Genomic DNA, 70289 nt, shown 5'->3' with positions numbered 1-70289 from the left:
TGAATTGCGTAGAACCTTTTGTTTAATATAGCAAAAAGTTACATTAGCTACAAAACAAGCCAATCTGCCACCAGATGTTTACATATGTTGGGGGGTACTAATGGGCATTTATCGTATCGTTCGTAATTTATCGTGATAATTTTTCTATCAGAGATGGAGAATTTTGATTCATCTCTGTCAAATAAATTCATTTTAATGAATTTATTTAAAACTGTCTGACTCTTTGGATTTTTAGTTTTACTATATTCTGTTTATTCAATGAGAATATCAATAAATACAAAAAAGAGGATGAAGTTATTGTTGCTGTTCAGTGAGATAAATCACACTTCTTTATGTGATTGGTGTCCTAAAGAAGCGTGTTGCAAATGTCTTCAGTGTGGTGCCATACAGTCACCTGAAAAAGTAATAATAAATAGTTCTTATCGTCACTTTTATTGTCATCACAGTGGTAGCACAAAGTATTGTCCTGAAGCTGTAAGTCCACATTGCCCAGCTCTGCTTTATTTCTTCTGATTCTTCTTCAAATGTATTTTTAAAATTGAGAATTGCCATAATCTTGAAAGAAAATGTGTAATTTTCTGTTTGTTTTTTGTTTTTTTTTTGCTTCTGTTGTGTTGCAGCGCTGAACACATGAAATCACTGTCCTGCAGATGAGCCGTCGCAGGGGGCTTGCCCGTCGCTGTCGCAGACCCAGATAGTTCCCGGCGGTGGCGGCGGCGGCGGTGGCACCACCCCGACGTCTTCCGGCATGCCCAACAACAGCCGGGCGGGGAACCTGAAGGACCCCGACATCGCAGAACTCTTCTTCAGAGAGGACCCGGAAAAGCTCTTCACAGATCTGCACGAAATCGGACATGGCAGCTTTGGAGCTGTGTATTTTGTGAGTTTTTTTTTTTTGTTTGTTTGTTTTTTTTAATTGGATGCATAGCGAAGCACCAGTAAGTCACCTGGTGATCACATCCACTTATTTTCCCTTAATCAGCCTCCGTTCTTATTCAATAAATGCGTCACAACTGCAAACTTCCTAATTTATTTTTATATAATCACATTAAAAAGCAGGGTTTTATCTGATGCATTTTTTTTTTAGTTTTAGTGTAGGCCAGTTTGATAACAAATTATGCCGGACTATAAATTGTTCCAGAGATTTTTGCGATAAACAATAATATTGTTGTTTTGACACCATTTTCAATAATATTATGATAATGGCATAGTAAACACAAGTTTGCCCTGTCAAAGACCAATAAACTTTATACAGAACACTCCATGTTTTAAATATCCAGACTATTACACAACAACTAAAAACCATAAATTCAAAAGAAACAAAAGCCACATACTACCAAAATCATAAATAAAACGGATTTCATCTCTGTAAACAAAATTGTCTTTCATCTGAATGGAAATAATTTAGCTCATTTTAATGTATCATGCTATTAATTGCTCATTAATTAATAGCATTAATTAATGGCTTATTTTAGTATGAATCAAATTATGGTTAGGGAAATATGCTGTGATACATAAATGGAGATTACTTTCTAATCCTGCTACAGTCTGTAAGATTAATGTAAAAAAATCCTGCAGCACATATTTAATTTCTGAATTAAAACGAAATTTGTACAAATGACATTATCGGCGTTCATTGTCCTTAGGACACAATCATAATCAGCTGGCTAGATGTAAAAGAAAAGCAGAAATTGGAATTGGATTATTAATGCTTAAGTTATCTGTACTTATAGAAATGTTTATAGTCTTATATAAGTCAGTCTGACTTTTGAACTTTTGTTAAATAATCGTTACAAAAAATTACATCTTCGTTAAACTACCTAAAAAAGGTTTTATTCCGTACAGTTCTAGATCAGTGTCTGTTTATAAGTGTGTTTTAGTCTGAGGCTTTTAAAGATTATATGATTGATTGTGTTGATTATGCTTTCAATACCAGATGAGTCTGTAATGAAGGCTTTCAGTTGGCTCTAAATGTTTCTCAGTACTCCCAACACAATATTTTTGCTGTTGATTAAGCAGTCTAAATGGTTGAAACCTAATTTTGTTTGATTATTTATTGTTCGGTTATTCTCCAAATCTTGCATGTTATGATTATTATTACATCAGTACCTCAAAGCAAAATAATTTTTTGTTGTTGTTGTTTTTTTACCATCAAAATAAAACAAATATTGCTGCTTATAATAGCTCAGTAGCAACAAACTGCTGGTCCGATGGTTTAAGGAAAGCATTTTGCAATTTGTGGATGTGTTCATGCATAAAAGTAAAACTAACAAATAACACACAAAGAAAACAACCTTCAAGTATTTGTTAAATTACAATGTTTACAATCAGTTCTTCTCATCTCCCAGGCACGGGATGTGCGGTCGAATGATGTGGTGGCCATCAAGAAGATGTCCTATATTGGAAAACAGTCTAATGAGGTATAATGGCGTTTTCTGGATGCAAACATACGATCAAAAACCAGGAATGCTTGCGGTTTGGGTCGTAATGTAAACACTTTTAATCAATTTTGCCTTGAATGCCATTGGGTTGAAAAAAAAGAATTGCCCATAAACACAATCTATGTTTCTCCAAACAGCTACAGTATGTATAGACTTAGACTTAGACTTAGACTTGTACTTTATTGATCCTTTGGGAAGACTCCCTCAGGAAATTGAAGATAGTGAAGTATAGTGTCTTGGCATGAAGCTGTTGGATTTCTTTTTTCTTCTTCTTCTTTTAATGACTATGGCAGTTCACACTTTCAAATAGGAAATAAGACCTGCCATCTTCTAAGATTTCTTTATCAAACCATTAAAGAAAAACATCAGGCATGCTACCAGCAGATTGTGTTGCTGTCAGAATAATGGAAAACACTGCATGGTGTGTTTGGGTGTCTTATATGCTACACAACGCAAATGTAAAGGTTTGTTAGGCTTCAGATTTTGCACCGTTTTGCTGTCATTTTAATCATACTGGATCAAAATTGCATGCAAAACAATACATGGGAATTAGTCAGTTTTCTCAGCTGACAGCATTATATTGTATTATTGCTTCCAAGCTATTTCGGGGGTAACTTGACGCAAAAACTAATTTGATGTTTGCCCTCTGGTTTTCTTTTTATGAACTCTCTGTACTGATTTCACAGAAATGGCAAGATATAATCAAGGAGGTGAAATTCCTGCAGCGAATACAGCACCCAAACAGCATAGAGTACAAAGGATGTTACCTGCGAGAGCACACTGCTTGGGTAAGGGCTTCTTTTTTTTTTTTTTTAAATCAGGGAAATTGGAGAGTGACGAGGCCTGCTTGATCGTGGAAACAAAAAATTGTGATTGCAGTTGTTTTTTAACACAACTAATATTTAAGATGAATACACCTTCAACAATCAACTTGAAGGACAGGTAGTTGCTGTGAACATGAAATAAAAAAACCCCATTTTTTTCAATTTGTTAAAAATAAGTGGGAAGTATTGATCCAGATGTAGCCTTTCCTTAAGAAGTAAACGCAAAGAAAAGCAGCAACATGGTTTACATCAACAAACTTTGGAAAATGAATGGTGCACTGAAAATATATAAGATGTAGTAATGTATTTAAAAAATTAGCAAAATTTTAAATAATATACAAAATCCAAAAATTAATTATGGTTAGGATAGATTTTCTTATTTTGTCCTTTAACCTTTAATTTGTAATTTTGCTTGTTTTTTTAATACATCTTATCCGTCAATAATTATTAAGAGCAATGTATTTCAGCTCAACCATTTTAATGTGCCGTATTTTCCAGACTATACAGCGCACCTTACTATAAGCCACACCAACAAATAAAAAAAACAAAAAACATACATATATAAGCCGCACCGGGCTATAAACCGCTGGTATCTCCGCCGCTCTCGGTTTTTCACAAGGACACAGCAGAGGCAGAGCCCTCAACTTAAAAGCTGCATCATATGAACTTCTTCGTGTGGTTTCCCTGATGAGGGGGTATGAGTTTGAAAACCGTTGTGCCTGCTGCTAGCATGTGCTTGTTCTAAATGAAAATCATGCTTTCTTCTTTGATTTCCAATTTTGACTTTTAACCGCCCCGTGGCGGTTGAAGAAAAATCCACAGAAAAGCCACACCGGGCTATAAGTCGCGGGAAAAAAGTAGCGGCTTTTAATCCAAAAAATATGGTAGTCACTAAAAGATTCACTGAATTTATTTCCAATTTGGCCACATGTATTAAATAAATTCCAGCCATTCACTTTAACAATAGATAATTGGTCACTTTGTGTTTAAATTTCATGTAGTTGCATGAAATGGGCTGCTTTTTTTTGCCACTTTGCCATTCTGTACTTTTTGTAGTTTTGGTTGTTTTCATATTAGAAAGAAAGGTACGTAATGGGTCCCTGTAGCTGGATGTTTTGTGTAGACCTTAACTTTCTGAGGGACGTTTCGCTGGCTCTGTCATTAAAAGGATTAAGGGTGCACATCTTAAGAAAGTGATATGCCAAAAATAGTACAAACCCCCCCCCACCATTTTTTTTCACAGTTATGTTTTTTTAAAATTATTCTTATTTGGAGCCAAAATCAAACTGAAATGAAAAATATCCTGTTGGATAGACCTATAAGTAGCAAATGTTGAACATAAACTCAGAGACAAAAGCAAGAAACAAATACTCAATCTCTTTATTTCTCAACAGCTGGTAATGGAGTACTGTCTAGGCTCGGCTTCAGATTTGTTAGAAGGTGAGTTAAGTCAATCACAACGTGGGAATGTTGTTCCCGCTTTGCAAGTTTATTTTTTTTTTTTCCCCGTATTGCGTCACCAATGATAATTAATACCTTCCAGTTCACAAGAAACCCCTGCAAGAAGTCGAAATTGCTGCAATTACCCATGGTGCTCTTCACGGATTGGCTTACCTTCACTCCCACAACATGATCCACCGGTGCGTATTTGAGTATTTTTCAACCAAACCTTTGTTTGCTCCATGTTCTACCTTTCCAGTGAAACGTCACTCGTTTCCTTCTGTATGTTTTTACAGTGACATCAAAGCAGGAAACATCTTGTTGACAGAACCGGGTCAGGTGAAACTAGCAGACTTTGGCTCGGCCTCCATTGCCTGTCCGGCCAATTCTTTTGTCGGGACTCCATATTGGTAAGTGAACAGCCATGTATAGATGCATCTGGATAAATTAGAATACAAACAAGAAGGTCATTTATTTCTGTAGTTCAACAGAAACATATAGCGGTTTGCAAAAGTATTCATACACCGTGACCTTTCCCATATTTTGTCACATTAAAACCTCAAATGTAAATGATATTTCATTGCAGTTTTATGTGAAAGACAGAGTGGTATTCAGTTGTGAAGTAGAAAGAAAATTATACAGGATTAAGAACAATTTTCTTTTTACAAATAAATACCTGAAAAGTGTGTATGTATGTAGCTATATTAGCCTCTGGCCTGGACTCTTTAAGTACGGACTCCAACCTGGTAAATTTCTCCAATGCCTTTGCTTGTATTTTCTGTTTGTGTCAGTTTGTTTTCGTATTAGTGTTGGTTTTTACTCGTCCCATCTTATGTTTATCTTGGTGCATATGTTTTCTTCTCAGGATGGCCCCAGAGGTCATATTAGCCATGGATGAGGGTCAGTATGATGGAAAGGTGGACATCTGGTCTTTAGGAATAACCTGCATTGAATTAGGTACGTCCGTATTATCAAGATTGCTCCCCTTCCCTCAGTATTTTAACGTTTCTCCCAGTCAACATTACTTGAAGCCACTTAGGCTGGCTCCTTGAAACAACAGAAACCTCCGCAAGCCTTTGCTGGCACTGATGTGACTTTGTTCATACATAACTTGCCTAGGCTTTCAATGCATAGGCATGTAATTTATCTGCATTCCTTTTTTACCTCGTAAATGAAGGATTCTCGAGGTGTGGGACGCACCAAGCATTCATCTCTGTCTGCTTTGTGTGAGCTTTTGTGTTTCCTAATTGAGGGCAAACATGCTCCAAATACTTCATCGGCACAGTTATGTGTGTTTAGACTGTACACGGCCAGACAAAGGAACCTTTAGAGAACAAAATCAGCAAGTCAACCCTTCTCGAAGGCTAAGATTAACTTAAAAAATCAAAAATTATAAAAAGAATTATATTGGGACTTATTTTTACCTATTCAAATATAGGTAAAAATATGTGTAATATTTGAGCTAAACACGTAAAGTTGGCAAAATTTTGGATTTTTTATAAACTGATAGACTTCTTGGTTTCTAGCTGAGAGGAAGCCTCCACTGTTCAACATGAATGCGATGAGTGCCTTATATCATATAGCACAGAACGACAGCCCCGTTCTGCAGTCTACTGAATGGTGAGTGAAAAGCGATGTGACTCAGAATGCTTCTGAAAATCTTCTAGCGACTAAATTTGACATACTGTTTTTCAGGACGGATTATTTTCGGAAATTTGTCGATTCGTGTCTTCAGAAACTTCCTCAGGAAAGGCCAAACTCTGAGGAGCTCCTAAAGGTAGGAAATTTAAAATTTGGACAACAGATTCTTCTTAACTTTGTAGTCTTTTCTTTTTAAACAAGGTGCCTGCACATCCTTAAAAAGTCTTAATGTAACTAAAATTAGGGACTTAAAGTCTTAAAATCATTGAGGAAATATAAGTTGGTCTTAAATACATTTATTACGAGTCTTAAATTTTGCTGTGGCAGGACTATGTAATCTCATATATCCTATGTAGTTTTTTTCCTCAGAATTTTACTGTTGTGCAAAAAATTTACAGCTATCACTAACTAGCTAGTTTTACCCTTGCTAGCTGCTACCTTACTAGCTACTAAACATGGGTAGGAGTAAACTTATTACGAGTTGGCTGGATGTTGTTCACCATGTATGTGTTGCCAACACATACAATTTATTTCTTTGAGGTTTTCCTTTGTACATTTCTGTCGTGATATAGGTCTTAAATTCCATTGATTAAAGGTCTTAAAGTCTTAAATTTCAGTGGGCAACAGTACCTTGTTTAAACCATAAAAGTTCCAACATTAACTCTTAGTTTCTTTTCAGCATGCGTTTATCCAGCGTGAACGGCCAGAATCGGTCCTAATAGATCTAATAAATCGGACCAAGGATGCTGTGAGGGAACTAGACAATCTGCAGTACCGCAAGGTGAAGAAGATCTTATTTCAGGAAGCTCACAACGGCTCCGTGAATGAGGCACAAGACGACGACGAGGTCTGTCCCTAGCTGGCATGTTTATGTTTTAGCAGCATCCTCTATTGTTGTAGCCTTTTTATTGTTTCCTGTGCCATGTGTGTGTAGGAGCCGGACCCCAGCGTGAGTGGGACGGGCACCGTGAACAGCGTCGGGAGCAACCAGTCCATACCCAGCATGTCCATCAGTGCCAGCTCCCAGAGCAGCTCCGTCAACAGCATACCTGATGCAGGCGAGGACAAGAGCGAGCCGGACATGGACGGCGACGGCACAGTGATGTCCAACAGCTCGGTCATTAATCTCAAACCCGTAAGAGAATCAAGTCCCAGAATCCTGAGTGTTCTCATCACAACTGAGCTGTTGTGTCTCTGTTTTCTGGTTGCTGTGCAGTTTCTTCACTCTGGTTTTGTTGCTTTTCCTTCTGATCAGGAACAAGAGGCGCGCAAAGAAGAGTCAGAGCCTCATGGCAGAGGCACAACGGAGCCACAAGCTGCCCCCACTCAGACCCAGAGGACGAGACGAAACCGTGAAGACTTTGCAACTATACGTACAGCGTCAGCGGTAGAAACGCTTCCTTTCCTTACTGGGAGTTTGGGAATGAAACTATTTGAATTCATAAAGATGATGCAGGTGGAATTAGAGGCATTTCTACATAGAAACCCGATCCATATAAACGTATGGACACAAACTGCTCATCATACTTTTGGTTCCCACAGATCATTTGACAGCATTGGGTTATGCTGCTACCATGTGTGTTGTTCAGTGGATTCTATTAAGTATTGACACCTGCCTATTAAACTGCAACAATTTTGTCATAAGAAATACTTGATCTAATTTTTTTTAATTTTTGTGGCTCAACGTATAGTTATTCAGAAAGACTTCTGATTTTCCTGGAATATGTTTTCTTAACAAGCATGTGAATATGTTCAAGTTCACATCTTTTCCTTTTATCCAGTTATTAAAAGAAACTCCACCAAAGGGTTTTTTTTGTTTGTTTGTTTGTTTTTTTAGAATTATTCTTAATGTAAAGAAAATGTATCTCTTTGAGCTCACTGCTGAGTTTCTGAAAGGGTGACAGCATGTCTATGTGGCATGGCAGATTTATTTTTTCTAGGACAGCCCATTATTGACAATATTTATGCCATTGTAATCCTTACAACCTGTTTCTATCAAGTTGATTTAAAAAATAATAATAATAATCTGTGTCTTGTGTTTGTCAGCTCACACGCCAGATGAAGGAGCACGAGCAGGAATCAGAGCTAAGAGAGCAGATCCTGGGCTACAAGCGAATGAGACGGCAGCACCAGAAGCAGCTACTGGCTCTGGAGAACAAGCTGAAGACCGAGAAGGATGAGCACCGGCTCCGTCTGGACAAGGAGCTGGAGACCCAGAGGAACAACTTCGCCCAAGAGCTGGAGAAGGTCGTCAAGAAACACCAAGCATCCATGGAGAAAGATGTGAGTTTCCAAAACACAAGCATGTACCAGTTGTGTTTAACAATGTAGAACTTCTAAGTGTATTCCTCTTAAATGTCCCGAGATATTGCATTAGGGAAGCAATGGTTTCAAGGGTTGGTTAGGAAATCTTTGAAGTTCCTTTTACCAATAGTAGAAAATGTCATCTTAGCATGAGCTTGTTGGAAAAGTACATAAATCCTCTAAACCACAGAAGGTTAACAAGTGAGTCAGACGTACGCTGATTTAAATGATTTCAGCGATAGAATATTTTCCCGTTTGACAAAAACACACCAAAGTCAGTAAGAGTCTGCTGTGAAAATGCTAAAGTCAGCTAAAACTGTTCAGGTAAATGAACTATAAACAATTATTTTTGCTTTTTTTATGCTTAGCAACAGCATAAAAAAGTTTACATGTAACAAACAGACTTTTGACTGTCACTTCCAATCCTCAGGTTCAATTTAAACCACTTAAATTTGAATTTTCTTGACAACCAGCCACCGCCTACAACTAAATGTTTGTGTCTTTCCAGTGCAACATTTGCACATCAGTAGATAAGTGATATTTTTAGCTGTACAGTTTGGATCCGCGCCTTTTTTTTTTACATTGTGAACCCAGGGCTTTAGTATGTATCCGCATGAATAGAGGTTACGCTTCATTAAGAGTTTTTTTTGTTGTTAATTCACCTCCTATCTCGGAGTCGCTGATGAAAACAAAAGTTCAAATCAATATCTGGATTCTCGCTTTCTGTGGATAAAAATGTAGTCCAGCCGATGGTCCTATGGCGGCTGCTGTTTTGCATTGATCACACTGATAATGGTGGGTGTTTTTTGTTTTGGTTTTTGTTTGTTTTTTTCCCACTAGGCAAAAACATTTAGCAACGATGAAAAGAAGTTCCAACATCACATCCAGGGTCAGCAGAAGAAAGAGCTGAACAGTTTCCTGGAATCCCAAAAACGAGAGTACAAGCTTCGCAAGGAGCAGCTGAAAGAGGTTTCAAACTTCATCGCACTTATTTTCATACATATTTGTCTTTCGATGTAAAACATAATCACACTTACAAATTCAGCTTTAGTAGTAAGGTTAAATGTGTTTATTTTTCTCCAGGAGCTGAATGAAAACCAGTCAACGCCCAAGAAAGAAAAGCAGGAGTGGCTGTCCAAGCAGAAGGAGAACTTCCAGAACCTCCAAGCAGCGGAAGAGGCCAACCTCCAGCGCAGACAGAGGCAGTACCTGGACCTGGAGTGTCGCCGGTTCAAAAGAAGGATCCTGATGGCTCGCCACAAAATTGAACAGCAGCATCTGCGAGAGGTCAACACTGCTCACTGTGACATTTATTGACTGGGAATGAAAACCAGTTCTTGTGGAGAATCGTTAATCTGCCTGCCTAACGATTCCGCTTGTCGGTTCCAATAACGCGAGATGTACACGCCTCATATTTTGATTTAAAATGCATCCAAGATGGCGTCCCGACAGAAGCGATCCAAAGTATGAAAAGTGTGGAGTAAAATAACAATAAATATGATTTGGGAAGGTGTTTTCCACAGCTGGAGATACCTGACAAATCCTTCCTGAAAAGGCAGAAAGTATTTATGCCTTTCTGAAGGCACATACAAAAACAAATGTGCAAAAAGTTGCATTTCATGTTAAAATGTCCATTTGACAAATGAATTCTTGTTATTTTTTGAGCCAGTTTTTATCTAGTTTGAATCTAATGCAACATGGTGCATACTAGGGCTGTTGTAAACAAATATTTTAGAAATCGAGTAATCTATCGATTATTCTTACGTTTAATCGAGTAATTAGGTAAAGAAAAGATAAAGTAAAACACTGGTCAATCTAACATCACAGCAGTCTTACTATCGCATATCAACATCAGTCCATTTTTTCATAGTTGAGCTACCATAACAATAACTTTTCTTTAGTTTCAGAAAATTAACTCGTAACTCGTAACAATAACTGCTCACTGAAGAAAAATTATACAAAAATCTAAAATTATATTCAATGTAATAATAGAGGCAGGCTCACAAATACGCTTATAAAACATGTCTATACTCCAGCTTTTCATTTATGTATTCATCTCCACTCAGTTTAATAGATGAACTCTCACCTTGCCCAGACATTTATAGCTTTTGTGTTTTAGCGACGGAATTTGACACCTTTATTCGTCACACACAGAAACATCTACGTGCCGCCACCCATTTGTTGAGACCTTAATGATATGAAATAAATTTTCCAGTTCGTCCGTATAGCTACACTTACGTTAATTATCTAACACGCAGCCGCCCGCAGTGTTCACTCTATCCGCTCACCTGTATAAACACACCTGCAGCGCTCGTCCCCGCCGTTCGCTCTGAACCACAACCAGGCAGCAGCTCCAGGAGGAGAAAAGACTGCCGTACTCCAAGCATCGCGCCAGTCATTTTAAGGATGCTTATTGGTCCCCCAAAAAACGACAAAGACCCAGACGTTATCATCAATCAATAAAATCCTCCCAGGCCGAACTTGAAAACTGGACTTTATGCTGCTAACACTTAGCTTCCGTCAACAACTCAGGCGGAAGTGAGTGAGCTCTGTGCAACGCAAGTAATAACCCGGCTGAAACATGGTGCTCTAAATAATAAAACATAATTTAACGAAGCTTCGAGGCAGATAAATTTTCCTCGAGGAATTTTAATAATCAAGGTACTCAAATCACTCGAGGAATCGTTTCAGCCCTAGTGCATACTTTGAGTTTATTTCCTAATTCAATGACAATCAATAAGGAGTCTGTATCACTAAATTCTCATCAATTCCTGACAAAAGTATTTTTTGTTTGTTTTTCTTTTTAATTTCCACCTTAGGAAGGACCTTTTGTGATTTCCTCTGTGTACTTGTGTTGGTAGGAATTAAACAAGCGTCAGACCCAGAAGGACTTGGAGCACGCCATGCTTCTTCGTCACCACGAGTCCATGCAAGAGCTCCAGTTCCGCCAGCTCAACAACATCCAGAAGACACGGGTCGAGCTGATCCGGCTACAGCACCAGACGGAGCTGACCAATCAGCAGGAGTACAACAAGAGGAGAGAGCGGGAGCTTAGACGAAAACACGGCATGGAGGTTCGTCAGCAGCCCAAGAGCCTCAAGGTTAGTCTCTGACCTGTCGTGAAACTTGTTTCACTTTTTTGTGTTTAACATCAACTGAAACAATTTTTCTGTTTCTGATTATTTTTTTTCCCCTGTGGTTCCTGTTAGTCATTATGCTATTGATAACTCGCATCCTACTGGTAGTCTCTACATACTAGTTGTTCTACATGCTTGTGGTAGCCCTCATGCTAATGTCAGCCTACAACTAAAATAAGCCATTTAGCTATTTTATATATATATATATATTAGCCACATTTAGCATACTGAATGGAGTAAGTCAGTGCTACAGTAATGTTTATTTACTGAGTTGATTAAGGCATAATGCTAGTAATCCCACACATGCAACTGACAGCATTTAAGGTAACCATTGCCTTTTAGCTAATTTTTGCTTACACAATATTGCTTGCATACTGAATTTAGTAAGTCCATGTTTGGTCAACATGTTTGTGATACCCCACATGCTAGTGACCAGTGTTGTATAGTAACGAAGTAAAAATACTTCACTACTTTACTTAAGTATATTTTGGAGTACTTCATACTTTCCTCGAGTATGAAAATTTTTGATGACTTTCACTTTTACTTCACTACATTTCCGAACTTAATTGCGTACTTTTACTCCGATACATTTTCAATGTGTGGTTTAGTTACTCGTTACAAAAAAGCGAGAGAGAGAAACAAAGTGTTTTGACCCCACCTACTGATTAGCAAGTAGGCTACCGAACAAAGTCCGTAGCCTGCTTGCCTGGGCTTGTTCATCACCTCCAATAGGATACACCTGTTTCGCTTCTCCCATTGTTGGGGAAATCAGAAATCAGAACACAGAAGAGTGCTGCCCGCACTGACGCGGCTCAGGGATTACGTGACACGCAGCGCCGTGCCCTATAATGCACTGTAAGCTATGTAATGTGTTTGAGGCAGTTGACCAAAATCCCGGACAATTTTTAAATTCCCCCCGGACATCTTTTTAGGTCTGAAAAGTAGGACATGTCCGGGAAAAAGAGGACGTCTGGTCACCCTAGTTCAATGGGGGACAGAAGCCATAGCGATAGCAATTTAGACTAAATTTAACGAATATAGGAAAGGCATGCAAGTTCAAAACCACAAACCATTAACATGTGCTACTCTTTAAAACTGGAACAATTTATTAGCAGGTTTCATTTTGCCTGCACTTGGTTGGGTACATTATTTTAAGTTTATTTGACAAGTTTACCAAAATATAAGAAATGTCATTCACACTTGCCTTGTTTTACTTTTTACTTGTACTTTTCATTACATTACTTGAGTACATCCATTTTTACAGTAATTTCCATACTTAAGTACAAGACGTTTCAGATACTTTAAGACTTTTACTCAAGTAACATTTCAGTCAGTGACTTCGACTTTTACCAAAGTCGTATTTTGGAGAGGTACTTGTACTTTTACTTGACTCTGAGATTTCAGTACTTTATACAACACTGCTAGTGACTACATTTTAGCTAACCATAGTATTGATGCTAATTTTCAGCATAACCCCTTATTTGTTTCCAACCAGTACGCACACTTAAATTTCTTCAGGCATTTTCTAGTTACCACTTCTTCTTTCTCAGTTGTAGCCTGTTACAAGGAGTCTGAAAAGTCTTAAATTCACAAATCTAAAATGAAGGCCACGAAATGCCTGAAATTCATTAGAAATTATGTAAGTCGGCTTTAAATGTCATAATCACAGGTCTCAACTTTTGTGGTGGCAGCACTGTTTAATTCTGGGTATTTTATTTTTCATTGTGGAGCTTTTCTGTCAAGCAAAGATTTAGTCGCCCGAAGACATCGTATGTTCTGTGACTCCAGGCGGTTGAGGAAACTAGCAAGTTTTTTTTTACATTTATCATCTATTGTTCGTTGTTGCCACTGGCTGACTTCTGTAGCCAGCCCAGTAGTACTATGCTGCGTGCGTTCTGTGAAAAAAAAAAGGCTTGGCCCTGCTCTATAAAATATGCAGTTTTCTTCTGTTCATTTCTGTCATGAAGCAGGTCTTAAATTTTATTGATACTGTTCTTAAAACATGTCTTAAACTCTTACGTTTGAGTTGGTGAAACCTGCAAAAACCTTATATTAAAGATATTTGTCTCCTAATGCGACGAAGGTCTACACACATTATTAATCTAATCCCTGTTTTTCTGTTTTCAAGTACAAAGAGCTCCAGATCAAAAGGCAGTTTCAAGACACGTGTAAGATCCAGACCCGGCAGTATAAAGCATTGAGGAACCACCTGTTGGAGACCACACCAAAGTCCGAGCACAAAGCTGTCCTCAAACGCCTAAAGCTGGAGCAGCATCGCAAACTTGCCATTTTAGCAGAGCAGTACGACCATTCCATCAGTGAAATGTTCTCAACACAGGCGGTGAGTCTTTCAGTGCCAGAAATGTACAAGCAAGACTGTTGATCCTCAACGCAACATTGCATTTTTATCGTCTTAACGTGTCAGGATTGAGTAACATTGCGTTGTTCATTCCTTGTCTTTAGTTACGCCTGGATGTGACTCAGGAATCTCAATGCCAAGCATTACAGATCCAGCTGCAGCAGGAGCTGGAGCTTCTCAATGCCTACCAGAGTAAAATCAAGATGCAGACGGACGCGCAGCATGCCCGCGAGAAGAATGACCTGGAACAAAGGGTGTCACTCCGAAGAGCACTACTGGAGCAAAAGGTTCAACATTTGTTCACATTCAAGAGTATATTTCCTCTGTTTTTTACAACTTGTCATTCTAAGTTTGTTGCTCGAAATTATGTTTCAAAAAAAAAAAAAAAAAAAGCACCAGCTTGAAGTGGAGAAAAGTCAACACAAAGCAGCTGAAAACGAGCCAAACAAGATGACTGTTAATGTTAATTCGATATTTGGAAGTGTACTGAATGGCTTTGTCCATTTCTACAATTCTAAAACAGCAGAGAAAAACATCATTGCTCACAACTTCTCCTCCTGTCTGCTGATTGGCCCAGTTAAAATTCAACCAGATATTAAACTCAATGGGAGAAATCCCAGAAAAAAGTAAGGGCTCAGAAGTCATCCATTAAAAAAATGAGTTGGTCATAAATATTTTAATTGCATGTCTTAAATTTTGGGATGGCAGGACTGTTTAATCTCGTACATGTAGTTGTGGGGTTTCTTTGTTTTTTGTTTGTGGGACTTGTCTTGACTCTGTCAAGCAAATGTTGCAGCTACAGCTAACTCACTACTAATATACCATAGCTATCCAGCTAGCTTTAAATTTATTGCCTGTTGGGTGGACGACATTTGTCTTTGCCATTGGCTCATTTTAATTCCAACCCATACGATGCTGCATTCACGCTGCACTAAAAAACTCCATACTACTACTGTGCAAAACATGCGATTTTCTTCTGTAAATTTATGTCTTGAACACAGGTCTTAAATTTTCTTAACGGTCTTAAAAAGTGTTTAATTTGTGTTGGTGCAGAAACTCTGTACATCTACTAAATTCCCATTTGTTTTTACCCTCGTACCTGTGAATAATGCTCCATCGTCTTTGGCTTTCCCATAGATTGAGGAGGAAATGCAATCGTTGCAAAACGAGCGCACAGAGCGCATCCAGAACCTGCTGGAGCGCCAGGCCCGGGAAGTCGAGGCCTTCGACTCGGAGAGCATGCGCCTGGGCTTCAACAACATGATGCTGGCGGACCTCTCCCCCGAAGCGCTCAGCAACAGTTTCCCCGGTGCTCCAGGCGGCTTCAGCCAGCACCAGCAGCTGCGGCCCTCCTCGAGCTCTCAAGGGCCGCGCTGGGGCAGCCGCGGTTCCAGCCTGAGCTCCAATCACAGAGGCAGCCACCACCACTACCAATCCAGCTTAGGAGGGTCGCCTATGCAGCAAGGGTGGGGGGGGCACGGCTCGCCGGGCGGAGGAGGAGGAGGAGGTGCGGGTCAGATGCAGTGGGGCCACCCACAAGGCGGGGCCCTGCAGGCAATGGGAGGGCGCGTCGAGCCCGGGATGAGCAGGAGCTCCAGTGTTACCTCACAAATATCCAACGGGTCGCAGTTCTCCTACTCTTAGATTTGCCTTTCGGTCTGCCTTGGAGTCACTTTATATAGAAACCTGTCTGCCTGTGACACTACCCCCCTCCCAAAATGTTTCCCCTTGTACAGATGTGGATGTGTGGTGGAATAAATGTTGCTCAGGTCAAAAAGAGGGGGCGGGGGGGGGGGGGCCTCCCTCTCCCTCAGCCCATCCTCAACGGCAGTTTTATGAGCACACACAGATTCTGAAATGCATGTTACACAAGAGTATCACCAAGTAAGTTTGACTTGTTTTTCTTTTTTTGTTCTCCTCTGTGGAGGATATTTTTTTGTGAGTTTGTGCTATTCACAGCCATTGCTCTTGTTTTGCACATAAAACACCACTCTGAAGCCTTTTGTAGGTTCAAACAATCGCATTAAATAGATTTTTTTTATTATTATTATAATTTTTATTTCAAATTTTTTTTAATCTTCCCGTTTATGTTTAGCAATGCACTGGCCAAATTTTTTTTCTTTTTTTTTCCTGTGGTACGGTGGAGAACCCAATCAAACGACTGGGGATGCTTTGCTGTTGTCTACCAGCCTGCTGTAGTGGCCCTTCATGGTTTTTTTTGTTGTTTTTAATTAGAAATTTCGCTCCGCCTTAATTCTCGAGGATCAACCAAAAGAAAAAAATCTTCTCAAATACAGAACCAAACAAATCTCAATCGCTTTAGACGGTTGCTTCTACTAACTCTGTGCCTTTTTAGCTTTCATTAGCTCAGTTTGTTTCAGTTAACTCGGGTTAAATATTTTTTACATTTCTTCATTTATCTCTGATCTCTAACGTAGATTGTATTTTTGTCTAATTTCTTTTTGTTTTCCATGCCTCCGAAATGGTTTTGGATAAATTTCTACGACTAAATACAGTAGAAACATTCAAAGCTACTTTTTAGCATTTTTAAAAATTTTTTTGTTGTTTATGCCTGAGTGCAGAGAATGTCACTGTAACCCTTAAACTTATCAGCCTTCAAAAACAATCTTTAGTGCTAATCTTTATTTTTATATATATATGCATATATATATATATAAATATATATTAGTGCCTTTTTAATACTGCTGCCTTTTTCGAAGCACTTTATACAGCTCGACGAGTGTAAGATTAATATTTGACTTCTTTTCTTAAAGCTCCTGGTGAATGAATGTTTCATTGGTACGCATGTAGAAAAGTCAGACTTACTGTGCTGTGATATTTTCTTTTTCCTCCTTTTGCATGTTGGACAGTATAAGTGAAAGAATTTTCCAAAATTTTACAGCCTTTTCTTTTGTTTTTGAGACTGCAGATGTGTGTTACTGCTTCTGTTTGCGTTTCTGTGTGACGTTGACTGAACAGAATGTGAGGATGTAGCCTTTTTTTTTTTTTTAAAGATGTGTACAGATGACAGTTTCCATGAAACCAACTGAACAAAAACTCAAACCTTTTATGTGCAGACAGCGAGTTACGACCAAGACGACCGGCTCTGTGCTACTGAACGTAAACTCTTATTGAAAATAACATTTTGAGGCCTAAATACACTTTTTTTATAAAACACTAAAGGTCAGTAGAGATGGGCATGATGTAGGTTTTTTGGGGGGATTTTTTTAGATGCAGAGTCTGTCAAAAGCGTCGATACCTCTTGAACTTTTTGTCACATTACAACCACTAAGTTGATTTCTTGATTACATGATTACATGATATTACAACTGATGACACATAAAAACTCATAACTGTGAGGTAAAATTTAAAAAAAATTCTGTCCAATTCTTTGTTAAATGTTTTAGAAAACAGCTGAAGTTCAGTCTGATTGACCTTGGACGATATCTTAACATCAAGTCTTTCTGCAGATTTAGTCGTACTTAGCTCAGGACTTTGACTAGTCCATTCTGACTATTGCAGCTTTGACTATCGGTTTTGGATTATTGCCCACTGTTATGTTTTTAGTTGTTTTTTACCCGTTTCAACACTAGATCCCCCCCCCCAAAGCCCCAAGTCTAAAAAATTGAAGTGATGTTCTCATCCGACCAAATAAATAAAAACCTAATGAGGTACTTTTAAAGTTTGTGGTTGTAGCATGACAAAACATGAGAAGGTTCAAGGGGTGTGAAGACGTTGTCACTTTTTTTTTCCTGATAACAAAGTACCTACTTTTAACTGATTTTTTTTTTTTAAGGGTAATTTGACAGATAAATAATTCAGGTGTGTCCTGTGACTCACGGTTGAAAATATTAATATATATTTTTTAGTGTTCTATTGAAAGAGTTTGTTTACTTTTCTGAACTTCAGGTAGCAGTATCAACCACCTTTTGGTGGTTTGATTTTGTTCCCCCCCCCCAAGTCTCATCTAGTTACTTTGAAAGCACCGGACTTGATTCCTCATTTTTGAATTCAGTCATCTCCTTTGAACGCCACTTTTGTAGTCGGTTAAGCAACACTTGTGCAGATTTCCGAACCCTACACCTTTGAGCGCTTTGTCCTCATTCCAGCCTGATTCAGGGCTGTTATTAAACTTTTCTTTTTCATTTTCTGATGACACAAAAAGTGCTGGGATTTTAATTTTTTTTTTTCCTTTCAGGTTGTACTTTAATTTCTGTATATATTTCACCACAGAAAATTATGCATAATATCATGTAACGTAATATATGGCCTCAAAAAAACTGTTTTATGCCTACTGCTACTGTATCCAAGTAAGTTGTATTCAATTCCCTTGATTTTTTTTTTTTTCCTTTGGCTAGAAATAAAATCATAATGTACTAATAATTGGGAGTTTTTCTGCAACTCTAAAGCCAAGACCAAGTGCTTGAATGTTAGGCCAGCAAAACCTTGCATACATGCCAAGTTTTACTTTCACATTGGACAATTTGACTTCACTCTAAAATGTGGCGAAATCTTGATGTTACTGTCAAACCCGTACTTTCTTTTTCGTTTCATGGAACAGTTTCTAACATCCTACTGACTGAAAGCGAGTGAGATGCAGGATCGTGAATCGGCAACTGAAAAAGGATTCTTTCTCTGCGGTCAAACACTGTGCCATACCGGAAGCCGCCAACACCGAACATCCGCACGTCTGTTCTCATCTCGGAAGTTTTCACCCATTAAGTGACTGTTGGTTAGAATCGAATCATAACGATCAAGTTTGTTTTTTTTTGTTTTTTTGTGGGTTTGGGGGTTAATTTAAAAAACAAAAAGCGGGAGTTACAGACAAATGATGAAAAGATCACTTTTCTTTGAAGATGTCAGTATTCTTTGGCACATTACCACTACAACTTATAACCTGTATTAAAATGTATAGATGGTGGAGATTCTTATTGAATGTCAGATGTTATGAAGATACTACGTGAAAGATGGTAAAGTACTAAAAGTGGATTTAAATTGTGTAAAAGGAAAAAAAAAAAATCTTTTTTGAACAAAAATAGGATCCATTATTATATTTTGTATTGTATACCATTTTCTTGTGTTGGCAGAGGGATATTGAACAGAAATCAGCTGTAATAAAGTAATTTTAGTATAATTTTGGCTTGTGCTTTTTTTCTCTCCTGTAGCTGTAAAGAAGTATGAATTACAAAGCAGGTTCAGAATACTTTTTAATTAAAACTTGCCAACTTACATTTTTCAACCACGTTTTATTAATATTTAAATAGAATTTCAGACGATAACTGGTCCAAATCATAACGTTAAAGGGAGACGTGCATTGAGAAAGAGGATACGTGTTGATTTTCAAAGATTACAAAAAAAATGTAAGGGTTGTGAATATAAACATAGGCTGTATTTAAATGCATGAAAGTAACAGTAATGTGATGTTTTTTTTGTCATTGTCGGGAGGAGAGGCAGGCTTTGCGTGATTTATGGGCCTGACTTCCGCCGTAAACCGGAACCACCATTTGTTCACATGTTAGCAACTCACTAACTGGTGTATGTCAGAGCTTTTAGGCTATAAAATATGTGGGAACATAAACTATCACAGCTTAAATGCGGCAGTATTGTTTTACCGCTACCTACATCTATTGCGGAGAGGGATGGTGACTTGAAGAAATGGCCGCAAATAACCCGCACTAGCATATTTAGCTACTTCACTGACTCAGTTGCTTCGGATACGGATGCGGGTTTTCTTCCGTTGGTTTTTTATCCACACAATGAAACGAGCACATAAAGCATTTCGGGTTCTCTGTTCAAGTTTAGAATTTTTAGTCAAATTCTTTTTGTTTCCTCATCTGTCGGTAGGTGATGTAAACAACTCTTATCACAGAAACTCTGCCATTTTGTTTCGGGAGCACGTTCAAAACACATTTCCTGCTGCAGCCACAAATTGAACTTGGTCTGATTATTAGAGTACAGCCACGAACAGCACAAGAGTTACCCTGAGCTCCACAAGGGCATGTGACGACAGTCAGGGGCAAGTTGCTCTCTATAACAGGTTAATGTGTGGTTCGGTTCGGTTCTAGTCCAGTGGGGGGAGATTATCTGCGTTACGGTCTGAAGCGCAGCAGCTGCGGCCATTTCTCCGCTGATTTGCAGCGTCGCTCAGCAACGGAGAACCTCGAGGTTCTGGTTCTGATGGACTAAATAAACCGAGGTATTTTATTTTGTCTTGTAGAAATTTATTGCTGGCCCAAACATAATGATAAAACACACTTGCTGCAGCCACTTCATGAACTTTATTATTTTTTAAATTCTAATGAAAAATCAAATTCACATCACACCAAGCTAATATTATGTAGTTCTGCTGTTTTACACTGTCAGCCCAAACCTGGAGCTCACAAGATCCCTTCTTTTCTCTTCTTTATTGCTGTCAGCTCTTCAGAGAAACGAGCTGTTAATTCACGGTCATTACTTTGTGTTTCTGTCGCTCCCCGTGATTAAACTCATAATTGCGATCCTCTGAACTAACAGCTTGCTGAAAGCAGACGGCGTGTCCATAAACAAGTTTTACTAAATATTGTACAATAACTGAAAAGAGAGATGTAACTTCTATCATGAATATAGATTAGCCAAAAACCCTACAAATTACAATGACATATGGCTACTTCCGGTGGGCGCCGGAAGTAAGACCCATAATCGTTTCCCCAGTAAGGCTCCCAGGAATAAGGTGGATAGAATGTTCAGTTCCAATGGTATCAATGACATCAGCGGTTATGACGTCACTCTATGATACCACAAAGGAGTCTCTCTCTTGAATGTAGCTCACAGACAGAGTTTTCTCAGACCTGTTCCACAGTTCTATCGCGACAGATCACTCTTCAGAGCACGTTCGAAATTAATCGAAACAAGCGGGATATCGATTCCAGATATTACATGCCTTTCAGAGAAGCAAGTATTTACCAAAACATCGACATGAAGCAACAACAGATTGCTTGTGAACATGAAGCTTTTCCAGCTGAGCTTTCATGGGTCGACATTATGGACCTTAACATCCAAGTCGACTACGACGCTGTCATTTCTTTTGAAGAAGACACAGACAGCCCCGTTAAGCCGGAAGATGAATCAGGAGAGATCCAGGGGGAATCAAGTCCTTCCGGCGACTTGGAGAATCCAACATCACTGGAAGTCGAGCAGGAAACAACTCCCTCTGCTGGCTTCAAGATCACCCCCTCAGTGGAAGTCGTGGAAGAGTCAAGCCAACACGTCATTGACCTGACAAGGCAGGTAGACGATCTTAAAAAACAACTGCAGAGTAAAGTTTTTGATCTCCATAAGGAAAGAGACCGAAGGATTGCATGTCAGGCTGAAGTCAAATCACAGCAAGAGGAGATTGAGAAACTGCAAAAAATGGTCGTAAAAGAACATCACCTGCGAGTCAAACGTGAACATGAAAGAAACGTGCCAGAGAATAAAGATCTATCAAAGGTTTCTTGCTCGTCCAAAGTTACAGTTGACAAGAGCATTCTTCAACAACTGGAATACTTCAAGAGGGAGGCTGAAAAATACGCCTCCCGCAATAAAGGTCTGATAGAAGTAATGGTTGAAGAGTACAGAGTGAGACTTAAATATGAGGAGCAGCTCAAAGGTCACACTGAGCAAGCTTCCAAATTCAAAGCCCAGGAAGAAACGGTGAAATCTCTGCAGGGTCAGGTTGCAGACCTCAAGGTGAAGTTAAAACTTGCTCTGGAAAACAACCATCCTAGAGTCTCCACCCAACCAGAAGCCCCCCTGCAGACAGAGCAAAGACAGACCCTGAATCAACCAGGGGTCTCCATGCATAGTCTCACTCGGCCTTTGCACCGACCCACTCCTAGGATGCAAACAGAGGAGTCAACGCAAAGCCAGACCTCCACACAAACATGGAGGCCAGAGGAAAGACAAACGTCCATGCGACCAAGCTCTACTGGTAGCAAGGTGGGCCTTCACATTGGCATTGGCGTGAAGGCCAGTCTATGCCCGGCTCGACCTTTACGCCGACCCACACCCAGGTGGCACTAACCCAGGTCACTATCCAAACCCAGGTTTTGCTAACACTGGGCATTGTGGAAATTAGAAAATCAAAACAGACACAGGAAAATAAAATTCCTGACTCCAACGTCAATGGAGAAAACACAAGATCAGTTTCAGAGTCCTGAAACTCTGAAACTCTGATCAGTTTCAGAGTTCTGAAACTGATCAGTTCTGCTGCAGCTTTTATATAGGACAGTATTAAAACTTTCCTATATAAAAGCTGCAGCAGGTAAAATTTCTCAAAAATGAATTAATTGATCTCTCTAAATTGTCCTAAGGTGTGAATGTGTGTGTGCAAGGAGAAGTGTGTTAGATGATGAATGGATGAATGTTTGTTAAAAGTGTCTGACAGTAGAATATGAAACAGAGAATCTGTGAAAAGTCCTCTGGCTCTGCTACTGTCCAGAAACAACCAATCAGAACCAAAAGGCAAACGTTTGGTTCTGATTGGTTTCTAATGTGTTGAATGTGTCTCAGCACATTCAACACATTAGACCACTAGTGTACTGCAGCTACACAATTGGCAGAAAAACAACCTAATATTATATCATCATTGTTTATAATGATTTAGAAAACAAAATGCTGTACAGGTTTGTCAAAACTATTTCGACTCATATTAGAACTTTGCATTAATTTCCCTTCATTTTAGTAGCTGCAATTTTGCCTAACCCACACATTTTCCCTAACCCTAACCAATACTAGTCCATTCCCAAATATAATCTTAACTAAAACTTAATTAGCATCTTAAACGTTACCCCTGACCCAAAGCAATGAGTCCATCATATTAGGACCAGAGTTTGGTCCTAATATGATGGAACTAATGCAGTGTTTCTCAATTCCGGTCCTCAGGCCGGAATTGAGAAATTGTTTTAGGTGTTCACCTTCTGTCACACACCTGGATTGAATCTGTGGGTGATTAACAGGCTTCTGCAGTACTTGATGACTGCAGAAGAGATCATGCAATCATTTGGATCAGCCGTTCTGAAATAGAGACACATCTAAAACATGCAGAGCAGGGGGTTTAAGGACTGGAATTGAGAAGCACTGACCTAATGTGACACTGGACATACAATGGTGCGTTCACACCAAATGCATTTTGAGCATCAGGCAGGTCTGGTTTGCATTCAAAGTCTATGTGGAGGCGCGTCAACGGCTATTGCGACGCGCTTCCAGCGTCTAGCGCGGCGCGATTTGAATCGTTTGGAGCGTTTGACACATCTAGCGCATCCAACGCTCCACATAGACTTTGAATATAAACCAGACTCACCTGAAGCTCAAAACATGTTTGATGTGAATGCGCCATTAGAATGTTCAGTTCCACTGGTAACAATGACATCAGCAGTGATGACATCACTCTTTGATGCATCAAATGAATCTCTCTTGAGTGTAGCACTCAGACTGTTTTTTCAGACCTGTTCCCGTTTCAGACTTATAAGTTATAAGTTATGAATCTTCTACAGGAGCATTGTTAAAATTATTTGAAGACACAGAATCAGCCCAGTACAGGTTCACATTCTCAGGTTAGAGAGACTCACCTGGTATATAGTTAATTTTTCAGTACTGGAATTACATTTATTGATTTAATCAAAGTATGTCATGAATATGTGTACATGTACTCCATCTTAAGTCCAGAGTGTGCTGGTTGTTTTTTTGTTGTTGCTTTTGCCACCACCTTAAACATCACTATTCAGATAGTAACTGAGCGTTCCACCATGTCTGTAGTTCTGACGTTCTGCCGTCACTGTGGTTCTAAAGAGCAGCTCAGAGAGGCAGACTAAATTATGTCTATTTTGAGTCCATCTGACACTGGTTTGTGTCAGACTTTTGTTTTGAGTTGAATTTCGCTCGTTTTTTTGTTAATTATGTCTCCACAGTTACTCAAAATGCCAACAAAAGTAAAAGCTCCCCTCACAGGATCGAGCCGCACGTTTTGATATATATACACTGCTCAAAAAAATAAAGGGAACACTCAAATAACACATCCTAGATCTGAATGAAAGAAATATTCTCATTGAATACTTTGTTCTGTACAAAGTTGAATGTGCTGACAACAAAATCACACAAAAATCATCAATGGAAATCAAATTTATTAACCAATGGAGGCCTGGATTTGGAGCCACACACAAAATTAAAGTGAAATAACACTACACGCTGATCCAACTTTAATGTAATGTCCTTAAAACAAGTCAAAATGAGGCTCAGTATTGTGTGTGGCCTCCATGTGCCTGTATGACCTCCCGACAACGCCTGGGCATGCTCCTGATGAGGTGGCGGATGGTCTCCTGAGGGATCTCCTCCCAGACCTGGACTAAAGCATCCGCCAACTCCTGGACAGTCTGTGGTGCAACGTGACGTTGGTGGATGGAGCGAGACATGATGTCCCAGATGTGCTCAATCGGATTCAGGTCTGGGGAACGGGCTGGCCAGTCCATAGCTTCAATGCCTTCATCTTGCAGGAACTGCTGACACACTCCAGCCACATGAGGTCTAGCATTGTCCTGCATTAGGAGGAACCCAGGGCCAACCGCACCAGCATATGGTCTCACAAGGGGTCTGAGGATCTCATCTCGGTACCTAATGGCAGTCAGGCTACCTCTGGTGAGCACATGGAGGGCTGTGCGGCCCTCCAAAGAAATGCCACCCCACACCATTACTGACCCACTGCCAAACCGGTCATGCTGAAGGATGTTGCAGGCAGCAGACCGCTCTCCACGGCGTCTCCAGACTCTGTCACGTCTGTCACATGTGCTCAGTGTGAACCTGCTTTCATCTGTGAAGAGCACAAGGCGCCAGTGGCGAATTTGCCAATCCTGGTGCTCTCTGGCAAATGCCAAGCGTCCTGCACGGTGTTGGGCTGTGAGCACAACCCCCATCTGTGGACGTCGGGCCGTCATACCATCCTCATGGAGTCGGTTTCTAACCGTTTGTGCAGACACATGCACATTTGTGGCCTGCTGGAGGTCATTTTGCAGGGCTCTGGCAGTGCTCCTCCTGTTCCTTCTTGCACAAAGGCGGAGGTAGCGGTCCTGCTGCTGGGTTGTTGCCCTCCTACGGCCTCCTCCACGTCTCCTGGTGTACTGGCCTGTCTCCTGGTAGCGCCTCCAGCCTCTGGACACTACGCCGACAGACACAGCAAACCTTCTTGCCACAGCTCGCATTGATGTGCCATCCTGGATGAGCTGCACTACCTGAGCCACTTGTGTGGGTTGTGGAGTCCGTCTCATGCTACCACGAGTGTGAAAGCACCACCAACATTCAAAACTGACCAAAACATCAGCCAGACAGCATAGGTACTGAGAAGTGGTCTGTGGTCCCAACTGCAGAACCACTCCTTTATTGAGTGTGTCTTGCTAATTGCCAATAATTTCCACCTGTTGTCTATTCCATTTGCACAACAGCAGGTGAAATTGATTGTGAATCAGTGTTGCTTCCTAAGTGGACAGTTTGATTTCACAGAAGTTTGATTTACTTGGAGTTATATTGTGTTGTTTAAGTGTTCCCTTTATTTTTTTGAGCAGTGTATATAGAGAGAAATATATATATTTCTCTAGGAGCACGAGAAACTAGAGAAATACCAGGGCCTCAGGGAGGAACTGGAGAGGGCCTGGAAGGTGAAGACCACAGTGGTGCCTGTGGTCATCGGGGCCCTCGGGGCAGTCACCTCCAAACTGGACCAATGGCTACAACAGATCCCAGGAACAACATCAGACATCTCAGTCCAGAAATGTGCAGTCCTTGGCACAGCCAAGATACTGCGCAGAACCCTCAAGCTCCCAGGCCTCTGGTAGAGGACCCGAGCTCAGAGGATAAGAACCACCCGCGGTGGGTGAGAAGGGAATTTTTTTAAATATATATATACATACATATATATATATATATCTTAGCTCTGGCTAAGATCCCACAGGATCTTAGCCAGAGCTAAGATCCTGTGGGACTTCCAGATCCAGACAGACAAAATGGTAATGGCGAACCAACCAGACATTGTCGTAGTGGATAAACAACAGAGGAAAGCCGTCGTGGTAGATGTAGCAATACCAAGCGACTGCAACATCAGGAAAAAGGAGCACGAGAAACTAGAGAAATACCAGGGCCTCAGGGAGGAACTGGAGAGGGCCTGGAAGGTGAAGACCACAGTGGTGCCTGTGGTCATCGGGGCCCTCGGGGCAGTCACCCCCAAACTGGACCAATGGCTACAACAGATCCCAGGAACAACATCAGACATCTCAGTCCAGAAATGTGCAGTCCTTGGCACAGCCAAGATACTGCGCAGAACCCTCAAGCTCCCAGGCCTCTGGTAGAGGACCCGAGCTCAGAGGATAAGAACCACCCGCGGTGGGTGAGAAGGGAATTTTTATATATATATATATATATATATATGTTAAAGTAGTAGTAGTATATATATACTGTGAATATTTGAACAGGACAAATACCTGCAGTGACAATAGTGTTTACTGTATCTTATTAATCTCTTAATGGCACAACAGGCCAACGGGCAGATGAAAAATAGAAAGCTGGTATAAAAACAAGAGTTCTGTAAGTGTGTCTGTTGAATAGAATATTCCAGACGTTTTTACTCAAGTAAGAGTCTAAGTAGATCCTAAGTAGTACTTTTAAAAATTAAAAGTACCGTGCAGTAAAACTACTCCTAAAGGTACATTTCTTTCCTAAAAAGTTATTTAAGTACGTATAACTAAGTAACTGTAGTTATAACTTATCCCTAGTTTTAAGTCAGAATAATCAAAATTAGTAATAAATGTAAACATTTCAAATATTTCACACCGAGAACACTTTAAAAAATATTACTTACATTATAAATAGGCATCTACTTTGGGCGGGCCCCTTTAATTAAAGTGGGCTGACAGAACCGGGGCCCATAGATTCAGCATCGTCCAATGAACTCCAGCCATAAGCGGACGTGCGTCCTACGTAACTTGTGACGAGCATTGTAAACAACAGCGAGCGAGTTAGCTTGTAAAAGTTATGCAGCCTCCACAGTGTTTGACCTGAGTAAGTATTCAGATTTTATGTTTTAGAAAATGAGCTTGTTACGCCTGGGGTTTCTGCTTTACAGTGCTGACATTAGGCACATATAGGAAAATAATCCTGTTGTGCTAACGTCACATGTTGTTGTCTTTGACTTGCGTGTAATGTCATAAATAAGCCTAATAGAAAATGCTTTAACAGTTAAACCAAGCTGCTTCTCAAAGTAAGCGCGTTTAAAGTGTAGCTAGCTTTGTTGCGTAGCTACTTGCTGCTTAACTCTGGAGACACGCTAGCTGTAATTAGTATGCTGCTCAGTAAATTGTCCAAGTGTGTAACTACACACAAACCTCAGCTAACGGTTAACTGTGCTTCTCTGGCTGATGCCAAGTATACAATCTCAGGAAGCGTAGTAATTTTAGTGACCTAGACTTAATTACTGATTAACCTAATTTTATTAGACGAATCAAATAAAAGAAAGTCCAGAGTTCATCCATTCTTCCATTGTCTATACAGGCTTATCTTTTCCTTTAAAAGTTGCACACAATTATGCACTGCTTTGTGTGTGTTTACCACATGATATCCAAATAAAAGTTTTCACAGATAAATGCTTTTGTGATGTGACATAACTTCTAGACGTTTGTTTTTGAAACATCAAATAATTCAATATGTATCTTTTGCAAGATACTGTAGTGAGATGAAAAACTTAAACAAAAGTCAATCGGTATTATGTTAGTTCAACAATTATTTATTTTCACATTTCATAGTCAATTCCTTATGTGTTTATAGTAAACCACTTTTTCAGCGTACAGAGTAACCCCGCAGCTAATGATTATTTTAGTAATCCATTAATCTATCCATTACTGCGACGATTAATCGTATTAAAACATGGTAGTTTCTATATATCCTTCATTTAACCACTTAAACCTTTTTTTTACACAATGTTAGAAATGCATTAAAAGATGCCAACAAAATTAAAAGATGCCTAAAATGAAATAACATAACATTCATTTAGAAAATCTGAAACGGGTGAAGCTAAAACTTGGCCACAAGAAGAGTTTTGGCTCATCCCTATTTACCAACAAAGGTTTATATCTTAATTTCAAAATAAATTTACATATTTTTTTCAGCTTTGGCTTAATTACAGCTCTGAATCTGTTTTGGTTTTTTTTCAGCAAATAGCCTTTTTTTAGTCTTTATACACCAATTAATGATTAATCAATTACTAAATTAGTTGACGATTATTACAATATTCAATTGATCACTATTAAGCCGATTAATCGTTTCAGCCCTAGTACACTGACTTATATTGTTAACTAATTGGACCTAATAGCTGATTGTTTGGCACTAATAATCAAGTCACATACTGTGGCTGTTCCTCCTTCTAAAATGTAAAAAGCTCAAAATAAGCTCACTGTTTCTTTAGGGATTTCAAAGTCACGTGACACTGCTGCTGTCAGTTTTCGTAGTTGGAACGAGGACATGTTGTATTGTGCCTATTTTTGTTGTCTGATGGCGCAGATCTGAGAAAGACCTTTTATAACCTGTTGAAGTTTCTAGTGGTGTTCTGTATTCTTCATCTAAGTTGTTGGTTTTATTTTGCCGAAGGGTGCCACACTTTGATGTGTGTGTAACTGTTGTTCTTCCAGAGCTCAATGATGCTGTGTGAAATCCTCCTGTCGTCACTATGGTTCCTGTTTGTGATCTTCTGGGCCGAGACAATAAGCGTGTGGCTGTTTTTATTCATGTTTTACCAGGACCAGGCCTTTTACCACTGGGGAGATGGGTAAGAGTTCTCCTTCCTGTCCATTTTGATACCTGTAGACTTGAAAATGCTACTTGGAAAATCTAACTCTGACTTAAATCTGTGAATTAGTGATACATTTGTGATACGGTTTCTCAAGCATGCGCTCGATTTTTACAGGTTATTTGCAGACGATCCCGGGCAGATGATTTACATGTTGAGCAGGTAGAATGTCTTGGCGCTCAAGAATTGAATTTATGACATTTTATGTGTAAGAATATTACTAATTTGCAAGTTTTATATTATTTTACTGCGTTTGCAGAGTTGAAAACACAGCAGAGACTGAGCCACAGACCTGAAATGGAAATATGTCAAGAACTTCAAAGAAGACAGTGTTGCTGTCATGTGACTGAAGAGCCATTGGAAAAAAAGCCAGTTTCTCTTTGCTGCAAATGTATTCTATCTGTTTTCTGGGGAGCAAAACAATATAAAATGTGCAAATCTGATTCTCACGTGAGCTCAATGCAATTTGTTTTACTTTTTTTTTTTCTTCACTCTAAACTCCATTTTGCACTTTCGCTGAGATCATTTCTGTCTTTTGTCTTCTCTATGCAATCACTGTTTACTAGTTGCACTCATATTTGCGTTTTCGGGTAATAAATTGCAGTCAATCTGATGTTTTAAGGCCTTCTATGATTTACAAACTTGTAAGCTTATCAAAGCAAAGTAATGAGAGTTTCTATTTTGAGTCAATATTTGTAGTATTATCTTGAGTTTCAACAGAAAAGCAGTGGAAATGAACATATTTTTTAAACCTGATGGTTCACAAATTATATTTCTCATTTGTCTTGTTTATGCATGTGTACTTTATTGCATGTTAATTTTGTTCTGTTGTCCACGTTCAGTTGATAAACTGAAATTTCATGCTGACGTCAGATGGGACGTTTCCCTTTGGCGATAACTCTGTGTAAAACAGAAACACATCGATTTTTTTCCCCCTTTAATCAAAATGTGTATCACATTTCCCCCCCACTGATGTATAGCACCATGTTTTAGTGTCTTTTTGTAACTACGACAAAGAATACTTTTGTTCTGTATATTGAGTTATTAAATAAAACTATATTCGAGTTTGTTGATTAACGCGTTCCAGTTTTATACCACTCCGAGACAGCAGGGGTCGCTCTCGATAAAGAAAGACCTTTTCTTATAAGGAGGTTTTACCACCGGTTCCTCCTCTTCGTCCTGTTTTGTCGTGAGGAGCTAAAAGAAAAAAAATGTGTAGTTTGTTGCTTTGTTAGTAGCAACATTCACGTGTTGTAGGTTGTGCGAAGTTGGCGGTGACCTCGTTTGGATTTCTGTTTCATCTCCATAAAACAAGCGGCTTTGTTTTGAGTTGCGAGGGGAGATTTTGCCGTAAACATGGCTCCAACGATCCAAACTCAAGCTCAACGGGAAGACGGCCACAGGTACAACACCACAGCTACGCTTTAAAATCAGCAAGCGGCTCCTTTAATGTCCAGCGCGAGACATTATGTTATTTAACGTGAACCAACCATACAGATTACCTCCCTCCAGTAACCTGGCAGAGATTGTTAGTTGAGATAATGGAGTTCTTGTTTAGTGTAAGGAAAATTTAGATATTTAAAATGGCTCAGAATAAATTGGTTGGCCGTCTTAAGTTGAAGGGGTACATGCGGAAGATGTATAAATATAAAAAATATATTGATTTAATTAACTGTTCTCTTGTTAAATACGTTGGAGGTTTTAAAGTGCTACATAAAATTACCTCCCGCCTGTTATTGGAACCGTAAGAGTTTATAGCGCTGCCTTTCACTTAGGAAAATGTATATATTTGTAGAGCACCATTCATAAACATGGATGTTAACAATAAATGCAAGGAAAAGAAGCTGTGAATGTTACCTACATTGGTTCTTGACTGATAAAATAAGCTTGCCTTTAACGTAACGTAAAGTTTTAGTTGTTTTTTTTTAGAAAGGAGTAGGTAGAGGTCTTCTCCATAATTAAGTATTACAAAGTTTTTGCGTTGGACTTATTTGATATTCAAGTTTTCATTTTGGACTTTAACTGTAAGTTTTAACAGAAAACTATCAAAAGCGCTTGAGATTGCATTACAGTGTGTGTATTGAATCCATTTAAACAGTTTTACTTTTTGCAATTGAATTACTAAATAGTACTTCAATACCATTTTTGGTTTTTATCTACTTATTCATTTATTGGCTAATGTTTTCAGAGCACAGTTTCTGAGCTCATCACAAACAGCCCCACTGCAAAAACCATGGACAGTTTTTTTTTTTTTTTTTAGTTCTCCAATCAGACCCAATTACTTACTGTCTGGTCTGGTCATCTGCAGAAATAAGGAACAGCAGTTACATTTATCGTCAGAATAATCAATTAATCGATAACTAAAATAATTGTTAGTTGCAGCCCTAATCGAAACGTTTTCCTGTTTGTTTGTTTTTTTTCTTGTAGCAGGCCGTCTTCTCACAGAACAGTGCCAGAACGGTGAGCACATTTATTATTTTGTAATGACTTAATGTAAAATCATGTCTGTCCAGCGGAGGTCAGTTGTAAATGTTGTTTATTGCGCGTCTGCTGCAGGTCAGGAATTGTTTGCAGAGTGAAGTACTGCAACAGCTTGCCCGACATCCCGTTTGATCCCAAATTCATCACCTACCCATTCGATCAGCACAGGTGAGTTCATGTACCCACTTATCTGCCTTCTGTTGAATCCAACGTCTTCCAGACCAACACAGTTGTGTGTGTGTGTGTGTGTGTGTGTGTATGTGTGTGTTTTGTCCAGGTTTGTCCAGTACAAAGCCACTTCTCTTGAGAAGCAGCATAAACACGAGCTCCTGACTGAACCGGATCTCGGGGTCACCATTGACCTCATCAATCCAGACACCTACCGCATCGACCCTAACAGTAAGTTTAGATCAAATCACAGTAAAAATATGTGCGTTTGTTTTTTTTAAGTCACAACTGAAACACTGGATACATTAATTATAAATGTAAAAATAAGAAAACACTTTAAAATTTTCAGTTCTTTTGGACCCTGCCGATGAAAAACTCTTGGAAGAAGACATCCAGGCTCCATCCAGTTCCAAAAGGTAAGACTTATTAAATAAGCAGCACAATGTTTTATCTTCTTTTTAGGTGTCTTTTTTTTAAAATAAAAAACAAAACATCTTTTTTTTTTTTACTTTCAAGGTCACAACAACATGCCAAAGTGGTACCATGGATGAGAAAAACAGAATATATTTCCACAGAGTTTAACAGATACGGCGTTTCTAACGAGAAAGTGGAAGTCAAGTAAGTTGGAGTCTCCCGACTCTCCATTTGAGTGCCTCAGCGTTTTTGGGTGGTTGTGTTTAAATCGGACCTGCTATTGTGCTCAGGATCGGAGTGTCTGTTAAACAACAGTTTACCGAGGAAGAGATCTACAAGGACCGGGAGAGCCAGATTTCTGCCATCGAGAAGACGTTCGAGGATGCACAGAAGTCGGTGAGTGGGCATATTTTAGGATCGACTCCTGTTGCAAAAATGTGATGGGTGCACAACTCTGATTCTGAATAAAGAATGAAGTATGAGTATAAATACGATCATTTCTTTCAGCAGTTTACAGAAACCAAAATATTGGTACAATAGTACACTACAACAATTTATTACAATTTAGTACAAATATCAGAAAAGGGAATAGGCTGAAGCAAAAGGTTAGCAATGCCTGTTGTGTTCAAAATTCATAAATCACACAGAAACTCTGCCACGCAGAAAAATAGGACAACAATCAATAAAAATGTCGCCCACCTTACATCCAGCTGACTTTTAAATGTCTTCAAGTCTACATTTGTTAGCTTAATTTGTCTCTCCATCTTTTTTTACTTGTTTTGAGCTCATCCAGATTTCCTGCAGAGATGATCTTTGTTGTAAATTGTTCTCCACTTCCTTTTTCTCTGTTTCCATTAAATGGCTACACATGTAATTTACCTATTTCCATTTTAAAATGCATTTTTTGTCACAAAAGCAATCTGTTTTTTTGACTTATTTTGTTATGCTCTATGATTCTGTTCCAAATATAAAAAGTTAGGGTGTACATACATGTTTTTAAGAGGTTTTTTTTTTTTGTTTCTCGTTGTTTGCAGGTCACACAGCATTACAGTAAACCCAGAGTCACTCCTGTGGAGGTCTTGCCTGTGTTCCCTGACTTTAAGGTGGGCTTACTGCTCGATGAATGATTTCAAAACTCTTTTATTTATGTAGATGTTATTTTACAGTCTTAAGTAATGGGAAGAGAAGACTAAATGTAGGGGGGAAAAAACAGGTTTGAATAATAAGCCTCGTATATTTTCCCTTTCAGATGTGGATCAACCCATGCGCTCAGGTCATCTTTGACTCTGATCCTGCACCTAAAGACATATCAGGGCCAGCAGGTGTGGAAATGATGTCTCAGGCTATGATCAGGTATACACTTTTTTGTGTGTGTTTTTGAGCTTTAATGCTTACCAACAGTACCATATTTTTTACTTGAATGTAATTTGTGTTTATTACAGAGGAATGATGGACGAGGAGGGAAATCAGTTTGTGGCCTACTTCTTGCCCAACGAGGAAACGCTTCGCAAGCGGAAGAGAGACTCAGAAGAGGGACTGGATTACATGCCTGAGGACCTGTAAGCAAAAGTTTTGAATTAATATGGAGCTTATGTGTATAAGTCAGGGGCAATAAAAAAAAAACAACAACATCTTTTGCTTTCAGGTACGATTACAAGATCGCAAGGGAATACAACTGGAACGTCAAGAACAAAGCCAGCAAAGGTTATGAGGAGAATTACTTCTTCATCTTCAGAGATGGCGACGGGGTTTACTACAACGAGCTGGAGACGAGGTAAATACTCAAACTATGACGCATTATTTTCAAAAAGAGGATGATGTTTGCTTGATTCCTTATTAAAAAAAAAACAAAAACCTTGACTTGTAGGGTACGCCTGAGTAAGAGGAGAGCCAAGGCTGGAGCACAGTCCACTACAAACGCTGTGCTGGTGTGTAAGCACAGAGATATGAATGAGAAGGAACTGGAGGCCCAGGTGAGTCTCCTGCTCTGTTTTTAGATATATGAATGCTGGGGCACAGAAACTGAACTTAAGAACCATTTACTGCACAATAGTTACGTGACAAAGCTCAGTCGGTTGTATTTGACCCTGTAGATCACAATAATCAAGTTGGTTCTCATATCTAAGGTCGGGAAATATTTATTTAGGGTGAAAGGGGGAGGGGGGAGCATAAGGCAGGAACTTAGAGTTAAAACTTTAAGGAGAAATGTTATCTGTGAACAGTAGTTTCGAGACCTAACTGACCAGCATTCTACAGGGCAATTTAAAAGCTCTGCATGAGCTGTGGAGAGTAAAAATGCCAAATTACAATAAATACATACCTTAGAAAATAGTTATTTAAAAGTAATTAATATATTAAAACTGCAAATAATTACAGAAATAATTTCTTAATTATAAATTTAATTATATTTGTTCGCAAGAGAACGCTAGCCGGTGTTAGCTAGTAGGCAGGGCTAACGTTGATCCTGTCTAGTCAGTGGCAACTTCCCACAGTGAGTTCTCTTCTGAATTGTTTTGTGATATTTCAAACCAAACTAGAGATATAGAGGCTGGATTTGCTCACTCAGAGTTTGCAGTAAATAAATTACAACAATTTATTGAAGTTATTTTCACACTTCCTGTGAAAATATTGACCCAGAGTCTTGGCAAACTTGTACTTGATTGATCCCCATGAGGATATTGCGTATTTGTTGACAATCTACCCCATCCAAAGTGTTAAATGTTAGCAAATACAAATATTTACTAACATATAACTTATAACCTATAAGTAATATAACATTCATTTAAATTTAAAAACACTTAAGTGTGCTACCTGAATGCATGTTTTTTTTAAGGGTTTTTTCCAACTACATACATGGTTGAATATAAACACGGGGGGAGGGGCAGGTGGGAGAGGGGGGGGGGGGTGTTTTTTGTAAAATGTGTGATAGACTTGTAAAAACATCTAAAAAGTTCCAATTATGAGGCCAACATTTGTAGCTAGTTGTATCAGAACATCACTTCCTCTACCAACTCCTTCCCCTACTGTCAGTTCAAGCAGATTTAATCTACAATGCCATCTGCTGTTTAAAATAGGAACTGTCTTGCCCCGCTTCAATTTCATTTTTGAACGGCAGCAGAAATTCCAATTAGAAAGTTCTTTTCTTAGAAATAAAACAATAAATTCTTTTTTTTTTTTTTTTTAGAAAAGTGTGCGTATTTCAATCTAAATGAGTAATTATCTGATTTGAAAGACTACGAAAAGGTCAGAAGTTATTAATTTATTGTATGTGTTATGCGTTAAAGATTTTTAGAGGGTTTTATTAACGCTTTGAAAATATTATGAAAGTTTTAACTATTTTCTAGTGTTTTGCAGCTTAAAACAATCAAAAAACTACTAGAAGGGGGAGTTTTATGGCTCTATCAGTGAATTATTTGGATTACTTTTTAGTGTTTGACAGCTCATTGATGATTTTGTTGTTATTGGCTTTCAGGAAGCACGTAAAGCTCAGCTGGAGAACCATGAGCCCGAAGATGAGGAAGAAGACATGGACATGGACAAAGACATGCAAGATTCTGGTTAGTTTCTTAGAAACGAACTTATTCTTACACATTCTGGATTTTTAATAACTTTTTCATTTGCACTTGAGCAAAAAATAAATAAATAAATCAAACAAAACTTCCAAATTGTGTCTCCAGGCGACGAGAAAGAAAAGGGCAGCGGCAGCGAGGCAGAGAACTCCGGCAGCGAATCCGAGAGGGAAGAGGAAGACCAGGAGCAGAGCGGCGAAGACGACGAAGAGAACGAGGACCGGGGTAAGAGGCGGAGGAAGGCCAGCGGCAGCGGGAGCGAGAGCGGCGAGGAGAGGACCCGGGAGATGCGAGACGAGGTGGAGATCTTCGGCAGCGACGACGACAGCGACGACAACGAGCCCAAGAACTCGGCCAGGAGCAGCGGCGAGGAGGGCAGCGGCAGCGAGGATGAGGCGGAGAACAGGCGAAGCCGCAGCGCCTCCCCAGCACGCAGCGACCACAGCAGCGACCACTCGGAGACCCACGCTCCCAGCGGAAGCGAGAGGGGATCGGACTCCTCTGAGGCCAGCGACAGCGAATAAGACCCTCAGTCTGCTTGAGCTTCACGTTCGACTCCAGAACCTGACCTTCCCACCCTGCCGGCGAGCCGAAAGCGTCGTCGACGTCCACAGCTACTTGATGCACTCTTTGCATTTGAACTCGATCCGTCTAGATTTTATTTGTAGCTTTAGATCGCACAGTAGTAGCTGGATTTTGTTTTCGCCACTAATCTCTTCAAGATTGTGTGCAAGATCATGTAAAAATTATCTTTGTTCTCTTTATGTGTAACTTACTATACTGATACCGTTTTTGAAATGGATAATAAATCACTGGTTACATTTTGGTCATAAAGTTGGTTTGTTTTCAATTCTTTGAGCTGCACGGAAGCTCACATGCAACATTTTATGAGATTATCGATAACTGAAATTGAATAATTTACTTGAGTCAAACAAGTTTATTTGCATAGAACATCCCAGCAACACGAAAACATAAAAAAAAAATCTTACATCACATAGTCAACAGTTTTGAAAACCAATAACAGACGTTACATTTTAAGTGCCATCATCAAAATCATCAATACGCACCATGTTGGTCAATGATTCATTCATTATAGTTCAAACTATAATGAACTATAGTTCATTATAGTTCATTATAAACTGCTGTTTTGCAGTTTTCCGGAGGTTTGTTCCGGATTTGAGGTTCATAGAAGCTGAATGCTGCTTCTCCGTGTTCGGTTCTGGTTCTGGGGAATGCAGAATAGGCCAGAACCAGTTCAGTTTACTTATGTAGTTCCAATTCTCAACAAATGTCATTGCATCGCACTTTACAAAATGAAATCAATCGAATAATGTACAGTTACCAAACACCTAGTTTAAGTTTTATTTGTTCTGTCTTTGCTTCTTGCTTGAACTTGTTTGGAATTTTATTTTAGAGGAATGCTTCAGATTACTTTCATTCGTTTTATGTGTCGCAGTTCTGATCGAGTCATTACTAAACATTCTTACCTAACACCAATTACCTAAGAATTGGTGTTAAATATATATCTAACATTTTTATATTCATATAAATGTATGAATATGTTTAACATGGTTTCGCTTAAAATCAGGGCTAAAACTTGCAAAGAACAGCTGTTTGATGTTTAGCTTACACTTACAGAATTGAAAAACATCGTCAGTGGAAAAATGTATATATAACCTGCTTAAATTTTAAGGTAAATTAACTTGACGACTCAATCATTTTCATGGAAGCTCACAGAAATCCTATATTACAATATTAACCCTTTCATGCATAGTGGTCACTACAGTGGACAGCTATCTAAAAGCCATTTTCTTGTGCTTCCTGTGGATTTTTATGTTATAAATGCACACAGACCACTGAAGTGGACACTAATGCATCATAAAATATACCATCAACTACTGGCCATCAGCTGCAAATGCAAGAAATTATTTTTGTTAAATACAATATGGCCGACAGACAAAAAAGCATGAGAACAGACCCGGTCCTCCTTCTACTGTAGACGACTCTTGCAAGTAAAAAAAATATTGTGACATCAGATAACCCCTAAGGAACAATACTACTGATGTATTTTTCAAATAACAACTTTGTATTTGGACAAAATTCCAATTGATCACATAAAAATAAAAAATAAATTATTTTTACAAAAAAAATTTCCTACCTTTTTTATGCCTTAAGAAAAAAAATTTTAAAAATGGAAAAAACATTCTGACACAAAGGATCATAATTCATGCATGAAAGGGTTAAGGAAAAACTTGGAAACCAAACCTCTGCTGCTGTAAGTGAGCGTTTTAATGTCACAACAAACAAAAGAGGAAGTCAAATTCAGAATCTTGCTTAGGGAATGAGAAGCAGGTCTGAAAGTTGCAGAAGAAGCAGTTTCAGCGAAAAAACGCCAGCTGGTTCTTGAGCCATTCTTCAGTCAGGTCGTCGGCATTCCTGGTTTCAAAGATCTTCCAGAGCAAAAGAGATGCTATTAGTTAAACAAACAAACAAAAAAAAATCCAAATAATGGAAAGAACAACAGTATTTTAAATTTTTTTTACTTAGCATAACATGAAGTCCTGGCTAATTTCTGTCAATGAATGTTGTTTCAATGTCAGCCATTTTACTCGTCAGTCAGAAATAGCTCAGGACTAATAACTGACGGTTACCTTTGTGAGTTCTGCGATTTGGACCAGTCGATTCTTGCTGCCTGCGTACATCATCTGCTGCTCTGGCTTGCACCCTGTCATAAAATAGGGGTCAAATTAACATACAGAGAGAAAACAAAGTAATTCGCTGCCTTACAGGTTTTAATTCTGTTTTTGTTTTGTTGTAACAAAACAAAACAATTCAGCGATGCAAGTAATATTTCCAGAGGAATTCGTAAACCTAGGGTGTCCAAACTTTTTGTCACATGGGCCAAAATTGCTGAGTCAAAAGTACTCATGGGCCACGAAAAGCAAAAACAAAACTAGACAAAGATCAGGCAAATAAAGTTGTCCTTTTATTGTAGTAAAGGAATATTATTATTTCTAGATCCAAAAAAGAAAAAGGAATTTTGTATAAATTTGTTTTGTTTTTTTTGGCTCGATTGAGCAAATCAAGCAAGATTTGGGTCACTTCCTTTCAAAATGTTTGCTATATTTAGCCAAGTTTAGTATATCAGATGAAAGCAAATTTGGGTGCAGCAAAGTCAGCTGTTCAATAAAAGTCTCTGGATAGACGTGGCCCCACTTAAAAGCTTGGCTATATAAAGGCAAATACGTTGAGTTGTATTTAACATTTTCCATTTCAAGAAAATGTTTACAAACACTAAACATCAAGTACTTGCGCTGGATGGGCCAAATTTGTATCATTACTGAGTGACAGTTGGGATGGGGGTGCGCACAAATTCAATCAAATGGCCAACAAAGGGCCCCCAGGCCGCACTTTGGACACCCCTGGTATGAAAAAATTCAAAAACCTTATGATTCAGGAAGCTGTAATTACTTACCCATTGGGCTTGAGAAAATGAAACAGAGGGGATAAGACACTCTCCCATCCGCATGGGTGTATTTGTAGCTGTAGACAATGTATGTGAGCTGTTGTCAAGGAGAATCGCCTATCGTTTTAAAACTGTGCACACCTTTCAGTTTGAATGGTTAAAAACGTTTTTCTAACAGTGAGAATGATCCAGTCCCAAACAACAAAGTGAACCTTTGTGTTGGAGTGAGCGTCTGCTTTTTAATGACCTGTGCAGGTTTTTGCAAAAAAAAGATTGGGGAAAATGTAAATTCATTTCTATCTCTTTTCGATGATCATTGCTGCTTATGTCAGCGTCGGCAAAACTCCCAACTCTCTACAAAACGGGTGAATGCTGCCGACTCTCTCAGGATATCTGGGTTGGCGCTCGGGAAGCTCATTCCTCAGGTCGTCCAGTGAGATGTCCTGGAAGACAGTGAAGGATGTAAGTTATTTCAAAGCAGCATAAATAAATGCAAAATGTAGAAGGAGTGTCAAGATTTTATTTGTATGTTATTAAAAAGGCCATGTCGAAAACAGAAATAACAACAATCAAGCCTGATTAGTAAAAATCTGCTAATCCTTAGCAGATTTTTACATGTTTTTTTTTGACTGGTATTTTGATGATTTATTTTTGATGCTGATCTCGAATTCTTTGAAGGCCTCTGTGGCATCACCTTAATTCAGGACAGGAAATTCGCTCGATTGCTCCAAAAATAATATCATTTCCATTCACGAGATGGCTAAACTGGGACTAAACTAGCTAACTTACCTCATACTCCTCCTCAAGGATGACAAGCTGTTTCGCCATATCTATTTTAACTGAAATAAAAAAAAAAAAACTTCTTTATTACTGTTGAAGAACTAGAGTATCTATTGCAATACATTTGGAAAAACAAAATTGAATATTTTTCACCAGAATACAGTGCTTGCAGTACTTACTGAGTATGGCTGCATTGTTGGTTTCTTTTCGAAATCGGAACTTTTTCAGTTTTTCTCTCAGGCTTTCTTCCACGTCACACACGACCAGAGAGCTTGACTGGAAACAGGTTGCAAGAATACATCTGTCAAATAAAGCACTCGAACTATGACCTAATCAAAAAGAAGCCAAAAGAGCGCCTTACGTAGATGAGTTAAACTTTCATAACAAATTTGATCAGTCTGACATGCTAAGAGCAGGAAGTGTCATTCTGCACGAGCGAGAATCTAGTTTCCTGTTTGAACATGAGAGGCGGATGGTCGACTTTTGCGTTGGTACTAAAGTTAAAATGATTTATTTACGTTTTTCAATTCTTATGGGTAAAATATCATGAAGTTCAGAGAAATTAAGCTGCATTTCTAAACTCTAAAAGCCACTGTATTGACTGCACCTACCATCTCGAAAGGATCCTGTCCTGTATGACACTGCCTTGGTGAAACTGCTTGCAGCAAACAGCTTCTGTCAGATTGTCAGCAGATCCTCCTTCTGTTGACGAGGGGAGGGCAGACACACAACAAGAGTCTGCAGCAGGACTCTTTCCTCTTTTCACTGACATAACATCAGCCATCGTATTGCACAAGCACAGCTGTAAAAATGTTGTTCTTCATCGTTGAACACAGAAAGAAACCAGATTATTTTCAGGATTACCGGGACTCTTGTCTTGCATGTCATTGTCACCTACTTGCTTTCACCTCCACATTTCACACAGATGTATGTGGCTCTGGAAATGTGGAAATGTGTGTGTTCTGAACGAATTGGCCAACCTGAAGTATGTAAAACTGAAAACAGGAAGGGGTCGAGCACTAATCCCTGAGGTACTCCACGTCAACCCAGCGTGTAAGTTTTGTGAGCCATGGCAAGTTCTGTTTTGGAGATCTGGGTGAAATAGATATATCAACCCATAATTTTAAATGGTATAAGAGAAACGCTGTGGTTGAAATGATAAGGAATGAGGGTGGTGCTAAAATGGAGTGCAACTGCTGCAGCATTTCATTTATAGTCGGAGCTTTCGAGTTGGAAAATCAACTCGAAATATATATATATATATATATATATATATATATAGAGAGAGAGAGAGAGAGAGAGAGAGAGAGAGATATATCTATATATATATCTATATATATATATATATATATCTATATATATAGATATATATATATATATAGATATATATAGATCTATATATATATATCTATATATATATATAGATATATATATATCTATATCTATATATATATCTATATATATATCTATATATAGATATATATATATAGTGGGATGTCCCACTTTGTTCCAATTGATATATAACACTAGACACAGACTCGCTTTATATTAAAATTGAGACTTTTTGTTTGTACACAAGCTTTGCTATTTTATTGTATTTGAAACTGGGACTAGTTTGTCCTTTTCTACATATATCACACTCTATTAGTTTTATACTTTTTACATTAAAAATATCATTATTGAACATTTTGTCTTCTGGTTGAATTTATTGAATTTATTAATATTCATTCATATTAATTTTGCGATTTTGTAAACTAGTATGTTTGTCTGTACGATTACATTTTTAAATATAAAATTATACCTTTTTGCGAAATGCTTTTTTTTTTTTACTGTCACTTGAGTCATTTCTTGGACGGCTACCTTTTACTTTGAGTAAGAAACGTTGAAGTGGTGTTACTCTTACGCGAGTGTGGTTTTTGGGTAATCTACTCTACCCACCTCTATTTATGAAAAAAAAATGGACATGGCCAAACCACATACTTGTGTTCCATTTACACTCAAATTTACCACCTCAAATTTGAGGTGGTAAATTTACCACCTCCCACTCCCACCCCTCCAAAAAATCTCCTACGGGAATGAGTGTGACCACCATAAGCCTACGGAGGCTTGACTTCTGTAGGTTTTTTTTTTTTTTTTTGATAACCTACCAACTATTCACCCGACAGTGGAGGCTTTGAAAGGTCTGGAACAGTGGGCGGAAAACCATTTTACGTACGTGAAAACGTATGACACGGTGCCCACGTCTTACGTCAACTCAAAATCGAAGAGGATTTCTCCAGGCGTACACTCCTTATTTTCTGTATCCCAACTAGCGTTTTTGTACATACGCTTATTCAAAAAAATGTTGTATTTAAAACAACAGTTTCTCGCCACCGCCAATGACAATTCTTAAGGGTTATTATGCGTGGGGGTGAAAACAAGCGTTTCTGCCAACTAAGCTAACGCAACTGCAGCCGTTAGCAGAACTATTCCTACTCTTCTGTCGAGCTAGCTGTGGATTAGCACTTTAGCCTAGCTCGCTAACCAGGCACATCTGAGAAAGGTAAACACATTTTCAAATTCCATGTATTGTAAATAGCAGCTTCTGGATATTTGTGTTGTTATTTAGCCATTACCTTATCTCCAGAGAAATTACCTTTAGTTGGACCGTTTTCGTCGCAAATTCTTGAAGTGCCAACGGAGAAAAGGTGTAGCAGCAGCGTCAACGCAAAACAATACAAATCCCGAATCCCTCACCAGAGACTAGGCCGACTAGGCTAACTCCAGTTTACCTCTACTAAATATGCTCAACTGTTTGAGGACACGTTTTGCTTTAATTGTCACTGTTAAAATCACGATTCACACACCCACTACTTCCAAGTTGCAGTCGACATATGATACAGAGCTTAGTTTTTCTGTTATAATGCTAAGTGAGATACCATTTGCCGTGATGGGAGTTAGCTCTTTTGACATGTATTTAAATCTCACATACCCTTTGCTATTTAGATGTGCAGAACAATTTTCTCTTGATCAGACCATTTGTATTATAATTGTATCATAGAATGACAAACTTTGCTACTCGTTTTATAACAGTACAGTTTGGAGTAATACCTTTTTTTCTTTCGCTATTAACTAATACAGAGTATAACACTCGTCCAAGGAATAGTTGATTTATTGGTTTTCTTTTACATACATTTCTTATTGTTGTGTTGGAACATGTGTTTTTTCAGACATACTTGGGAAGCAACGTTTTGATTGCTGAACTCTTGAAGGCTTTTATTTATGTTCCATTCTTCCTCACTGGCTGTGCTCGCATGTTATTTCATAATTGTCTACTCAAATTTTCTCTCAGTGAACTTTTTGAACTTCTGTGTTCATCATTTATTTACTTCCATAGGTGGAAGAACCTGCTATTCCTAGATATTCCATTGATACCACATTTATGTTTTTAGCATCACGTCCCATCCACAAACTTCAATGTATATTCTATGTGTCTATGTCTACCACTTATATATATATATATATATATATATATATATATATATATATATAAAAGCCACATGTTAAGCAATGCTCCAGAAGATGCTCCATGTTTATAATATATCAACCTAATTATGTTTTAAACTCTTCCACTCGTTAGTTTTAGTGATTTTGCTGACTGATATTTGTTAACAAACTTATTATCCTGAGATACTGTATTTATGCTAAGATAAGGTGAACTCCATTTATTAACTTGGTGACTTTAACTATATAGACAGTTGGTTGCACTGGGTTTTATGTTGGGTGATTTGGAGGACTACCGGTTATTTTAGTAATCAATTATTCTATCTATTTATTCAGGCGATTAATCTGTTAGAAAATATAGGTGCATTCTGCAGCCTTTTCATTTAACCACTTAAGCCTTTTTGTACAATAGTAAAAAAACATTAATAGATGCAAATAGTTTAATTCATTTTGACATTTTATTGCATAAAATACAATAGCATATCATTCCTTTAGTATATGCTCGATCATTTTCAGCAAATGATGTATCTGCAGGTTTAAGAAATACTTCTGACTTCAACATGTGAAAAGCTCCGCCCTTTCTGCAGTACAGTGTAGATTCAATCTGTTGACTATTTTTTAAATCAACCAGTTATTAATTGGATGGCAAAAATTGGCAATTGAGAAATTGGAGATTTATTTAACACAATTTGAACTGGATGAAGCTAAAACTATGCCACTTTAGGTAGAACATTGTTGTTGTTTTTTTTTATCGTAAATGCAAAATAAATATTTTTTTGCAGTTTTGCTTAATACCTGCTCTAAGTGCGTTGTTCCTTCAGCAATTATCCCTTTTCTTTTGAGTCTGTATACTCCAGTTAACAATTATTTGATTATTAAATTAGTTGACGATTATTTAAATAATTGATTCGTCACGATTAATCGTTTCAGCCCTAGTGATTTGAATATAGGGTTTAATACAAATGTGCATCACCTTTTCTAGATTTTTTTTGTTTTTTAAATTGCAAAAGTTTTTAAAATGATGCATTGTTTTTCTTCCAGCTCGCAGCTATATGGTACTTTATGCCGGCCTAACATAAAATCCCAGGTTTGTGGCGCTATATGTGAAAATGACCTCAAGCATGAAAATAAATACTAGTGATTTAACACCGGTATCTATTTTTTAAATAGTTTTAAAAATTGTATTCTTAAAACAATTTTGATAATTGTTTTAACTTTATTTTGTTGATCTAAATAGGGCACAGATGACTTGAAGTAACACAGCTCCTCCGTCGTGAGCCATTACCTGCTACGGCCGACGCACAGTGACCATCGAGGCATCTTAAAAAAAAAAAGAAAGAAAAATCCCAGACAGCATTCGTGTCTGCAGCTCCTCCAGCACCTGAACCATGTGAGGGGGCCCCCTCGGTCCGGCCTGAGGGGAACCCTGGACTGTTGAAACGACGACCCCCCGATCCCCGCTGTGCGGGGAAGGACTCGTCCCGTCTCAAACTTATCAAACCCCCTCAGATCCCCGCCCGCACACTCCCACTCTCCCCACGCCATGATGTTCCGGGATCAGGTAGGTATCCTCACAGATTGGTTCAAAGGCTGGAATGAGTGCGAACAGACGGTGGCGCTCTTGTCGCTCCTGAAGAGGGTGTCCCGCACGCAGGCTCGCTTTCTCCACATCTGCCTAGAACACTGGCTGGCAGACTGCACTGAGATCCACATCCTTGAAGCTGAGGCCAACAATGCAGGTAACTCCGATATACCGTTTGACATAAGGGTGTGAACAATTAATCAACTTACAACTAATTATTGATTACTGGTTTATTAGATTAAAATTAGCTCCAATCGGACATTTAAGGTCTTCAGTTAGACCTTCTTTAAGTCTTGTAGTTTGGCCGCCATCCAGCAGAGGCAGCTGATCCGGGAGGAAAGATGGCAGGGCTATTTTTGAACAGGAAAGAGAGGGTCCAAACAGAGTCCGGTGTGAGATGTAATATTTACTTTACGCGGTACTGTTTTGAATTATAAGCACCTGAAAAGTCCCTTAAGTTTGCCCTTAATAGAGCGCATTCAGCCGAGCTGCATGACGGAGCTTCTGAACCCAAAACATACCGATGTGCTACGAAGGTTGGGATGATGCGACAGAAAAGCGAAGGACATAACAGAAAAATAAGCACGGTTGATTTTGAGAGCTGTCGTTGTCGGTTAAAGCGCTTTATGGAGCGAAGTTTTCACATTCCTGTACATGAATGCTCTGTTCATGGGGAATTAAATGTGTAATATATTTTATTGTTTTTCGTCTTCTGTTTTTCTGGTAAGCAATGTCTTAAGAGGTTCCTGTTTTGTTATTTTTAATAGACATTATATTATATTTCTGTTTATTCGGTCTGTTTAATTCAACTGACCCAAAATATTGTAAGAATTAACTATGTTGGGCGCAGCCATGATGCAAAGGTAAAGCATCTATCCAGGAGCCTCAGTCCTCCACGTGTCGACACTGGTTGAGTCCCAGCTGTTGACGCATGTCTTCCCCCTCTCATTACTTGCTTTCCTGTTGGACCACCCTCAAATAAAGGCCACCAGAGCAATCCCTTCACGCTATGGAAAGACTGTCATCCCTATTAATACAAAAGACAACTCAGGTTTTTAATAGTCAACTAATTGTTAGTTGATTGATAAGATCAGTCGACTTTCGATTAACTCAATAATCAGTAACTGATTATTGTAACTATGTTACAGTAACCATCTTTTGCTATCTATAAGTAAATGATGTAATAATGAATCTGCTTTACTAAGTATCAAAATATTCATTAATTTAGCTCTTTTTTTATTTATATATATTAATCAGCAACCGTCAGTCAGTGGCATCAGGAGCCGAAAGAAAAGGTGGTGTCCCTGCTGCTGTCCCACTTGCCTCTGCTTCAACCACGCAATTGCGAGGCCAAATGTGAATACATGAAGCTGCTGCAGAAAGTGCTGACTCACACCATTGAGAGTAGCCTTTTCGTGGAGGAAAGCCGGCAGCTGCTCTCCTATGCACTCATCCACCCCGCCACCACCCTGGATGATCGCACCTCGCTCGCCTCGTGGCTAAACCACCTGGAGGAACACCTTTCCAGCGGCTACGCATCCAGGGCGCCACCCAGTCCTTACCACCCGCGGCAGAGCTCGGACGAATGGCCCGGCTCGGCCGAGGCCCTCGACCCCGGCAACGCGTGGCCAGACAAGTCCCCGTCGTCCAGCACGTCTCCCGCGGGCCAGAACGGACACATGCCGTTCCCAGGCGGGCTGTCCTCACCAATCAGTGGGAACGGCAATAACACAGGTATGGGTGGTAAGCCTTTTTTTTGAGAGTCAAATGTGCTAGAACAGTGTTGGCCGCCAGGGGGCGTTATGAAAGTTGGAGATGAGAAAAAATAAACAAGAATAAATAAAAAAAATCTGAAATCCATAATTCTTTTAATCTTTTATCAAAATTTTTGTTTTCTGTTTGTCAAGCATTTATTATTTTCTGGCAAAGAAAAAGACCAAAAGATCTGCTGCAAGGAAATAGATTTTTTTGGTCTGGTCAAATAAAATTTTGTGATTTTATATCAAATATTATGTACTTTCTTGTAATCACAAGAAAATTAGATTTTCTGGTAATAGTCATAATATATTATCTGATAATATTTCCTGCCACAGAACTCATGACCATCTAAAATCAAAGGTATGATGCCAATTTATGCTAAATGAATATCATAATTTCTTGAACAGATAATCAAAAACTTTCTAAAAGTTGATGTTTCTCTGCATCTTTTGTAGCATTGTCTGTGGGTTTCCAAAGTGGGTCACTGGCCAGCGGTTAATGCTCTGTGGGAGGCCATGGCATGGAAAAGTTTGGGAACCCCAGTGCTAGAATACCGCTTTTGTAATAGAGATGGCTACGAGGGTTAAAAATATGGTTGCTTTTGATCGCTTTTCCAGGTCTAGTCGGACACATGCAGCCAAGCCCTCTGAAGAAGCCCATGCAGGTCATCCCTTCCAATTCCCTGGCCTGTGGCTCAGAGTGGGGCAGCCAGGACGACGCGGGGGGGCGACAGAACTTCATCTCCACAGACCACGCACCGCTTTCACCTCAGAGCAGCATAGCGTCTTCAGGCAGCGAACAGACAGAAGAGCAGGGCTCCGCGCGCAACACTTTCCTGGAGGACGGCAGCGGCATGAAAGGTCAGAATTAGCTCTTGTTTGGCTCTGGTCACATTCACCATGTTGTTCACTATAGTACAACCTTACTATCAACTGTGCTTTCAGGATTTTGTGTACTTCGTTGTGTTGATTCGTTTTGTCTTTATCGCTATTTAGAAATTGTGAGCAAAAATTAGATTTGTGATTCTTTCTGCAACCCATGGCTCTTCAACCCCAGCCTCTTCAATCTGATTTGAGAATTATGTTCCAGTTCCTTCAGACTAGCCAGCACCAATTAGCAAACACCTGGTGGAACTGTGCATCTAAAGTCATTATACAAGCAAGTTCTCAGTGCAACGCTGGTAAAAACGTTGTTAAAGGGTTAATAGAGGAGCCATATTGTGATGACTTCCTGCAGGTGGAGTTTCAGAAAGAGCAGGAATTTTTAAAGAGGCAGAGGTTAAATTTAAAGGGTTAAATTATGAAGTCAATTTAAATTATACTTCATATACATTGTATTTTTTTAACAACTTGATTGTGCTATAAAATGTTACTATGTGCCTGCCACTTGAAAAAGCTATAATCTAGTTTGACTGTGCATACATTTTTCACCAGTAAATTTACAATAATTCAAAACCTGACTGGGTAGCCTGTGTGTAAATGTGCATAATGTTGTAAAGGAAAATATGACCAAATATGTAAGTCTGCCTATAAATACTGTACTTGGCTCAACAGGGCTTCATTTTGATTGGCAGGTCAAATGCTGAAACATCTAAACACTTTAAAAAAAAAGGAAAACCTACAATTTCTGTTGCATGAACCTTCTTGAGTTCAGTAGCCATCATATTAAAGCTTAGAGCCTTCCTTTGATACATAAACTATGATAGTCTTGTAAATTATTTATTTTCTGTTGGAACCAAAATTACTACACAGCTACCACTGTATCTGTAAAGGAAAGCTGCAGAACGTTATTTTACGTGGCACAGCTCTTAAACAAAAAAAAAACTCCTAACTTTCAAAATGGTACTACGGTTGTAATAACAGCACAAATGCAGCAATCAGGTCTTGCTTAAAGTTTATTTTTCCAGGTCTCTGTTCTGTCATTTATGTCCAGTGGGAGCAATGATTATTACTCGCGTGACTTTGTTTACAAATTATGGTCTGCTTGCAAAAAAAAGCACAATGGGAAAGCAAACCGCAACAAACTAAAAAAAAAAAAGTCCGCTTTTGGTCCGGACCAAACTAGCGGACCAAGGGACTTTCCTGGTGTGAATAAACCCTTCGCCAATCGTTAAAAAAGGTTGATATTTTTTAATCATCTGACTGACGGTGCTACTTTTTTTTTGACCGTTGTGCGTCCTCTTTGCAGATGTTCCTGCATGGTTGAAGAGCCTTCGCCTTCATAAATATGCATCCCTATTCTCACAGATGACCTATGAGGAGATGATGATCCTTACGGAGCAACATCTAGAATCTCAGGTGTTTCCATTTGTTCTGTCATCTTCACTGCTCGCCGACTGTGATTTCTGTACAGTCTTCAAACCTGGTGGTGCGTAAGCTCTCAATGAGGCGTGAAATTAAACAATGAACCCTACAGTTATATTGAGCCAGTCACACATTGTAGGAAATTGTCGAATATTTTCCCCCTCCCCTCGCCTTCCTTGAAACAGACGGTGATTAGGTTTGTTATTTAGTGACTGCATGAATTGCTCAGTGTGCCTTGATGACACGACTTCTCACACCAGTCTGCTTTTTGTCTTCTGTCTTGTTCAGAACGTCACGAAAGGAGCGCGACACAAGATTGCGTTGAGTATCCAGAAGCTGCGAGAGAGACAGAGTATACTCAAGTCTTTAGAGAAGGTGAGTATTTCAGCTTCCTCTGAAGCTAAAAAAAAAAGACATCAAACATCTAAATTCAGAGTGTACACTTCCACATTTTTGATATTGATGCCCTTATGTCCGGTCAGGATATTTTGGAAGGGGGGAACCTGCGCAACGCCCTCCAGGAGCTTCAGCAGATCATCATCACACCAATTAAGGCCTACAGTCCTCCCAGCGCAGCACAACCCATCTCGGACACCTCCACTAACTCAACAGATGGCACAAAAACAGGAGCAGACAAAGAAGCGACATCCGAGGACTTGCAGTCCCACAACCCACCCCCCTGCGACGGAGACTCGTCGGTCACTCCCATCTCAGATGGGGACATAGCGGGACAGTTCACTCGTGTAATGGGAAAAGGTAACACCATTAACCTCTCAGCTTCAGATTGTGGCTGATTGGAGTTAAATTAGGTTAATAGGTCAAATTGTATTACTTATTTACAGTGTTTTGTGAAATTATTTATGCTCCCAAAACAAAACGTTTCAACATTGTGTCACGTAACAATGACAATCCTCAGCGTACTTCATTGGGATTTTATGTGATATAGCAAAACAAAGTTGAGCACAAGTTGGAAATGGGGAAAAAATAAGCACAATTAAAAAAAGAAGAACGAAAGAAAGAAACTAAAATGTTCATGCTTCGGCATTGAGCTCCGCCTCCTGAGCCAAATGTTTGCATCACAACATTTCACTGAAAATCCAGCTGCAAGTCATTTAGAGTATATATCTACCAGATTTGCACATTTAGGGACTAAAGATAGGTCCAATAGGTCTGATTTGGATCCAATCATACAGATTAGATTTGAATAATTTATGAACAGCATTATTTAAATCTTAAGTCAGACTTTCTATTGGTCTGGCCTTTCACTGGGCCAGTTTAACTTGTGTATATACTTTACTCCAAACCTTTCTCCACTGGAGCTTTGGGTGTATGAAAATATTTTGCAAATGTTCATGATGCTGTAGTTCCAATATAATTTTGACCCCCCTCAAATTGGACTTTTAATATTTGATACAATAGCATTATTGTAATTGGACAGCAATACAAGTCCACACCAAGCTGCTATTTATATGTAAAAAAATGTTTAAGGCCATTAAACATTTTTCTTCCACTAAATGGTTACATTCTGCTTTGTTGGTCTTTTACATGAAATCCCACTTGACGAAATGCGCAAGATTCTTACACGTTACTAATACAATCTTTATTAATTGTCAGTTGTAAATCCTAAAATTATGGCCTTTTCTCTGTGTGCCTCACATCCTTTACATGTCTGGTAATATAAAATATTGTTTGGCCATCTCAGTGTGCACCCAGCTGCTGGTTTCAAGGCCAGATGAAGAAAACATCAGCTGTTACCTTCAACTTATTGAGAAGTGCCTAGCACATGAGGTGAGAAGTAGCTTCTATTTTTTGTTCTTGGTCAGTATGTTGCATGCAAGCCGTATCAGTTATCAGAAGCTACATTTTTAGAGGCTTTTTATTTTGGGTATTAGGCTTTCTCAGAAACTCACAAGAAAAGGCTGGTCACCTGGAAGCAGCAGGTCCTCAAGCTGCTGCGCCTGTTCCCTCGGAAAGCTATGCCGGACATGTCGGCGTACCGACAGAAAGGGTGAGGCTTCCTGCTTTCTTGTACCTTTGATCTTTCTCCTAACCACTGTTTTTGTCAGGATAACTTAATGTAACCTCACTGAATTCATCCTCCTCTTTCCTCTCTATAACTTCCTTTTTCTACCTGTGCTGTTTCAGCTGGAACTATGGGTCAAACTCCCTGCCCACAGCAGGCTCTGTGAGCGGGGGTGTAAGCCGACGGGGCCAGAGGCAGTTCCCAATGACCCCTCGTGGACTCCCAGCTGGGCGCATGTGTCTTCCTGGCGGGATCGGTGGAGCATCTCCACGCCACACACTCGCTAATCCTGCGTTGGCAGGACAGGGTAGACAAGTCAGTATTACCTCCAGGGAATAAAAACTGGCTCCTGCCTAGCATAGAGTGATCTTAAGCTAAAAGTGAGGTGTCCACTCACCTGTAAAAAAAGTCTTAAATTTATGTATGTAAAATGGAAGTCTTTAAATGCCTTAAATTCATTTTAAAAAATGTAAGTTGGCCTTAAATGTTACTTTCAATGTTATCTTCAACTCATCGAAGTTAATAAGTCCTAAATATGCCAGTCACTGGTCTTAAATGTTGTTGTTGTGGGACTTTTCTGTCAGGCAAAAGTTTGAGTCGCATGCCAACATCGTGGTTGAGTTCTGTGACTAAATGCGGTCGCTAACTAGCTGTTAATATACCTTTGCTAACTAACTAGCTTTTTTTATGCGTCTATACTGGGTAGGAGAAAATATAGAACAAGTTGGCTGGACAATGTTTGTTCTTGCCACTGGACCACTTTTTTTGCCAACCAGTATGAGCCAGCAGGGTCCACTAATCATCACCTATATTAAGACTTTTTTCTGTCTTAAATTTCATTCGAGCTGGCAGTAGAAAGGTCTTAAATTTGACTTGCTGTAACCTGTAGATACCCTAAAAAGTATTTTAATATATTAAGCTTTTTTGCATTTTGTCAAGTGATATCCAAAGGGTTGGTATTTTATGTGATGGAGTAATAGTACTATATAATTGTAAGGTGGAAGGGAAGAGAGAATATTTTTTTTAAATACATTTTCCAAAAAGTCAAATTTGGTTTTAGCAGAGCAGAAAATCTTCTTACATGTACCGTTTCCTCAACTTCACTCAAGCTCTTATGTTAAAAATACAAAATGTTTATATTTTGATTTGCATAACATGCATACGTTTCCTTCCAATTATCAATTATGTGCTTCATTATGGTGGTGAATGAAACAGTGTCTCAATAAAATACATTAAAGATGTTTTATTGTGGAAAACATAGGGAAAAATTCAAAAGTTGTCCAAAATCCTGCAAGGCGCTAAACCTGCTGTATGAAAGGTCCAAGCACTCATAAATGCGAAAATGTTGATAACGGGAATGAAGTTTAAGTGGATGACATTAGACGTACCGTGCAATTTGAACCGAATGCATGTTTTTAAAAACTTTATCACAAACACCGGTTTTCCTTTCTTGTCCTTTTTTTGAGTCAGATTTTTCAAATTATTTTTGCATGTATCTGAATGATTAGCAAACAGTTTCCAAAAGTCTGAGTCAGATTGATATGACACGGTGTTGTTTTCCTCCACAGAACCTGTGGTTCGCCAACCCTGGGGGCAGCAACAGCATGCCAAGTCAGAGTCGCAGCTCTGTGCAGCGGACCCACTCGCTTCCTGTCCACACATCTCCACAAACCATGCTCATGTTCCAGCAGCAAGGTGGCGCACATCAGCATATGTTCATTATGCTCATATACTTACCAACAAGCTATAGTTATTCCTTTTTTTTTTTTTTTAAATAAACCATTATTTTTAGTAGTAAGAAACTAAGAATAGTTTTCCACTACACATTTTTAACTGTGGTGTTTGCGTCATTATTATTTTTTTCTCTTCCAAAACTGTTAATTATTAATTAGATTAGTTGAAAGTGGCTAATGTGACTGCAACCTAATGACTTGCTAATAGCTACAGAAGTTGTATGAACATTAAAATCTTGCTGTGTGCCTCAAAATGATTTAGTTCATTTTTGAACCCTGCAGACAGACATTGCATATTTAAAGGTGTATCTCAATTGAACATAAACAATAATACTACTTTTACTGCTTACACAATGGACAAAGCAGACTACGTTCACTATGTTATGTTCACTGTCATGTAACATAACAATCTGTATATTTTTGACTTACCATACTTAGCTGCATTTTTTTTAATCTCCCAATACTATTTTTAGTAGCAGTACTGTATTATTTTTAAGCATGCTTTGGTTTTGATTGTTTTTTCTAGTTTTTTTTTACATTTGTGTGCGTATGCATGCCCCCACTTACTTTAACTTGCTGCTGTGACACCCGGATGTCAACTATTTTCTTTGCTAACAATTTACCTATCTTTCATTAGTTGATAAAGTAGAACTATTTGGTGCATTTTCTGTCTCACAGCATGCTTTAATCCTGATTTTTAAAATAGATAAAAAAAACACATCCATCCTCTTTCTACATGCAAGAAAAACATATCGGACATTTTTAAAATTTAACATGGGAAAAAAAGCAAATGATTGAGTGAATAGGATCTTAATGTCGATTCTTCCCATTTTCTTAAGAATGCCAAGTTCCAGGTTCTGACCTGGAGATCAACCCCACGCTGGAGTCACTGTGCCTCAGTATGACGGAGCATGCCTTAGGGGGTAAGTGTCCTCACCACACATTAGCTATCCATGCTACTACCTATGAAACCTTACATGTTTGTTCACTCAAACATCAAGCACACCAACTTGTGGTGTGCTTGATGGGAAATTATGAGAAACAGCTGTGTAGCCAGAAGAAAACTACTAATCACTGTTTGCATTTCCATTGCAAATTGGTGCAAAACTTTGTCAATATTCTGCTAATGGCTGAAGAACAAAATTTTGCACAATTAATATATGGAAATAAGTTTGTTCATGCTATAAGTCATTAAAAACAAACACACCGCGCCATCGTCCTCCAGCTACTTCCTGCCATCGTCTTCTTGGTTGTTTGTGTCAGTGGCAACATCTGGTTGCTGATCAACCAGATGTGTTTCATTGCAGTATTGTGAAATAAACCAAGTTTGATACAGACAAAAAAAAAACCCACCTCATTTTAGTGGCAAAAGGTTTTATAAAAAAAACCCCGATGTATCTTTCTATGGACCCATTTGTGTCTTTAATAAAGCTGATGATGATGATGATGGCAGCTTTTTTTTAAATTAGCGTGCTAACATTACGCAAATTTATTCTCAACATATCAAATTGCTCAGCATGGTCAATGGAAACTCAGCAAGTGAGGGCAACCAGAGAAAAAGACTTCAACTTGCAAGGGAAGTTGAATGTTACAGATGAATGTAGAATTATTTCAACTGATTGTCTCACTTCCAGTATTTGCTATTTATATCTGCACCTGAATAGGGAATAAACTGTTTAAAATTAAAAAGTAAAAAAAAAAAAAAATAGATTAAGAAAACTTAGCAAAACTTTGAAAACAGGTGGTACTGTTTAAAAAAGAAAAGAAAAAGTAAAATGACATCGTAAAGGTGGCGCATTTCATATCCACTGTCTTGAATACAATAACTGTGATTGAAATGCATTCATTAATGTCAAGATTAATGGAATAAGATTGAGATTACATTGGAAAACATTTTTAAAAAAAGCTGTTTTAATGGGTTCTAGTCATTATACATACTGCCACCTACTGGACAAGAGATGCACTTTCACACCCCAAACAATTTCAACATCACCAGAGTTTCCCTGCCTGACAAAATGAAGACTTATATGTATGCACTCAGTGTAGGCTGTTGCCTAATTGTGTCTCGTCTTCTTCTCAGATGGAACTGATCGGACATCAACAATATGAAGAGGAAAAAAAAGACACTTCATTTGAGGCCTGCTCGGTTCAGCACAAAGACAGATGTGATGCTTCAGAAAAGAAACAAAAAAAACCCCCAGGCAACGCAGTCACTACAATATGACAAAAAAACTGTGTATATGTTCTTTAATATTTTTGTACTTTATTATATACAACTAAGTTTATTAAAAATGGAATACAGATGATTATTATATTGTGGAACAGAGAAACGGTGAACTGCGTCGGCTGGGCCATGTCACCTGCAGCAGGACTGTGACATGGTCGTGCAGCGGTTCAGTTTACCACGATACGGAGAAAAGAAAAAAAAAAAGAAGCAGTGGATTGGTGCTGTCTTTAGGGGTTCTGCCCTGAATTTGCTCTTCTTCTCTTACTGCCTTGGAACAAGGTTTTCTATCCACAACACACTGACAGCCCCTTCACCCGTGTTCTAGATTCGAAAAAAAAAAAAAAAGAAGTTTCCAGCCACAAGTGAGGCACTTTTATTAACTTATCTTTGATATTAGGCACTAACTGTAATTGGTCATCATGGTACACTCTCTGAGGTTTCACCTGGAGATTGGTGTTAACCTACTAATCCGATAGACAGCTCTAGTCAGGGCTTTAAAATTAGGCTGTTCCTTTTTTTTTTTTTGTTCTTTATGTCCTCGTTGGAAATTTCGTTGCACAAACGGAAGCCAGAGGACCAAACAGGAGTGAGTAATAGTTTGTATTTCAACTTTAGGACATCTCTTTTTGTTTCACTTTAACATATAAAGTAAAAAAAAAAAAAAAAAAAAAAAGCAACTGTCCTCCTCTAAGCTTCTACAAAGCCAAAGACAAGGGTTGTGCGTTTGTTAATTTGTGAAAGATATTTGTAGTGAGTTGCAGCAGAACAATTAAACGAAAAAAATAGCAGTGTGAAAAATTCTTGCCAGCTGCAACTTGTCTTTTATTTTAACGTCCTACGTCATAAATGATGATGAATCTCATTTTGTGCCAGGGAAACTCTCGAAAAGGGGTGAGAGGACGGCCTAGCTGGCAAGGTTTATACCGTGTAGGAGCTTGTTGGATATTGAACTGATGAACGCGAAGAGGCCAGAGCGTTTTCAGTTTACGATCCAGTGAACGCTAAATGAAAACGATCTCGATTCTCTTGTGGGGCAAAGGGGAACTTTGCGATTGGCTTTTGGAAAACGTTTAAGAAACGCTCGCAGCGCCCTCGTCCTTTTAAAAACGGCCAATGTGATGATTTGATGAATCATTCTTTTATTTCTTTTGAGGTGCTTGACGATGTCCATGTTTTGTTTTTTCCTGTTTGTCTGTATTTCAAGTCTCAGAGCTCCCTACGTTATCTGTTATCAGTGTTGAATCAAAAACTTGTCTCTCTTTTTTTTTTTTTTTTTCTCCCAGCCTCTGTCTTTGAATGTGACAGAGCCGGAGGTGCATGTTTGTGTGATAATGGACGTTTTGGATCACTTTTTGGTTGCTTCATAAGGCAGGGAAAAGAGAGAGAGAGAAAAAAAACCATTCGTATATTATTTCAACAGAGCCATAGGAGGTCTGTCTAGTAAAGATGGTTATTTACAGATATCTTTTTTCCAATTGTATTTTTTACTCTTCCCTTGATATTGATGACTTGTGCTTCTTTTCTATAATCGCATGTTTTGCCACACTAATGCAGCACTGTTGTAGATAAGAGGATATGATGGCTGACGGCGCCAGGTGTCGCCAACGGCTAGAGACCAGTCATCTTGCAACAGATGTTGTATTCATATCGCCTAAATGTCACTGTTTACATCTTTCTGGGATGATCCCCCGATTCATAATATTTGATGTCATGAGTAATCTATTGTCTCGCTATGTAACACATAAAAGAACTGAAGCCTTTCTCGCTTTTGAGATGGCTGGGTGGAGTCTTAAACGAAAAACGGTCCTCTGTCTGCAAATCTGTGGACTCCAAATAGCACTCAGATTTTTATTATTTTTATTTTCCCCTGTTTATACAAAGTTAGGATGACGCGGTGAGGAGAAAGAACAGCTTTCTCTCTGGCCGTGTGATTTCAAACTGTTAGCTGTCCATGTCCTGATAAAACTGTTCATCTGGTGCCTAAAATTCAAACACTCGAAACATTTCTTTTAAAAGTGGCCGCATTCTAGTCATGGATTTCTACAGAGCAGGCTCTCAGATTGATCTGACTTAGTAACAAAGCATTGCACCCACACAGCCTGAACTCCAGCTTGTGGGGTAAATGCGGGCTTTACGACACGCAATCTACTTTTTCTTTTTTAACAGTCCACTATGTTCATCAGCTGTGTTGTTACAAATGGCTCAGATTATCCTTTTCATAGCCTCTGTTGCTTTCAACAGCCTATTTATTACATTTAATGGACACAGAGGTACAATACAGATTTCTGCAAGTGTGTGTTTATGATGCTGATGCAGCAGGGGATGACGATGCTTATCTGAGCCAAAACTAAAAAATGATGATGCGATGAGTAAACTGAAACACTATCGACGGGCCAAGGAATACGTTTACTCCATGTTTACATTCCAGCGATCCAAGTTGAGTTGGGGAAATGCGTTTAATGAGTTCAGCCTGGTGTTAGGAATCCAATAGAAGAGGCACAGAGTTTGTGTCATATGGAGACATCTACCAAGTGTTGCCCAGGGTTTATGATAGTTCAATTCTGCAGCCAGCTGCAGGTCACACTGCGCGTGTTTGTCATGTACAATTTATATTTAATTATAAATAACTTTTCCCCTGACATTTTCTAATATTTTGTGAACCTTTTGCATCACATGCTTTATTCTACTTTTCTACTGTCACTTTTGTGTGAGAATGGTCTGAAGTACAACATCCGTCGGATCATGACAGTCCAAATAAAGAGGTTCGGTTCTTTTGCAAACTAAAGTTGTGTTTTTTGTGTCCACTCCTTGGATTGACTTTTGTACGTTAGAGAAGAATCGTATTCATATCAAAACGTCTCGTTTGCTTTTATTTTAGAAATTTGCCACAATCCCGTGTGGCTTTCACTTCCGAGTCATAGGTAGTTCCCTCCCGCTCGTCTGTTGTTCGTTAAGCTAACAGCTAGCTTCCTTGTTAAAGTCCTTACTTTATCAGGGAAAAGGCTACGTAGTTGACATGGGAACCGCATTGCAATTGCTCAAGGTTGGTTTAAATTTTGTGTATTGGTAACTAAAGTTGACTTTTACGAGTTGCTTTACCATTAAAACTAAGTCCTTTCTTTCCAGGAGTAGGTAGCCAAGTTAGCAGAAAGCTAGTCGCTAAGCTAACTTAGCTTGTTCCCAATGAAAACAGCTGACTTAGCCTAGCTCAGATGCTAATTTAGCAGTTCCTCTTAACATTTTCCCCGTATTTCTAAAACATGCATTATAAGTAAAATTTGCGAGAAACAAAAACAAAAGATCCCCCAACATTAAACGGGAGTTAATATTAGTAATGTATATAAAGTTGATACATGTCCGAGTCTTTCTCGAAATCACAGTAACTCGGTGTGATTTAAGGAGACAGAACCTGGCGTTTTAAGTACGAGAAAGTTAGTTTACATTACAGTGTTTGGCTTTAAACCGAAAATAAAATGAACAGTGTCTGCATTGGGATGCTTTCATACCATGCAGTCTTCTCCAGAATATGAAGTTATTATAATAACGTTAACTAGTTTGAGTAACTTCTAATTTTTGAATGAAAGTAGAAAATTTGGGGTTAAATCGTAGTAGTTTAGGTTTAAAGCTGTTGAGCCCGTATTAAATATAGGCGGATAGACGGATTCACCTTCAATTTAATACATTTGCATATTTTTTTTAAGCCCTTTTTGTTTTTTGATTCAACCAAAATGATATACCGTAATTAATAGTATGTGTATCGGCAAAAATATTCTAAATCCAATATTTTTGCGTTATTTACGCTATGCATCGTAATCTTGATTAGATGAATAATGTTGCAACTCAATAACTGAGACACATGTTTTTATCCGGTTCCAGTTCCTAAAATTGCCTATTGATATTTTTTTTTTTTTTTTGGTATTTGTCTGAAAATCTTGAGTTAAAACAGTTTTCAGTCAAAAAATGAATCCTCACCGAAGTACAGTGATAACTCGGGTTGTTGAGATTGCATCAGTGCATATAACAAACCTTTTAATGATGCAGGCCAGTAAGCTGATAATTGACATCCATGGTAGGGATGTGCAGACAAAAAGAAAACATTATTTTGACTGTTATTTCAATAGAACAATATCTTCGGAGCCCTCTAGGAGATTTATTTTTTTCCTTTTGCGTTCCCTCGCTATAGATTTTGCGTTCTCTCTCACTAATGTACTGATCAGTTCATTCGGCATAATTGAATACTGTAAGCCTTTCTTACGATGCCATCGTACTTTCTGCTATCATTTAAGGCTTTCGTGAGGTTTTTCCATGTAAGTTAATATCTCGTGAAATATTTGAAGTTTTATATCTTTCTTTAGGATAGAAAGGCACCCCAAACCTACGATATGAACAGAAACTTTCCGTAAGAAGGAAAGGAAGAAAAAATGCATCCAAACTATTTGGACTATTTCTGAGTTATTATCACGGGATAATAAAGTCATCTGACAGTTTTGATTGTGTCTCTTTTGTGTTGGTAGTCTGAATGGTTTAAACGGCCGTTTTCATGTGCAGTTCTTGTACACAAACAGACATACACATAAAGTGAATAAATCGATTTACAATCAATTTTTTGCACCAAAGAGTTAATAATAAACACATTTTCTCCGAGGCTCTTTAAATGTGTATATATTGTATAATGAACACCTTTAGAACCTTTAGAACACCAGTTCTAAAGTCCCTCCACTGGCTCCCTGTAGCTCAAAGAATAGACTTTAAAATACTGTTGTTAGTTTATAAATCACTGAACGGCTTAGCACCACAATACATTAAAGATCTGCTTTTATTGTATCAACCTTCCAGACCTCTCAGGTCTTCCGGTTCTGGTCTGCTCTGCATCCCCAGAACCAGAACCAAACGAGGAGAAGCAGCTTTCAGCATCTATGCACCACGAATTTGGAACAAACTTCCAGAAAACTGTAAAACAGCTGAAACACTGACTTCTTTTAAATCTCAACTGAAAACCCACCTGTTTAGAATTGTATTTGAAATGTAATCAATTACAAATTTATTGATGTAACTTGACTTAATGATTGATTCTATATTGCATTGTGATTCTGTGTTTGTTATGATGTAAAGCACTTTGAAATGCCTTGCTGCTGAAATGTGCTATACAAATAAAATTTGATTGATTGATTGATTGATTAATGTGTATATATTTGAAACTTTAAATTGACATTTGTGACTATACAAAATAGATCAGCAAATAATGCAGTAAGCATATTGCGAGGGAACGCTCCGTAAATATCAAATCAAAAAACAAAAAATATTCACCTAATATAAAATAACAAACATGTTCGAAGTGTGTGGCCAAAATAAAATATCAGAATATTTCAAATAAAAATCCGGAAGAAAATTGGAAAACAGGCCATCATTGGGTCTTGGCACATTAACATCCAATACATCAACGTAGAAATGATTTACCAGACACGAAATCAACTTTCTTCCATCTCAGTCGTTGGACCTCAATTTATGACAGGGGTTAGCTGAAGAGAATAGTTGATAGGAGGAGTTAGGACTCTGAAATATTCAGAGATTGTACAAGGAGGAATGCTCAAGGCTTCAGCCTTGTGAAAGTATTGTCGTTTTGGTGGTGAAAAATATATTTTTGTTTTCTTTGTTTTTCCCATTACATTGTTGTGTTCAATTGAAAAGACTTTTTTTAAAAACGTTTCTAGTACGAGACTGTCGGACTGCAATATTTTAAGACTTTTTACAAACCGTTAGCATGGGTCAAATTTGTTTGTGCCTGTATGGCTTGAATTTTTTCTTATGAGTAGTAAATTGTGCTTTCATTTTGGTTTTTGCAGGTTGTTCAACACCTTGCTGGCTACTATACTTGGACATTGATAGACATCTGAAACTAGTGATGTGGATGAAAAACTTGCCAAAAGATAACTGCATATCCAGCTTGTCCTATGGCGACTTTCTAGAGTGGTACAATTGTAACCTCTTCTCCACATAATCTATAATGTCATTACCAAATGAGTCAGGAAACAGAGGGAAGGAGCGAGAGAGGGGAGCCCGCCCAAAAGTGAGACAGAGCCGTTCGGAGGAGAGAAGAGACTCTGGTGGTGGTCGGAAAGGCGGGAAGGGCAAGAAAAAAGGCCTCTCCACGCACGACACCGCCGCCGAGCGACCCGTCAGTGACGGGTTTGAGTATGGCGAACTGTTGAACGATCTGGAGGACAGGAGCCAAACCTCCTCCTCCACCTCCCCGCTGAAGGAAACCTGGAAATGGCAGGACTTGGACGTGGCGGGGTCCACTCCGGGGCCAGGTGTCACCGCCAAGCAAGGTCAGGGCACCGTTTGCTCTGCCGCAGAATTACCTCCCCTCGGCGAGGCGGAGGGCCGAGGCTCAAGCAGCAGCCGCACTCTCAGGCAAAAAATCCAGGACGCAATGGGCCAGTGTTTCCCGATAAAGACCCACAGTGCTGCAGCGGCACCACCTTCACCCCCGCAGGCCTTTTCATCATCAGCTGCCTGCGCCTCCTCCAGGCGGAAGATCCATCTCAGCGAACTGATGTTGGACGACTGCCCGTTCCCCGTAGGGTCAGAGCTGGCTCAGAAGTGGTATCTCATTAAGCAGCACACAGCCCCCATCACCCAGGCTCCCCTGTTGGATCCCGCAGTGGTGGTGTGCAGCGCCCCGACTTCGGCGACGGCCGCCGTGGAGGATGTGGACGACAAGCTGCGAGAGCGCAGGCGCATCAGCATCGAGCAAGGCGTGGAGCCGCCGCCCAACGCCGAGATCCACACTTTCGAGGTGACGGCTCAGATCAACCCGCTGTACAAGCACGGCCCCAAGCTGGCTCACGGCATGAACGAGTTGGCCGGCACCGAGGGCGCCTCCGCTCACCAGCAGCAACAGCTGCTTCTCCAAAGGCAGGAGCAACACCAGCTCCTGCTGCAGAGCTGCTTGGACACGCTGGACGAAGTGGCGGCCTCAGCGTCTGCTTCCCTCCACGCCTCGGATGCCGCCTCCGATCCGCCGGTTGATGCGGAGGCGGCGGCAGCGGTGAGCAATTCGAGCTCGAGAGCCGCCTCGCTCCCTCGAACCGAGCACCAGACGCCCCACGAAGGCTACCGCTTCCACACTCAGATCGACTACATTCACTGTTTAGTGCCGGACCTGCTGCAGATCACCAACCTCCCGTGCTACTGGGGAGTCATGGACCGCTACGAGGCGGAGACGCTGCTGGAGGGGAAACCCGAAGGCACCTTCCTGCTGCGCGACTCCGCCCAGGAAGACTACCTGTTCTCCGTCAGCTTCCGGCGCTACGGCCGCTCGCTGCACGCGCGCATCGAGCAGTGGAACCACAACTTCAGCTTCGACGTCCACGACCCCAGCGTCTTCCACGCGCCCACGGTCACGGGCCTGCTGGAGCACTACAAGGACCCCAACTCCTGCATGTTCTTTGAGCCCCTCCTCTCCAACCCCATCCACCGCACACACCCGTTCAGCCTGCAGCACATCTGCAGGGCGGTGATAAGCAGCTGCACCACGTACGACGGCATCAACGTCCTCCCCATTCCGAACGCGCTGAAAAAACACTTGAAGGAATACCACTACAAGCAGAAAGTGCGAGTACGGCGGATGGACACGTGGTGGGAATGAAGAAGAATAGAAACCGGACTCAACCAAATATTTCAAAGTATTTAGCTGTATCAACTCACGCAACACTGTATTTATTTATTTTATTCCTGCTGAATCTCATAGCAATTGTACTAAACCACACTGATGAGGCAACGTGTAATCTCACTGATCTTGCACATTCAGAGCGATGCTGAGCTGAAATTAAACAAACAAGTTTCAGATTCATGCTGCTTAGAGGACTGCATCTCATCTGTGTCTTCAAGTGTGACTAAATCATCTTAATTATCTGATGATGAGGGTATGAATCAAGATGATTATAATGGAACTGCTCATCGATCACACACTGAGAAGCTGAAACTCGTCCTTACGGGGATCGTCACTGAGGTGCTGCAAGTTTTACACCTCAGTGCATTAGTCTTAGCACTTCCTGAGCTTTTGTTCACATTTTGTCATGTTAAACACCACAAATCTCACTTTTTTTCCCTAGGTTTGGACCAACATAAAGTAATAGATTATTTTGTTGTTAATATTAACCGTCATTTCACTAGGTAATTCCCATTGAGATTAAGAGTGTTTTCTCATTTGATAGTCCAACGGACTATGTTCATTGGGGACCAAAACTGCAACATTCGTTACATTTTCAGCTGGTGTGGTTCGCCATCTCGCCGCACCGTCAAACCAGCTAAACCGTTTCAAAACCCTGTCCTCCCGCCTGTGGAGGCGCTGCACCAAGAACTACTGAAGGAAACAACACAAAAACCTCCGAAGAAGACATGAGCGCAACTTCCTCCTTTTTGTAAACAAAATGGAATATCATCGGGTTTTAACAGTTGTAGGATTTCGCTTTTGTCTCCGGCAAAAGACCACGAGCCATTTCCCCACGAGCGTTAGACTCGCGTGTCTAGTTTAGTAGTATTTACCCAGAAGGCCCTGTTGCGCGGTAGTCATTTAGTTATAGCAAGAATAAATCAGTAAAACGATTAATTAAAGCATTTACAGACAGATGAGCCCTTCTCAAAATGAGCAAGAGCAGCCTTAACACATTTACTGAGAACAGCATCTTTAACTTCACGGTTTTCTTCCCCCCCCCTAACTGGTTCCTGAAAATATTTCTTTCCAAGTTCATTTTGGACCTTAGGCACTGAAATTAAAAAAAAAAAAAAAAAGCAAGAAAAAAAACTGCACCTTATCAGTGATTGAGGTAATTAAACTGCATGTAAGTCCAGCTGTTCCGTGAAGACCTCAGGTAACTGTTAGGGGATATTGCTGAAAAACTGCATCAGAAAAACCAAGAAGCTCACCTCTCCAGTTTGAGACTCTGAAAAGAAACGGCACAAATTTTCAGTCTGTAGTTCTGGTAGAAATGCAGCCCAAAAGACTGGCTGCACCTGTTCTTTCAAAAGCTGCCTCTACAAGCTCTAAAACGGTGAGTAGAATACAAATGCGTGGCATTTAATTAATTTTTTTTACAGAGTTTTATTTGTGTGACAAAATGTGAAAAAGCTTTCAGCAGCTTTGTGTTTTGCGGTGCTACGCCATGAAACCGATTGTCAAGTTTGAGTTTTAGGTCAGTGTGCTGCCCAGCCTTAATCTCAGGAGGTTTGTTGTGCTATATTGAAGCAACCCTGCGTTCCGTCATCAGAGCACAGGGTTACAATTACAGGTAAATGTAAACAGAGTCTCCTGACTAACACTGAACTGCTGCGCAGTGAGGCATTTAACCGGAATTTGGACGGAAATATATTTTCCCCAAACTTTGTTCCTGCTCTCATTGTCGACAAAAATATCAAAATAATAAAAAAAACCTAACAAAAGAAATAATTCAGCCATTACTGTTGGTCTCCATAATCTCAAATGTGGGCTTTGAATCTGCAGTAGATAGTTTATAAAATGTTTATTTTTTTATTTTTATTTTTTTACAAATTTGTTAAAATAAATACCACTATATTGTGAGAGATAATTATGAAAAAAAAGCTCCTCTGGCTCCTTGATGTCCTATGACCATCTGCAGATATACAGCCAGGAAGAGGGTCTTAGCGCAGCAGAGCCTGCCGTGAATGGTAAGGCTAGTTAGCATGCCACCAATGGCAGCGGATAAAGAGTTTTCCTGAAATGGTAAGTTGTTACTCAGCCATTAGTACATGTAGCGCCACATGGACAGGCATGATTGACAGCCAGAAGACCCTCCTCCTGGCTCTGATTGGTTGTTTCTGACCAGTGTATTTCTTCAGATGGTAGTTGGACCACAAAGAGAAGGTAGAGGAACTTATTTTTTTCACAGATTATCTGTCTCATGTTATACTGATACAACATAATGACAGTTTTAACAAATATATATATATATATTTTTTGTAGAAGTAATAAAATGTGTTGGATATATGGAGATTTTACAAGCTAGTACTTAATTTGAGGGACGAACGTTTAGTAAATAAATAGGTAATTAAATATTTATTTAATATAAATTAAATAGATGTAATTTATTTAAATGAATTTAATTAAATAAATTTATTTTTTATTTTAAATAAAATAAAATTGAAAATACTCTTAAGAATTACATTTTACATATTTAAGTTGGTGTTAAAACTGGGAAACCTTTGTGTGAAAGCATGCCAGAGCCAAAACACAACAACTTACTGTATGTTGATAAAATGCATATTCAACGTTTCAAGTTATTGAGTTAATTAAGCTATTTTTTTTTTAAACATTTTGTCTTGGCTGTTTATAAATATATATATATATATATATATATATATATATATATATATATATATATATATATATATATATATATATATATATACTGTATATATATATATATATAATAATATTCTTAAAATGCCTTAAACTTAAGCGGTTGGAAGGTGTATGTCAGTGTGCTTGGTTAAATATGGTACTAGTGTAATGTGCTTTGTGTGATTAATATGTCTAGAGAAGAATAATATAAATTTGTTCTATTTATCTTAACGCCAGACTTGTTTTTGTCTACCACCTCCGTTTAGGAGTTTAGCATTTTAGTCGCAACTTTTCGAATCCCAAACTGAAGAACCGCAGATGCGCTCATGTTCAAACACCTCAGAAGGTTTTATGTCTAGACGACGTATCACCTTTGATTGAACAGGTGATGACAAAGACAAACCCCATGATCTCACAGCCCCCAAAATAGCTAGGTGGTAATTTCTTAGTGTTGCTCTTTTTTTCTTCTTCCAATCTGTTCACCATCGAGTTTGTTTTCTTAGGTTGCACTTCCTGATTCCAATACTTAATCGAATTGTTTCTACTTAGTGAGATAGAAAGTGCGAGATAATGCCAAAATAAAGCAAAGTCAACTACCAAATGAAAAATTACTTGAAACTGGTAGATATTTTTTGACCTCTGCTGTATTAACACTTTGATTCCTAATATAGTTATCTGTAAAATTTGGTTTTAATCTGTACATTTGCAGTACCGTACAAGAATTTTTGTAATTCTTACATTTTTCACATTTTGTCATGTTGCTGTGACAGACCAGCCCAAAGCAGTGAAGTAATGTGATGTGCAAAAGCACAACATCTTACAAAGTGGTTTTAGTCTAGTTTCTAGTGCAAATATCTTAACTAGCTTACGAGTGACTTTTCAGCAAGGTATAGGAGTTTGTTTTAAATCAATAACTCTGAAATATCGATGAAAAAGTACTATTTCCACTTACAGCCTCGGAAATATGTCGTTATTAGTGAAATAATCAACCAGTGGAGCCAGTCCTTTATTTTTCAATATTAAGGAATTATTAACTTAAAACAAGCTCTGACTTCTAGCTGAAAAGTTACTTACAAGTTAGTTTTGTCCTATTTCAAGTGTACTGAGACATTTGCACTAGAAAATAGTTGGCAAGATTTGGGGGGTTTTGCGACACAAAATGAGATTTAAATGATTACAAATTTTATTTAAGCAAAATTGTCAGTCAAAGTAGGTGTTTTTGTATTCTGTCCCCTTTAGTCTTAATTTCCTCAAACAAAAACTAGTGCAAACAACTGCCATTATCTAATGTGCCAGACACAGCAAATGCAGTCCAAGCCGGTATGAAAACAGACCTCAGAGGTTTGTTGGAGAACATGAGTGAAGAAACGGCAGAAAAGCAGGGTTAGATTGCAATGCAATTTCCTAAGCTTTGAGAAAAAGCCGTTCAGTCCATTATCCGGAAATGAAAACAGCAGATTTGCAAACTCCCTCCGAGACACGGCCGCACACCTCAGCTGACAAGTTGTGTTTGCTGTTTGTTGCCAGTCAAACAGAGGAGCAAACAAATCCTGAAGCTCCTCTGGTGAGAAGAGTTGCAATTGAAACTGTCAAGTCTAAATACAAAACACAAAAAAACTAAACGCTGCACGCCTCTAAAAATGCCACGTACCCAAAGTAAAGCATCGTGTGGGAGGCATCACGCTGTGGGAATGTTCACCTTCAAGCAGGACAGCAATCCTGGACATAAAGCTGTTCTGTAACGAACAGTTTCAAACAACTTTGAGGTTTTTGAATGACTCGGTCTTGGTACAAAATTAAATTCGGCTAGCGTCCGTGCCAACACTTGTATATAGAAATTCACAGAAGTTTTTCATCCAATCCAGCTATGATTGAACTATTTTAGAAGGAAGAATATGCAATAAAAAAGAAGTGCACAAATTCCCTTCTACCTCACAATTATATGCAAAGATTTGTTGTAATATTTGAAGAACCACTATTTTATTTCTATTTTTAGTATTTAGAATAAAGATAAACATGGAAGAGGATGGATATTCTTTTTTTTTCTATGGGATGAAAAATGCAAAAATAAATAAATAAAAAAAAAAGAGAGAGAGAGAAAATAAGGCAGATCTTAAAGTATACTATTGGTACATTTAGTGTCCTTCTCTGTAAAAATCCAGTGCAAATATCGCAGACAAACTGTTTAACACCTGCACTTGTAGTTTATTAGGAACCATTGCAGAAGCTGCTGCAGTGACGCGCAGCACTTCACACGATTCTTCAGCCGCCTTCGATTTCTTTATATTTCTCTATATCACAGAACCTCTTGACGTCACCGTCGGTATAAAAGCACACCACATCCAGTTGCTACTGGCGATACGACCCACATTTAGACATTTCAAGCTAATAACGCCACAGTCTGGTGGTAGGCTCATCTTTAGACGTGTCAGAAATCTCGCTAAAATGTCTTGAATTCCACGTTGGTCGGCTTCTTTTCGCTTTCTCCCCGTGTCAGGCAGGCATCTGTGGGCTTTCTGGGGTTAAATTACACGAAGCCCGAGCCAGCTGCCCTCATTAAATTCAAAGTGGAGAATCAAAAGTGGCCTTTGTGAACTTGTCACCGGTGATGCAGTTGCGTTATCAGAATGCATAGTCTGACTGTTGTGCTGCCCGGTTTCATTAGTCCGAAGGCTCGGGGTGTCGTTCTTTCTAATTAAGATGTAAAGCGCCAGGTCCTTCCGTAGAAGAAGGAGAAAGAAAAGAAAAAAAAGACGAAAAAGTCATCAGACTATATTTCCCGCTGCTTGGAAAAAGACGGGGTGTCTCCGCTCTAATCTCCCACTCCTGTTTTTAATTATGAAAATTACCATAACGAATTGGCTCAGGTGAATCTCCAGAAACGAAGGCAGAATGAATATGTTTTCAGCTTTCTGTGAGAGCCTGACACATTAGTTGTCAGGGAGACAAAAACGCTAGAGCTTTGAAAGAGCTCTCCCAAGAGAAATCGGTCCAGGTATTTTTTTATTTTTATTTAAAATAAAAAAAAAAAAAAAGCAGTAATGACTAGCGAGAAAATAAAACACAAAAGCCTAGAAAAACATTACCGTGGCAACTGAACACAGATGAGTCATGTTATTGAAATACCGCTCCGCCAAAATAAGGTGAGTTATTGTTTGAACTAGATTAGCATAGAAGAGCATGTCATTAAAACTGAGTGTCATTGAAAAGTTAATTATTTTCCAGAATTTGATTTTTAAAGTTATTATAGATTTAGTACATGCGGTAGTATTTCAAGCATTTACTTCTGTTAATTTTGAATGTTAAGAGAGTTAATATGCTCTACCCAAGCACATTAACTGGAAGTTGAAGGAAGCAAAAACTGGCATTGATTTTTGTTGTTTTTTAGGCAGACCTGTGAAGACACTGTTGCAGTAATCAATAGTACCAAAGATAAACACATGGATGAGTTTCTCTAGATCCTGCGGGGACGTTAGTCCTCTAATCCTCAAAATGTTTTAGAAGGTGATAGAAGACTGATTTGGCAACTGTCTTTATGTGGCTCTGATGGTTCAAGCCCATCACTGCACCCAGGTTTGGGGCCTTCTCACTAGTTTTTAGCTGTAATAACTGAAGCTGCGTAGTGACTCTAGATCGTTCCTCCTTAGGTCCACAGATCATAACTTCAATTTAGTTTCTGTTTAGCTGGAGAAAGTTATGGCACATCCACACAAATTGCTTAGAACAATTCGAATTGTTCTAAGCAATTTGTTTAGTGCTTGGATGGGTTCATGGACAATTGGTAACATTGTAATGTAGAGCTGTGGGTAGTCATGGTAACCAATCTAATGTCTTCTACTTGCTGTTGGAGCATGTAGTTATTAAATAGGAGGGGTCCCAGGAGTGAACCTTGGGGTACCCCACATGTGACAAAATCTTACTAAGTAGTATTGGTCTAGTTTCTAGTGCAAATATCTACATTTTAAATAAAAACTAACTTAAAAGTAACTTTTCATCAAGTCCTATGTCTTGAAGTCAATAATTCTTTCATTTTGCTGAACATATACTAATTAATACTGAAATCATGTCCTGTTCAACTGGCAGATTGTTTCACTTACAGCGAGGACCTTGTGGAGGTTCCTCCCTTGTTTCCCCAGTGTTAGTATTTATTTCAATGTTTTCACACAATACACTTATAATTTCACTCTTTTTGTGTTTATTGCATTAGGTTGTTTACTATTATGGGTGCACACATTTAGTAAACTCCTTTTGTTTATTTGAATGAACTATTTTGTTTTGCTGAGTTTGAAGGACTGGCTGAGTGAGAGGACTGGTTGAAAGGCAAACCAGGAAGTGGAACAAACCATCAGGCTGCTGGAAACAGGGGACTTGATGTTAAAGGACCTGCCTCTGTCTCTATTAATAGCATAACTCCCTAAACAATTTTGGTGTTAGGTTGTTTTGTTTTTATAGTTATTTTGTAGTCAAAATGTGTTGGTTTGAATTACTTATTTATGTTTATGCATTGTCTGTCTGTGTCTCATCTCCCACCCCTCCTCGTTTGTGTAGGCTAGCCTTTGTGTATAAATTCCCCTGTGTGTTCATTGTGTGAGGTCAGTTTTTGGTTTGTTATCCTGAGTTAGGTATGCCTTAGTTGATTTCTTTTGGGCCCATTTTGTTATATTTTTGAGATTTGCTGTTGAAAGGCTTTTGTTAAGACTTTTTGAAAAATAAATAGAAAATATTTTTTCATATATGCCTTTGTCCTTGTGCCTTACTGGTCGGACCGTAACAGACCTTTTTATCAATATTAAGGAATTATTGACTTAAAACAAGCTTTAATAGTTTGTGTTTCTTGCAGTGTGACTTGTTAAGCAATGGCTCACAGGATCTGCCCTCGATCAACTCCCAAACAACCACGATGCAGTTTTCTCCTTGAGATGTCTGATTTGGCATGCAGGATGCAAGTCATCCA

At 39.0% G+C, this 70289-nt stretch overlaps 5 protein-coding genes across 9 annotated transcripts in view; 4 read left to right on the top strand and 1 right to left on the bottom strand.

Annotated features, from left to right (window-relative positions):
* The window catches only part of taok1a (TAO kinase 1a), a 23248-nt gene extending 3968 nt beyond the window's left edge, over positions 1–19280 (top strand). For 2 of the 3 annotated variants that reach the window (XM_032545308.1, XM_032545307.1), the window contains exons 2-20: positions 621–880; positions 2349–2420; positions 3128–3229; positions 4660–4705; positions 4809–4905; positions 5002–5115; positions 5571–5662; positions 6232–6325; positions 6401–6482; positions 7026–7193; positions 7281–7481; positions 7602–7733; positions 8393–8629; positions 9491–9619; positions 9734–9937; positions 11512–11751; positions 13916–14128; positions 14251–14433; positions 15284–19280. In XM_032545308.1, coding sequence (XP_032401199.1) covers positions 749–880; positions 2349–2420; positions 3128–3229; positions 4660–4705; positions 4809–4905; positions 5002–5115; positions 5571–5662; positions 6232–6325; positions 6401–6482; positions 7026–7193; positions 7281–7481; positions 7602–7733; positions 8393–8629; positions 9491–9619; positions 9734–9937; positions 11512–11751; positions 13916–14128; positions 14251–14433; positions 15284–15790 — 3045 coding nt within the window. In that variant the 5' untranslated portion in view covers positions 621–748 and the 3' untranslated portion in view covers positions 15791–19280. The remainder of the gene's footprint in view (positions 1–620; positions 881–2348; positions 2421–3127; positions 3230–4659; positions 4706–4808; positions 4906–5001; positions 5116–5570; positions 5663–6231; positions 6326–6400; positions 6483–7025; positions 7194–7280; positions 7482–7601; positions 7734–8392; positions 8630–9490; positions 9620–9733; positions 9938–11511; positions 11752–13915; positions 14129–14250; positions 14434–15283) is intronic. The other variant, XM_032545309.1, reaches the window with a different exon arrangement.
* A 10842-nt stretch (positions 19281–30122) lies between these two features.
* On the top strand, positions 30123–36451 carry paf1 (PAF1 homolog, Paf1/RNA polymerase II complex component). Of its 2 annotated transcripts, none has more exons than XM_032545363.1 (14): positions 30123–30388; positions 31413–31445; positions 31542–31634; positions 31744–31865; positions 31984–32050; positions 32151–32252; positions 32339–32444; positions 33083–33151; positions 33298–33401; positions 33491–33607; positions 33694–33822; positions 33916–34021; positions 35521–35605; positions 35726–36451. In XM_032545363.1, the coding sequence occupies exons 1-14, from the start codon at positions 30342–30344 to the stop codon at positions 36139–36141; spliced, it is 1596 nt and encodes a 531-aa protein (XP_032401254.1). In that variant the 5' UTR covers positions 30123–30341; the 3' UTR covers positions 36142–36451. The 2 variants fall into 2 exon arrangements, with proteins under 2 accessions (XP_032401254.1, XP_032401255.1); XM_032545364.1 differs by having other exon boundaries at positions 31416–31445; positions 35726–36141.
* A 566-nt stretch (positions 36452–37017) lies between these two features.
* Positions 37018–40763, bottom strand: gmfg (glia maturation factor, gamma). The gene is made up of 8 exons (XM_032545365.1): positions 40475–40763; positions 40043–40139; positions 39873–39922; positions 39477–39526; positions 39093–39175; positions 38269–38342; positions 37862–38067; positions 37018–37376 (listed from the first exon to the last, which is right to left on the bottom strand). The coding sequence occupies exons 1-7, from the start codon at positions 40475–40477 to the stop codon at positions 37996–37998; spliced, it is 429 nt and encodes a 142-aa protein (XP_032401256.1). The 5' UTR covers positions 40478–40763; the 3' UTR covers positions 37018–37376; positions 37862–37995.
* Positions 40764–42096: 1333 nt separating this feature from the next.
* On the top strand, positions 42097–57752 carry samd4b (sterile alpha motif domain containing 4B). 2 transcript variants are annotated; one of them, XM_032590687.1, is made up of 14 exons: positions 42097–42405; positions 44388–44433; positions 44584–45085; positions 46186–46662; positions 47304–47546; positions 48874–48983; positions 49278–49364; positions 49472–49745; positions 50692–50777; positions 50882–50997; positions 51135–51327; positions 52581–52707; positions 53585–53668; positions 54826–57752. In XM_032590687.1, exons 3-14 carry the CDS (start codon positions 44890–44892, stop codon positions 54852–54854), a joined length of 2022 nt encoding a protein of 673 aa, XP_032446578.1. In that variant the 5' UTR covers positions 42097–42405; positions 44388–44433; positions 44584–44889; the 3' UTR covers positions 54855–57752. The 2 variants fall into 2 exon arrangements, with proteins under 2 accessions (XP_032446578.1, XP_032446579.1); XM_032590688.1 differs by lacking the exon at positions 44388–44433.
* Positions 57753–57881: 129 nt separating this feature from the next.
* On the top strand, positions 57882–63781 carry socs9 (suppressor of cytokine signaling 9). The gene is made up of 2 exons (XM_032590689.1): positions 57882–58015; positions 60816–63781. Exon 2 carries the CDS (start codon positions 60977–60979, stop codon positions 62621–62623), a length of 1647 nt encoding a protein of 548 aa, XP_032446580.1. The 5' UTR covers positions 57882–58015; positions 60816–60976; the 3' UTR covers positions 62624–63781.
* The last annotated feature ends 6508 nt before the right edge of the window (positions 63782–70289 follow it).

The sequence above is a fragment of the Xiphophorus hellerii genome, chromosome 18 (assembly GCF_003331165.1).
Source record: "Xiphophorus hellerii strain 12219 chromosome 18, Xiphophorus_hellerii-4.1, whole genome shotgun sequence".
Classification (NCBI taxonomy): Eukaryota; Metazoa; Chordata; class Actinopteri; order Cyprinodontiformes; family Poeciliidae; genus Xiphophorus; species Xiphophorus hellerii.
Note: the sequence above shows the minus strand (reverse complement) of the source record. Positions and strands in the feature narration are given on the sequence as shown.

Coding starts and splice junctions, on each gene's coding strand:
- socs9 (XM_032590689.1), top strand. CDS start 60,977: ATGTCATTACCAAATGAGTCAGGAAACAGAGGGAAGGAGCGAGAGAGG.
- gmfg (XM_032545365.1), bottom strand. Junction 39,923..40,042: donor CAACAATGCAGCCATACTCA/GTAAGTACTGCA, acceptor TTTTTATTTCAG/TTAAAATAGATATGGCGAAA. Junction 38,343..39,092: donor CATTTTCTCAAGCCCAATGG/GTAAGTAATTAC, acceptor ATTTTATGACAG/GGTGCAAGCCAGAGCAGCAG.
- samd4b (XM_032590688.1), top strand. CDS start 44,890: ATGATGTTCCGGGATCAGGTAGGTATCCTCACAGATTGGTTCAAAGGC. Junction 45,086..46,185: donor AGCTGAGGCCAACAATGCAG/GTAACTCCGATA, acceptor TATATTAATCAG/CAACCGTCAGTCAGTGGCAT. Junction 52,708..53,584: donor GCTCATGTTCCAGCAGCAAG/GTGGCGCACATC, acceptor CATTTTCTTAAG/AATGCCAAGTTCCAGGTTCT.
- paf1 (XM_032545363.1), top strand. CDS start 30,342: ATGGCTCCAACGATCCAAACTCAAGCTCAACGGGAAGACGGCCACAG. Junction 33,402..33,490: donor ATGTCTCAGGCTATGATCAG/GTATACACTTTT, acceptor TGTTTATTACAG/AGGAATGATGGACGAGGAGG. Junction 33,823..33,915: donor TACAACGAGCTGGAGACGAG/GTAAATACTCAA, acceptor CTTGACTTGTAG/GGTACGCCTGAGTAAGAGGA.